Here is a 71,667-nt window from a genome sequence, read left to right as displayed (position 1 = left end):
TTTATCTGATTTTTCCTCAAATAAGTTGGTGTCAAGTGCTTTATCTTCAATCGCAGTAATTCTGACTTTTCCATTGCCTCAGTTCTGTTCCTGTGACTTTCTGTTGAGTTGTCTAATTCTGAAATTTTATTGTTAATCTTCTAGATTTGTTGTCGTCACTTTATGAATTCTTGCAGCCTGTTATATTTGTCATTGTGCTCTTTTGTAATTTTCTTAAGTTCCTCTGTTTCTTTGTCTGTGTGTTCCTTGTCTTGTTCTGCATTTTGCAAGATCTCCTTCCTGATATCTTCAAGAGTTCTATATATTAATCTTTTTTATTCTACCTCCGGTAATTCCAAGAAGTTCTCTTCTTCTGGAAAATTTCTTGTTTCTTTGTTTTGGGAGCTTGCTGAAGCCATCATGGTCTGCCTCTTTATGTGATTTGATATTGACTGTTGTCTCTGAGCCATCAATAAGTTATTATATTTGTTTATTTTATGTTTGCCTACTGTGTCCTAGCTTCTTGTTTTGTTTTGTTTTGATATGCCCAAATAGACTGCTCATGTTAGCTAGTTTGATTATGGCGCCTTTGAAGCACTAACGTCCTGTCACCATGTGGTTAGATCTGTTACTAGGTATATGAGCCCAGGAGTCTGTTTACTTTTCTTGTATGGATTCAGCTCAGGTGTCCAGGTAGTTGGTCACCAAGTGTGTAGTGCAGGCTCTCGCCTACAGTCCTAGATGGGCCCGGGTGATTGATATAGGCACAGGTATCTGGCTGCAGTAGGAAGTCACTCGCTGAGCAAGACACAGGGCAGATGGCTGCCCCTGAATGTCTGAGAGGAAAGCGTGTCCCTGTTCTCTAGAGTGCTTAGGTGGGTGAGTTTTGCAGCTGGAATATGAGCACCCAGTGCTGTTGGCTGTAAGGACTGGGGGACACCACTTATTCTTGGACCCATCACAGGTGGCTAGGTGGTGTGGATGGAGCCACCAGTCCTCAGGCCTCTTATGTGGGTAGGTGAGGACCCTGCTTAATGGGCAGGGTGGCGTCAAATGTCCTGAACCTGGCATTCCACCATATAGCTGATACAGCTGAAGTTAGGCTTCATGTATATGTCCTGTTGTACTGCGCTAATGAGGGCCTACACTGTTGAAGTGGGCCCACACAGGTCTATGGAGGGGTGAAAGGCATTCAGAGTCCATGGACCCCTTATGCCTGTGCCTAGGCAAAGGAGCTGCACCTACTCTAAGTTCCCAGCTTATGGGAGCTGGCAAATTATTTATTCCTGTTTGTTAGTTTGTTCCCTCTCCAAGGCCAGGAGAATGGCTCAGGGCGAGCAACGAGTCCTTACTTCCCGCCCAGGGATGTGGCAATGGCTGAAGTGGCCTGGGACTGGTGCAGAGTGGGGAGGGGTCAGGTAAATGGGAGAAAGGTTTTTCCCAGAGGGGGTGTTTTTTGATCCATTTGGTGGTTAGACCCATGTACTTTTGCTGATTGAGTGCTGCTTTTCACTGGTTCTGGAGTCATGAGTAGACTCTCCGCTGCTGGGGCTCTCCCGGTTTGGAAAACGTGTCCTGAGCGCCACTGCTTGCCTCACTACTAGCACCGGCTGCAGGGTGCCAGTTCCCACCAGGGCAGGTCTAACAACTCCTCGCTACTTCTGAACCGTCTCTTCCTCCCCCTCCCACTCAGTCCGATTCCTGAACTTTGCCTTTGATGTTCAGGGCTCCTAGATTGTCGTATGTGATCAATTCACTTGTTTTTTCGGGTCTTCGTTGTAAGAGGGACCACAGGAAACGTCTGACTACTCCGCCATCTTGGCCCCGCCTCGACACATGAGTTTATTAAATTGAATTCAATCCTAGACTCACATCTATACAAGTATTTCCTCTTACCCTCATTTATTTAAGTCCTGTCTTTACCCAGCTTAAGATCATTCTTTTTTTAATCCTTCAGTGACCTTTTTCATCCTGAATTTCTTTGAATTCGTCTGCATTTATTGTTTATACATTTGCACATAGTTAAATTCCTTGAGAGTTGGGGACTGCTTTAATATATAGCGACTGGTAGAGCTGGATATTCCATAAATGTACATTGTTGTTGATGCTTGTAGCATCTAATCCAACTGTTTGCATGTTGAGACAAGAAGGATCTAAAATGTAAGTTGAAGGAAGAAAGATTTAAGATAAATTTTAAGAACTCTAAAGATTTTGAGAGCTAAACCATCTTTTCAATGAAACTATCTTACCAATGAAAGTCATGCAATCCCTATTATTCCTTTTTCTGTCTATGAAAAAATAATTTTTTCTTCCCTGTTTTTCTTACAGGCACAAGATGCTGGTCTCAGGGTGTCAATTTTACTGTGTGTCAGAGCGCTTCAACTCAGATCAAGTGAGGATGAGGAAATGAAGGCATCAGTTTGTAAAACAATTGCTTGTCTTTTACCAGAAGATTTAGAAGTTAGACGAGCCTGTCAGCTTACAGAATTCTTAATTGAACCTAGTTTGGATGGATTTAATATGTTAGAAGAACTGTATGTGCAACCAGATCAAAAATTTGATGAAGAAAATGCACCAGTTCCGAATTCTCTCCGATGTGAACTCTTATTAGCTTTAAAAGCCCATTGGCCTTTTGATCCTGAATTTTGGGACTGGAAAACTTTAAAGCGACACTGCCACCAACTCCTAGGACAAGAAGCCTCAGATTCTGATGACGATCTAAGTGGCTATGAAATGTCTATTAATGACACAGATGTTTTAGAGTCATTTCTCAGTGACTATGAGGAGAATAAAGATGATAAACAATACAGAAGAAATTTGACAGATCAGCATAAGGAGAAAAGAGACAAAAAACCCATTGGTTCTTCTGAAAGATACCAGAGGTGGCTTCAGTATAAATTTTTCTGTTTGTTATGTAAGCGAGAATGTATAGAGGCCCGGATTCTTCATCATTCTAAGATGCATATGGAAGATGGGATTTACACCTGTCCAGTTTGTGTTAAGAAATTCAAGAGAAAAGAAATATTTGTTCCTCATGTGATGGAACATGTTAAAATGCCACCAAGCAGAAGGGACCGCTCTAGAAAGAAATTACTGTTGAAAGGCTCTCAAAAGGGTGTTTGTCCCAAGAGCCCCTCTGCAACCCTGGAGCAAAATCAGCTATTGAATGAACAAGCCAAAGGAGAGTCTCATGAATATGTCACATTCAGCAAATTAGAAGATTGCCACCTGCAAGACAGAGATTTGTACCCATGTCCTGGCACAGACTGTTCCCGTGTGTTTAAGCAATTTAAATACTTAAGTGTGCATCTTAAAGCTGAACACCAAAATAACGATGAAAATGCCAAGCACTACTTGGATATGAAAAATAGAAGAGAGAAGTGTACTTACTGTCGACGACATTTCATGTCTGCTTTTCACCTGCGGGAGCATGAACAAGTGCATTGTGGTCCTCAACCTTATATGTGTGTATCTATAGATTGCTATGCTAGGTTTGGATCAGTGAATGAACTACTTAACCATAAACAAAAACATGATGATCTGCGTTATAAATGTGAATTAAATGGTTGTAATATTGTTTTTAGTGATTTGGGACAGCTTTACCACCACGAAGCACAACACTTTAGGGATGCATCTTACACGTGCAACTTTCTTGGTTGTAAAAAGTTCTATTATTCCAAAATTGAGTACCAGAATCACCTCTCAATGCATAATGTTGAAAGCTCTAATGGAGACATGAAGAAATCAGTGAACCTTGAGGAACCTGCAACAGGTGAAAAGCAGGATTGTATTGATCAACCCCACCTACTTGACCAATCTGATAAATCACATTTACCTGAGGATCTTCTTTTCTGTGCAGGATCAGCTAGTTCTCAAATAGATACAGAAACTGCAGAAAATCTGAAAGAAAACAGTGACAGTAATTCTAGTGATCAATTAAGTCAGAGCTCTTCAGCTTCAATGAATGAAGAGCTAATTGACACACTGGATCATTCTGAAAGCATGCAGGATATATTATTGTCCCATGAAAAAGTCTTTGTGCCCTCTAGTTTAAAAGAAAAATGTTCCAGTGTGGCAGTTTGTTTTGATGGGAATAAGTTTACCTGTGGTTTTGATGGCTGTGGTTCCACATACAAAAACGCAAGAGGGATGCAGAAGCATCTACGAAAGGTTCACCCATACCATTTCAAACCCAAGAAGGTAAAGACAAAAGATCTCTCTCCCTGTTCGGGTAATGAACATAACCAAACAACTGAAAAGTTTGATGCAGAACATAAACCCAGTTCAGATACAAGCAGTGACTCCCCAGATGAAGGTCTCGATCACAACATCCATACTAAATGTAAAAGAGAACATCAAGGTTATTCCTCAGAAGCCTCCATTTGTGCTTCTAAAAGGCCATGTACAGAGGATACCATGTTGGAACTTCTGTTACGCTTGAAACATTTAAGCTTGAAAAACTCAATAACACATGGATCTTTCTCAGGGTCATGGCAGGGGTACCCATCCAGTGGTGCTAAGTCCCTTCAATCTGTTTCATCTATCTCAGACCTTAATTTTCAGAATCAAGATGAAAATGTGCCAAGTCAGTACCTTGCACAGTTGGCAGCTAAGCCTTTTTTCTGTGAGCTTCAAGGATGCAAATATGAATTTGTGACCAGAGAGGCTTTGTTAACGCATTATCTTAAGAAGCATAATTATTCAAAAGAAAAGGTCCTTCAATTAACCATGTTTCAACATCGATATTCCCCATTCCAATGTCATATTTGCCAAAGGTCATTTACAAGAAAAACGCACCTTAGGATTCATTATAAAAATAAACACCAAATTGGCAGTGACAGAATAACTCACAAACTCTTGGATAATGAAAAATGTGATCATGAAGGCCCATGCTCAGTAGACAGGTTAAAAGGTGATTGTTCTGTGGAACTTGGAGGTGATCCCAGCAGCAGCTCTGAGAAGCCACACTGTCATTCTAAAAAAGATGAATGCAGTTCAGAAACAGACTTAGAGTCATCCTGCGAAGAAACAGAAAGTAAAACATCTGATATTTCATCGCCAGTAGGTAGCCATAGAGAAGAACAAGAAGGAAGAGAAGGGAGAGGAAGCAGGAGAACTGTTGCTAAAGGAAATCTGTGCTATATTTTGAATAAATACCACAAACCATTCCACTGTATCCATAAAACTTGCAATTCCTCATTTACCAATCTAAAAGGCTTGATTCGCCATTATAGAACTGTACATCAGTACAACAAAGAACAATTATGTTTAGAGAAAGACAAAGCAAGAACCAAAAGGGAACTTGTGAAATGTAAAAAGATATTTGCTTGCAAATACAAAGAATGTAATAAACGCTTCCTGTGTTCCAAAGCTCTTGCTAAGCACTGTAGTGACTCTCATAACCTAGACCATGTTGACGAGCCTAAAGTGCTTTCCGAAGCTGAATCTGTGGCAAGATTTTCGTGTAACCAGCCTCAGTGTCCAGCTGTTTTTTATACATTCAGTAAGTTGAAGCACCACTTGATGGAACAACATAATATTGAAGGAGAAATACATTCAGATTATGAAATTCATTGTGATCTTAATGGCTGTGGCCAGATTTTCACTCATCGCAGTAATTACTCTCAACATGTATATTACCGACATAAGGACTATTATGATGATCTGTTTAGAAGCCAGAAAGTAGCAAATGAAAGGCTACTAAGAAGTGAAAAGGTGTGTCAAACAACTCACACTGAGGGGAATGAACATCAGAATACTAGAAGATCGTTTAGTACTAAGGCTAAAAAATGTGGCCTAATCAAAGACAAGAAAACTCCGATTAGTTTTAAAACAAGAGCTGAAGCCCTCCATATGTGCATGGAGCAGTCTGAGCACACGCAGTACCCCTGCATGGTTCAAGGATGCTTATCTGTGGTGAAATTGGAGAGCAGCATAGTGAGGCATTACAAACGTACCCATCAGATGAGTAGCGCCTATTTAGCGCAACAGATGGAAAAGCTTGTCGTTTGTGTTAAGTATGGTACCAAAATTAAAGAGGAGCCCCCTTCTGGAGTGGAGCCCTGTATAAAGCAAGAAGAAAATAGAAGCTGTGAATCAGAGCACACAAAGCACAGCCATTCCCTAGGTAACAGCAGTGCACCTGACCAGAACACTGATTCTCCTCATCCAGGTGGAAGGGATGGAGGTCAGAAAGGGTGTACAGAAAGTAACCCAGTATTTGATGCAGATACCTTGCTCTACAGAGGAACTTTGAAATGTAACCATGGTTCAGAAACCACTTCTTTGGAACAGTGTAATATAGTTCAGCCTCCTCCTTGTAAAATAGAAAATTCTATCCCTAATCCCAGTGGGACTGAAAGTGGGACTTACTTCACAAGTTTCCAGCTGCCTTTACCAAGGAGCAAAGACTCAGAAACTGGGCAGCATAGTTCAGGGCAAGAAAACACTGTAAAAAATCCAACCAATGTCCCAAAAGAGAATTTTAGGAAGCATTCACAGCCCAGGTCATTTGATTTGAAGACTTACAAACCTATGGGATTTGAATCTTCATTTCTGAAATTTATTCAGGAAAGTGAAGAGAAGGAAGATGATTTTGATGATTGGGAATCTTCAGAGCACTTAACATTAAGTAACTCTTCACAGCCCAGTAATGACTTTACAGGGAATGTTGTAGCAAATAATATGGTGAATGACAATGACCCTGAAGTTGACATACCTCATTCTTCCAGTGACTCTGCAATTCATGAGAATTTGACTGCAATCCCGCCTTTAATAGTAGCTGAGACAACAACAGTTCCTTCCTTGGAAAACCTGAGGGTCGTATTGGACAAAGCATTAACAGACTGTGGAGAACTTGCCTTAAAACAACTTCATTATCTTCGGCCAGTTGTTGTCCTTGAAAGATCTAAGTTTTCCACACCAATTTTAGATTTGTTTCCAACAAAAAAGACAGATGAACTTTGTGTAGGAAGTTCCTAAATAGCAATTTTGTTTTAGAAACAGACTGGCTCCAACACTGCAGCATTGGGACAATTGCCAACTCGAACAAAGGCTGAGAACCAGCCACACCGTTGTTTAGGGTAGAATAGGCTGTGTATTTACATGAATGTATAATATCTATGTCAGCAGTATTGGCTGAGTCCATTAGCTCTCCAGTTGGTTTATTGATTGGGTTTTTTGTTTATTAAAAAAAGAAATGGAACTGTACTATTGTTTGGTGCTAATTAATACATCAAAATATACTGGGGCTTCCTTTTTCAAATTAAGTGTGCATGATTGTATATGGAACAAATACTAAGGTCCCAGGGTGGGAGGGCTAGGGAAAGGGATATGGAGTTCTTACTTGACTTGAATGTGCACCCGAGGGTGCTTTGTGTAATATATTGTACACTACAGCATCTTATATTTTTTGAGTTGAGTTTCAATAAATTACAATTTTTCACCCATTTCTTGTTTACCCATAATGAGTTTTAATGATACACATAAGCTGGAATTGCACTTGAATTTTCTGGAGGTGCACTCATATTTTACCCCAGTAATTTCTCGTTTTTTTTTTTTTAATTAACCAAACCATTCAGATCAAGGTTCTTTTTGAATGACAATTGTCTTTAATTTTTTTTGTGAAAGAAAATTCTGAGATTGAGTAATTAACTCTGGGAAATCAAAATAGCTCCCAGAGGAGGATGCCCTGAAGTTGGCCAGGTGGAAAGAAATGGGTATGCGAAGCAAAACGTGAAGGGCTTAGCAAATCCAGAGGTATGAAGGCATGTTTCTGGGGAACTACAAATAATTTGATAAGGGGGAGCATTAGGATATAAGATTATCATAGAGATAGATAGGCAAGAACCAAACCGTGAACACTAAGGAGTTTGGACTTGAGTCTATAGGCAGCTGAGAGCCTTTGAAGGTTATTAAGCAAAATAACACGTTCAAGTTAATAATTGACAGAATACTTAATGTGTGATTAGAGGGGCTGAAAATGGAAACGGAGAGTAGATAATACGACTGTTGAAGTAACTGAAGCAAACTTCTTGAGGGTCTGCTGACAATTGCAATGGGGGAAGAGTAGATGAAATTGAGAGATTTAATGAGAGGATTGTTGAATCTTGGAGGGTGAAGAAAAGGAAAGATTTGAGGAGAACTTAAGATTTGGTGGTGATGCAACTGTTGAGGTGGGACTGCAAAAGGAGGAGCAGGTATTTGGGAGGAGGATAGAAAACCAAGATGAGTTTGGTCTTTGATGTGTTGGGTTTCAGTGGACTATGGGACATCTCTGACTAACGACAAGGATAGCAATATGATCTTACAAATACAGCAGCGTCGTCCTCAGTTCCTTGCGAAGATTTCAACCACTTTTATTCGCTAGCAATGAAATGACTCAAGCATACTCCTAACAGCCTTTTCTCATCTCTGTGGATAGGTTTTCAAGACCCTTTTCTCTGATCCTTATTAAATGATGTTTCCTTGTTTTACCTGATTTTTAGGAATTTCATTCTGCCACCTCCTCACCCTAAGAGTCTAAAACACCCCCATGCCGAAGTAGGTTATTGGTTCAGATGCCAGTAAGTAACAGAGGAGAATCCGTTGAAAGAAAAAGTGGCAGAATATCTTGGAGGCTGAGACCACTACTGACTCCTTAGGACCCTGAGCTAATTTCTTTCTGTGGGCTTCAGTTTTCTCACTTACGAAGTGAGGAGCTATGGTTAGTAATCTTGAAAGATTCCATTCTGTGATCTGAGCATGCGAACCGCCTGTTAACTTAAAATTCCTCATACCGGAGAGAGAAAAAAAAAAATTCCAATTTCATCCCAGAACGAAAGAAAACTAATTTGCTTAGGACCAAACTATATCCATTCATTGTCTCTCATTTCCTAGCCTCTGGAAGAAACCAAGCGAGTCTGTATTGCAGTGGAGTGGAACCTAGCTCTAATTTTCAGAACCCAGTTGACAGTTTGCTTCCTATAAGCCTAAGTGGTTGATCCTAAGATCATTTTCTATTTTAATTGGAGCAGCTAGATTCATTTCATCTTTATGGAAGACAATGTTTTATGTTAAAACCAACAAAGTACTATTTTTGTAGTTTTCAGTAAATATTTTTACTTGATGCTTGTTTTGTGTTTGCTCCAACCCCGGAACAGACTTGAAAGCTTTGGCTTTGTTTTCAGAGCCTTTCTCATTTCAAGAGTGCCCCCTATAATGGTGGGTAGGAATTGAGATAGTCACTTTCATTCTTGCCTTTTTTTTCCCCAGAATTCCTTTGCTTTGGTGTTTTCCCCATTTTCAAAAGCATGTGTGAAGGTGAGAGGATGGGGAATGGTGGAAAGTTTTTGATTAGCCTTCTTAGGGGCATCCCATCCCCATCTTAGCCCCACTCAGTGCCAGGTTGCCTACTTCTGACCTGCCAAGGACATGTACTATCCTAGCCTTCATACTGGAGAGCTAGTCAGTCGTTCACCAAATATTTAAATATATATTTAAAGGTAGTTTCAGATATTTTGGGAGATTCAAATTTTGTCAAGGCACCTGTCATTATGAAACGAGGTGAAAGGAGGGCTCGTGTAGCCTAGAACATGTTACTCAAAGTATGGTAGTGGACCAGCACAATGGACATAACCTAGGTGCTTGTTAGAAATGCAGAATTTTAGACCCTCACTCTAGACCTACTTGACTAAAATCTGAATATTGGTAACATCTGCAGATGATTCATAGGCATGGAGAAGTTCAAGAAGCACTGGCCTAGAATCCAGGTAGGACGTAGTTAAGTGCTGTGAGAATTCAGGGTAATTGCCAACAGTTTTGAGCACTTTACATAAAATTAACTCATTGAATTTTCATAACCCCATGAAGTAGGTACTATTATTATCCTTACTTGACAGATGAGAAACTTGAGATAGAGATGAAATGTCTTGCCAAACTAACAGCTAGAAAGATTGCACCCAGTTTCCAATCTCTTCTGCCTGGAAGAATGTCAGGAAGGGGCACTCAATATGAAAGTAACAGGTGGAAAGTTTGCAGGTGGTATTTGGAGTACCAACAACACCATAGTTCTGTAATTGAGCTGAATATGTTGTTTGTGAAAGTGAATAGTGGGAAATAGAAAGTTGGAAGTATAGGTAAGAGCCAGGTCGTGCAGGTTCAATTTCACAGTCCTATATCCAGTATTGACATTTCCTTATTTGAGGAAAGAGAAAACTGGTTGGTACATGTTTCTGTGAATAACATGTAACCTAAGAAGTCAGGTTTTCCTTTCTGAAAGAAACTTAAAACTCAGAAATGTCGCTCAATTTCTTCTCCTCCCACCTCCCCACTACCACCCAAAGGTAGACACGTGATGCCTCCTGGCTTTGTATTAGTGATTCAGAGGCAAAGTCGGAACGTGTTGAGTTGGATCTAGAAAGAGTGGCTCAATCTGCTCTGGCCTGCTTGCTCCATACCTGCATGAGTGGATTCTGATAGACACTGCATTTGGAGATCGGAACCACTTTGAGGAAGGTAACCAGGATAGGCAGATTGAAAAACCTGTCAAAGTGTTTGGCAAGTTTAGCCTGGAAAAGAGAAGATAGAAGGCACAGAAAAGCTATCTGAATAGTAAGAAGGCAAATATTACTAAGTATATACCATGTGCTCGACCCTGGGGATAACAGTGTTGAACAAGACACAACAAGGTTCCTGTGTCATGGAAATTACAGTCTAGAGGGAAAACAGACATTAAACAAATCTACAAATAAGTAAAAGTGATGCAAAAGAAGCTCTATGTGATGAGGATCAAAAAAGGAAAAGCTTTCCTTGAAGTGATATTTAAACTCAAACCTGAAGAATCAATATGAGTTAGCCAGGCAAAGAGAGTGATCAGTTATATGCAAAGGCTTTGTGGTGCAACAGTTTGGTGTATTAGAGAAATTTCCAAGTCCTGTATAACTGGAGTTAAGACAATAAACAGGAAAAGGGAAGAGAGCTGGTTGGATAGATAAGCAGGATTCAGGTCTTTTAGTGCCTGATAGCCATGTTTTAGATTTTGGGTTTTATCTGACAGGCAATGAAGAACCTACTGAAGATTTTAAAGTAGGTGTTGCATAAGTCAATCCATCCTAAACAGCATGATGTGGAAGATTAGTGAGTCACTACTGAAGGAGGGAGGGCTGGCTGGCTGGCTCTGTCTAAAGGGGTGCTGTGCTGTCTGTCATAGACAGTGATAGATTTACCATTGGAGGTGTTAAGGTGTCCAAGAGGGGGATCAAATGAGATGTTTGAACTAGATTCTCTTTGAGGCATCTTATACTCTTGATAACTACAATACTTGGCATCTGGTCATAAATGTCACTACTACTAATAATTGCCCTTGTCTGTATGTGTGGCATGATTCTAAGTCTTTTACAGAAATTATCAAATCCTCATTACAACTTTACAAGGTAGGAATTATTCTCATTTTACAAATGAAGATACAAGGCATCAAGTTAAATAACTTGCTCAAGCTAACAAAGTTAGTGAATAGTAGAGCCAAAATTTGAACCCAGATCTATCATACTCCCAAGTCCTGTCTTCAATAACTATAATACTTCTATACAGACAAGTACACAAATACATTAATAGGCACTTGGTGAATGAACAATTGAAGCTATAAAGATATTTAGAATTCTTCTAAGAGACTTTGCATTCTAAAAATATTTGCATGCCTACTATGTGCCAGGTACTCGGGATACAGTAGTTAATAAAGTGGACATGGTCCATTGTCTTCCTTGACTTTACAATATTAAACAGATATTAAGACAAAAATTGCACAAATAACCGTAACTGTGTTAAATACTTTGAAAGTAAAATAGAAGGTGCCATGTAACAAGGGGAGCTAATCTAGTATAGGAAGTATTGAGAAATGATTCCGTTTAACAACCTTAGCTTTCTCTAAAAAGTTTCTGGTTACCATTCTTTAATGGTTTCTAACTGAGTCTTAGTAACTTTTAATCCTTGCTAGAAAGGATTCTGGCTACAATCAGTCACTAGTGAACTATGGGTTCAACATCAATAGCAATTACTCCTAAATCAGTAGGTCATTTTACCCTGACATAAGTGCGGTATTTCTAAAAGCATCTAGACTCCATTTTCTGGATGCTTGACACCTCAAGCAACTTGCCATACCTCCTCTTCCAGTGAGAACAAAACAGCTTTTCTGTCTCCACTAGGCTTCCTTATTCCTGTTATTTCTCCCAATCAATTAGAATGAACAACTTGGAACCTGTAGTGTCTGACTTCTGTGTCTCCATCTTCTATAGCATCAGATAATTTTTTTAAACATTTTATTGTGTTTTTGGTGAAAGTTGACAGAGCAAATTAAGTTCCCATTTGACAATTTCTACACAAATTGTACTGCGTGGTTTCAAATAAGGAAAGGTATATGTCAGGGTTGTATCCTTTCACTATACTTACTTAATCTGTATCCTGAGCAAATAATCCAAGAAGCTGGACTATTATAAAGAAGAATGTGGCATCAGGATTGGTGGAAGACTCATTAACAACCTGCAATATGCAGATGATGCAATGTTGCTTGCTGAAAGTGAAGAGGATTTGAAGCACTTACTGATGAAGATTAAAGACTACAGCCTTCAGTATGAATTGCACCTCAACGTAAAGAAAACAAAACTCCTCACAACTGGACCAATAAGCAAAATCATGATAAATGGAGAAAAGACTGAAGTTGTCAAGGGTTTCATTTTACTTGGATCCGCAATATACACCCATGGAAGCAGCAGTCAAGAAATCAAATGACTTACTACATTGAGCAAATCTGCTGCAAAAGACCTCTTTAAGTGTTGAAAAGCAAAGATGTCACTTTGAGGACTAAGATGCGCCTGACCCAAGCCATGATATTTTCAATCGCCTCATATGCATTTAAAACCTGGACAATGAATAACGAAGACTGAAAAGAATTGATGCCTTTGAATTACGGTGTTGGCAATGAATATTTAATATACCATGGACTGCCAGAAGAATGAATAAGTCTGTCTTGGAAAAAGTACAGCCAGAGTGCTCCTTGAAAGTGAGGATGGTGAAACTTCGTCTCATGTACTTTGGACATGTTATCAGGAGGGACCAGTCTCTGGAGAAGGACATTATGCTTGGTAAGCTGGAGGGTCAGCAACGAAGAGGAAGACCCTCAACGAGATGGATTGACACAGTGGCTGCAACAGTGGGCTCAAACATAGCAATGATTGTGAGGATGGTGCTGGACCGGGCAGTGTTTCATTCTGTTGTACACAGGGTTACTATGAGTCGGAACCAACTCGATGGCACCTCACAACAACACACAAATTGTTCGGCGACATTACATTTTTCACAAAGTGTCAACACTCTACTTAATTGTGTCCTGGTTGTTCCATTTCCAGTGCTCTAGTTTCCCTTCTCATCTTTCCTTTAGAGTAATTGTTGACCTTTTGGTCTCATAGATAGCTTTTTAATGGAGCACTGTATTCATGGATAATATCCTTTATTTTGTGTGTCAATCTGTTATTTTGCTAAAAGTGACCTCGGGACATCAAACAATTTTTTAAAAAGTATTTGTCATAGCTAACCTTCTCTCCTTCTTTACTGTGACCCTCTTCCTCTTGGTGCAAACCAAATTCTTGCAGCATTTGTAATCTGATCTTACAATTTAGATTATGCACTTTGTATGTGAACTACCTTTTTTCACATAAGCTTTTTGGAAACATTTTATATCTTCATGATAGGTACTGTTGTTGTTATGTAAGGACAGAGTAGAACTGCCCCATAGGGTTTCCAGGAATGGCTGGTGCATTTGAACTGCCGACCTTTTGGTTAGCAGCCCAGCTCTCATCCGTTGTGCCACCAGGTACTAGTCAATAAATAATCAATCGATACTGGTCAGTGCCAGTCAAATATAAGTACTAGTAAGTACTAGTCAGTAAATAATTGATTTGAAAACATGTCCTATGTTACAGTGTAGCATGCTACTGTTTATAAAGTGCTTAGAAAATTATACTATTTGTTCCTAATACAAACCCTGGGAAGGAGGTGGAATCCTCATTTTACAGATGAGCAAAATGGAGCTCAGATACGTTAAAGGCCTTCTCAAAGATCAGAATTTCTAACCAATAGTGGCATATGAAAATAAGTGGGCTACAAAATGATCCAATAATAACCTCCGTCCACATTTAATCCGAGAAGCTGGACTATATGAAGAAGAAAGGGGCATCAGGATTGGAGGAAGACTCATTAACAGCCTGTGATATGCAGATGACACAACCTTACTTGCTGAAAGTGAAGAGGACTTGAAGTGAAGATCAAAGACCACAGCCTTCAGTATGGATTACACCTCAACATAAAACAAAAATCCTCACAACTGTACCAATAAGCAACATCATGATAAACGGAGAAAAGATTGAAGTTGTCAAGGATTTCATTTTACTTGGATCCACAATCCACACCCATGGAAGCAGCAGTCAGGAAATCAAAAGACACATTGCATTGGGAAAATCTGCTGCAAAAGACCTCTTTAAAGTATTGAAAAGCAAAGATGTCACCTTGAAGACTAAGGTGTGCCTGACCCAAGCCATGGTATTTTCAGTCACATCCCATGCATGCGAAAGCTGGACAATAAATAAGGAAGACCGAAGAAGAATTGACGCCTTTGAATAGTGTTGGCGAAGAATATTCAATATACCATGCACTGCCTAAAGAACGAACAAATCTGTCTTACAAGAAGTACAACCAGAATGTTCCTTAGAAGCAAGGATAGCGAGACTATGTCTCACATACTTTGGACATGTTGTCAGGAGGGATCAGCCCCTGAAGAAGAACATCATGCTCAGTAAAGTACAGGGTCAGTGAGAAAGAGGAAGACCTTCAATGAGATGGATTGACACAGTGGCCTCAACAAAGGGCTCAAGCATAACAATGATTGTGAGGATGGCGCAGGACTGGGCAGTGTTTCGTTCTGTGGTGCGTAGGGTAGCTATGAGTCGAAACTGACTTGACGGCACCTAACAACAACAACACATTTACCAAGTAAAGTATTCACTCTAAGAAAGCCCTCATTAAATTTTCTCTCCTCCCTAAATTCCCATTGAACCTCAGTGCACCTCAGTTTCCTCATCTGTCATGTAAAAATAACCTTTATCCATTTCATGGATTGCTGGAAGTGTTCTATATCTACACTGTCTAATGTGATACCCACTAGCCACATGTGACTATTTAAATTTAATATTAAATAAAATTTAAAATTCAGTTCCTCAGTAACACTATCCATATTGTAAGTGGCTAGTGGCTACCATATTGGCCGGAGAAGATATAGAACATTTCCATCATTGTAGAAAGTTCTATTGGACAGTGCTGTGGTAGAGCTAGGACTTGCCAAAGATCCAAGAAAGCAACCTGACTGAATTGAAAACCAGGCCAGTGCCTGTTCGTTTTGAGTGAGAAGGGTCACTTGGGTGAGTGGGGAACAAGCTGACCTTTGGAACAGTGACATCACAAAGCACAGCTCACAATGGCTACAGAACACGTGGGATTCCAGGCTACTCTCCCTAACTCATATCTAGGTTTCTGAAGCCTCTGCACATGTTGTTCCTGGAGCTGCTGCTGTCTTATTAAAATGTCAACATTTCTACCTGTATCTCCTTCCTGGGATGACGTTATAGATTCTCTCTCTCTGAGCACAATATGGAATTGGCTACAAGCAACTTTTCTGGGAGAGTCTAGTGAGCCCCAGCAAACAAATTTGGGGATACTACATAATATTGCTCCAGCTGTGCAAGTTATCCTGAAGATTTGCTTTTTGATTTTGTTGACAATAGGATTATATGCCTTATCGAAAAGAAGTATTCAGTCAATTCAGGTTATACTCTTTTGTTACAGAGAAATTTAAATAGTTATAAATTGAAATTTGATTAGTTCTTTCCCATATACCTGACACCTAGTTTCAAGACCATGAAGGTGAGCAAGGGTGAGCCCTTGTCTCTAAAGCTGGTTGAAACTAGGTTAGCCTTGAAATCTTCCATCAATTAGGTTTTGAGCATAAAAATGCTCTTTCTCACAATGGTCTTTGGCTTGTATGCTATAATAAAATAAAGAAGTTTATAAGCTGGGAAGGCAGCCTTAGGTCTAAATTTCTTTGATCATTTATTCATCTTTGAATGCCTACTATGTGCCAACGCTAGGTAGGTTAGCTTTTACAGAACAGGCACCGGCAAGTATAACTGGAATCTTGGGTTTGGCCTTTCTGTCCTTACTATGGTCTGAAACTGCTGTGGTGGAGGAATGTGCGATCATTGTCATTGCAGTATTTTCATTATTTCCTTGTGTTAAAGACAAAAGATAAGGCTCCATAAATATACAGGGGCTTTTTTGGGGGAAAGGCTGTAACTGGTGGGAACCGTGAGAAACATTTAGGATTTTACAAACTTCTGTTTAATCACCAATAATGATAGCGGTATAGTCAAAGTGCTTTGAGAAATCCCAACAATTCCATGAAATTGTGGTCATTTTCACATGGCAAATGAAGAAACTGAGGTTCATTGAAGTTCAATGGAAATTTAAGGAGGAGGTAGGATTTAAAGAGGGCTTGGTAAATACAGAGAGAGGTTATCATTATTTGTAAGTGAGGGAACTTGGTTATCACCTGCCCAAGTTCCCATAGTTTGTAAGAGCTAGCAAAGCTGAAATATGAACCTGATTTTTAGGATTCCAAATTCAGTGCTTCTCCAAAATCTCACTTAACTGGAATCTAACTGAACTAAAAGGAGCCCTGGTGGCACAATGGTTAAGTGCTCAGTTGCTAACTGCAAGGTGGGCAAACCTATCAGCCGCTCATGGGAGAAAGATGTGGCAGTCTGCTTCTGTAAAGATTACAGCCTTGGAAACCCTATGGGGCAGTTCTACTCTCTCCTATAGGGTTGCTATGTGTCAGCGGACTTCACAGCAATGGGTTTTGTTTGTTTGGAACTAAATCCTCGATAGGAATGGGTGTATGTGTGTTGTGCGACAAAACAAACTCTTATCTGTAATTGTGGGGTATGCTCTAGTTTACAAATCTTTAGCTCAATCAGAAAGATGAACTGGCAGCCCTCCAGAGACCTCAGCCAAGAGAAAGAGGTAGTATAAAGGAGTAGTTAATAGCATGGGCTGTAGGGTCTGACCTAAAAGTAATCACCTAAACTCTAAGCCCCAGTTTCTTCATCTGTAAGATGAGCTTGCTAACAGTGCCTCCCTCATACGGTTGTTGTGAAGATTAAAGGAGATAGTGTATGTATAGTGCTTAGGATATAATAGGCATTCTATAAATGATGCTAGAAATTATGATGATAAGGAAGAAGATGAATAGTTTTATCCTCATCCTGGCAGGAATCTGTCCTAACACATTAAAAAAAAAAAAAAATTTTTTTTCATGACCAGAAAATCCAGTTTCTCAAACCATTGTGTCCTGAGAGTGTACTTAGAAGTCAAAATTCCTGGATTCCAATTCTGGCTCTACCACTTCCAAGTATCTGACTTTGGGTAATGACAGGGTCTGAAGTGGAAGGTGTCTAAATGGTTATCCAGTTGTTTTTCTGCATAAGTAAGTCCTGCATGGGCAAGGTTAACTCCTAGCACAAAGCCCAGCACGTGGCAAACTTTCAGCAAATTGTATCTATTATTATAACCTTTATTAATTAAATGCAAATAACAATCCCTGACCTCCCTATAGCTCCAGTTTGTGGTGAAGATGAAAAGAGGAAATTGGTGTGAAGATGTTTTATTAAATGAAAGGCTTGGCACAGGAGTGAGGGATTATTGGGTGTTTTGTTTTGCATCTATGGTAAACTGGTATTTCACGTGAATAAACAAATAACCCTCAACTTCTGTTGTTTCATTTTAGAGAATATTGTTGTTTATAATCACACTCTACAAAGTTTACAAGAAGGGTTCAGATTTTTTTCAGGCTTTGATGGCCAACTCAGAAGTGAACGTTTTCCCAGCTCAAGACAATAAAAATCTCTTCCTGTCCTTGGGTCTGCAAGAGAAAATTTTGAAAAAACTCCAGATAGTGGAAAACAAAGTGAAGGACCTGGAGGGGATGATCATTTCTCAAAAACCTATTACGAAGAGAGATTGCTCCTCTGAGCCCTACTGCAGCTGCTCCGACTGCCAGAGCCCCTTGGCCACATCAGGGTTTACTTCCACATCTGAAATGTGATGGACTCCACTCTTTTCCAGAAAAGCACTACTTCCCTCATGTGTGTACTGGTGTATCAATAAAGACAGAGAACTATATTGAAATTACCCTGCAAGGACTGGCTTTCTATTCAGTGGGGGCCAGCACCTACTTGTGTGTGTGGTGGGGTAGTGTGGGCTATGCTCATTGCCGTTGAGTCTAGCAGTGGTTACGAATGTCTCTGGGATTGTGAAGCCCAGGCAGCAGGCTGGAGACCAGACACTGCCATATAGGAAAAGATAGCCAAACTGGAATTCAAGTGGGTGGGAAAGGAAGAAACAGTGGTCACAAATATGGCTTTGAGGTTCATGCTGAAGAGGCTGGACTGGATGTAATAAAAACAGCAGGAAAGTGCCTTTTGAGGGAGACGCTGTGCACTGTCTTGTGTAGGTAGGATGTTACCTGTGTTGGCCCTTGGCCTACAGGTAAAGATGTGGTTCAGGAGTCTCCTGCGTTAATTTCTCAGAGGTGGATAAAGGTGGGGATGGACATAAAGGAGGCTGTCTTCGTCATCTAGTGCTGCTCTAACAGAAACACCACAAGTGGATGGCTTTAACAAAGAGTTTATTCTCTCACAGTCCAGTAGGCTACAAGTCCAAATTCAGGGCATCAGCTCCAGGAGAAGACTTTCTCTCTACGTGCTCTGGAGGAAGGTCCTTGTGATGCATCAGTCTTCCTTTGGTCTGGGAGCATCTCAGCACCAGAACCTCAGGTCCAAAGGATGCGCTCTGCTCCTGGTGCTGTTTTCTTGGTGGTGTGAGGTTCCCATGTGTCTCTGCTCGCTTCTCTCTCTTACATCTCAAAAGAGACTGGATTAAGACGCTATCTAATCTTGTAAACTTCGTCAGTATAACCTCATCATAGTGATGGAGTTTACAACACATAAGGAAATCACATCAGGTTTACAGTCATACAATACTGGGAATCATGACCCAGCCAAGTTGACCGATATTTTTGGTGGACACAATTCAATCCATGACAGAGGCTGACATAAAGAAGGCTGTTTAATTTTATCTTTTACTGACATCTACTCTGAGGTAAGCATTGTGATAATCCCTGGGAATCTCTGTCCTTCAGGAGCACTCAGTTCAGGACTCAGTAGTTCTGAAACTTCTCAGGTAGTTTTAGAACAGAGTAGTTTCAGAACAGGGAATTACAATACAGTGGGGTTGCATCATCTCGAACATAGGAGAATTCTACTTATATGGAACGCAGCTTGGCAGGGAGGAAGAAGGCAGGGAAGGATGCCATTCTACTCAATGAGTGTGCACCCTGATGAGAAAAGGATGAGCTACTGGGACATGGCAGTAGATGGCTCCCTCAGTGGGTCTCAGTTTCTATAAGCCTTACAGTGTAAGCATTTTTGCCACAATAAGTGTGATTACAGTAGTTGAAACACTTTGTAACTATCTGGCATCTAAATGAAATGTTTTATTTGGTGTACAAATAGTGACCTGTTGCCATGCAGGCGAAGAACTGGCTATGCTGGCCTTCAAAAGACAATATAGCAGTCTCCAAAGTGGCACCTTCCTAAGGGATTTCCAATGGTGATTTTGATTATTCTTAATTTTTGCCCAGTGCACTAATGTCAAAATGTAACTCCTGTATAGACGAAACTTCACTGCACAGTGTACTATGTGCAAAAACAGGTGGGCAAATTCAGGGCAGGATCAGGAAAGACTTTGCAGAGAAAGTGACATTAAGCTGGCCCATGAAGGATTATAAACAGTGAAATGAAAGGCATTCACGCTGGTGGAATCATCATGGAGGTATATAAAAAAAAAAGGATGTCTTGCCTGGGACAGTTTCACGGTGGCTGAAGCACTAGGCATATCCAGAGCTATAATTAAGCATTTTGGCTTCAGGGCAAGACATTAACCTCATTCCCAAATCAACTTTAATTCATCATGTGATAAACAGAACAGATGGAAGTTATTAACAATGTACATTATCTGACAGTTTAGGTGAGAAGTTTGTTATTGCACTGCTAAAGGAGTGCCACGCAATCTTTTAAAATCAATGTCTCAATTTTTTGTGCCACATAATTTTGAGTGGCAGGAGCTTCTGTGAGGCTTTGGACTAACTAGAGCAGGTTGAGTGGACCCAGAAAAGTGAAGAAAAGACGAGTGCAGAGGCCATAGCATTAATGGCCCAAGGAAAAGAAAATGTTGAAAAACTATGTATCCCTTCATATTTTTAACTTAATATCTAGAAGTTTTCATCAAATTTAAATAGTTGCAAAGGATGTAAATTATGGCAAATTGTCCTGAGATTTTAAAATAAAAGGGTTGAATCAATGTATCCAACAAAATCTACATATCATAACAAGTGAATAACTACCATCATTCATTTAAAAAACACATAAATGAAAAATTGGAACCCTTATCCATTGCTGGGGGGAATGCAAAATGATACAGCTGTAGTGGAAAACAGAATGGCAGTTCCTCAAAAAATTAAAAATAGAATGCACACCTATGTTCACTGCAGCACTATGCATAATAGCAAAAAGATGGAAACAACCTAATCGCCCATCAATGGATGAATGGATAAACAAAACGTGGTACATTCATATTATGGAATACTACTCAGCCATAAGAAGTGATGGGTCCTCCAAACATAACGTGGATGTATCTGGAGGACGTTATACTGAGTAAAACAAGTCAATCACAAAAGGACAAATATTGTATCATCTCATTTTTATAAAATGACAAGAATAGGTATGAGAGACTAATGTTCATTGTAATTACCAGGAATGGGTGGGTGGGTGGGGTTGGAGAGGGGAATCACTCTCTAGATAGCAGACACTTGTTATATTTGGTGTTGAGAAATGTTAACACCGAATGTGAATGAAGTGTGCAAAGCTTTACCAAGGTAAACGATGTCACTAAGATGTACACAGGAAAAAAAGATCTTTTGGTAATTACTACGGCATATATAATTTTGCAACAACCAAAAAATATATGTGCGAATATATATGTATGTAGGCATATATGTATATAGGTATGTATATGTGAGTCTATATGTGTGTACATATAGGTGTATGCATATATATATATATATATATATGCATGTCTGTGTGTATGCACATATATAATAAAGCACATAGTGGGCACAGTTATGGATATTCCTTAGACATGACCAAACACCTCATAGGGTTGGTTTTCTGGGTTTGGAGGCTTAGGACCATAGTTTCATGGGACAACTCGGTCAACTGGCATAAGAGTTTATAAAGTTTATGTTCTACATCCTAGTTTGGTGAATAGTGGCTGGTTCTAAAAAGCTTGTGAGTGGCCCTCTAAGATACAGCTATTGGTCTCCACTTGTCCAGAGCAAAAAAGAAAGAAGGAAATGAAAGACTCAGAGAAGAAACTAGTCTACAAGACTAACAGTTTATATGAATCACAGCCTTATCTACCCTGAATCCAGAAGAACCAGATGGTGCCCAGCTACCACCACCAACTGTTCCGATTAGGGCCACAATGGATGGATCTCGATAGCATGGAAGAAAAGTACAGAACAGAAGTGTCTATTCTTAAAAAATACACACTTTTTGGACCAGTTGAGACTGGAGGACTCCCCGAGACTATTGCCCTGAGATACTTTTTAAACCTTGAACTGAAACTATCCCAAGGTCACCTTTTAGCTAAATAACAGATTGGCTCACAAAATAAAGAGTATCATCCATCAGTACTGTGCTCATTTAAAAAATCATCTATATGAGGCCAAACGGTCAGCAATTACTTTAAGAATAAAGATGAGAAGGTAAAGGGACAGGGAAACTAGATTACTGGAGACAGAACAACCAGAACAGAAATAATGAGAATGTTCACGCATTGTGAAGAATGTAACCAATGTCACTGAACAATCTGTGTAGAAATTGTTGAAAGGGAAGTTAATCTGCTGTGTAAACTTTCATCAAAAACATGATAAAACATTATTTTTAAAAAATTAAAAATAGAACTACCATATGACCCAGAAGTTCCACTCCTAGGTATATGCCCAGGGGACTTAAGAGCAGTGACACGAACAGACATATGTACACTGATGTTCACTGCAGCACTATTCACAATAGCCAAAAAGTGGACACAACCTAAGTGTCCATCAATGGATGAATGTATAAACATAATATGGTGCATACATACAATGGAATACTACTCAGCCATAAAGAGAAATGCAGTCCTGATACATGCTACAACATGGATGAACCCTGAAGACATGCGAAGTGAAATAAGTCAATCACAAAAGTACAAATATTATATGATCTCACTTATATGAAATGACAAGAAGAGGCAAATGTATAGAGACCAAAGTCTATTAGTGGTTACCAGGGGCAGAAGGGAGGGGGAGAGTGGGAGCCACTGTTTGGGAAGTAGTGAGTTTCTGTTTATGATGATGGGAAATCTGGCATCGATTAAGGGTAATGGTTGCAGAACATGATTAATGTACAGTCATCCCTCGGTATCCAGGGGGGGGATTTGTTCCAGGAACCCTGCAGATACTAAAATCCGCAGATGCTCAACTCCGTTATGTAAAATAGCATAGTATTTGCATATAACCTATGCACATCCTCCTATATACTTTAAATCATCTCTAGATTACATATAAACCCTGGTGGCATAGTGGTTAAGAGCTACGGTTGCTAACCAAAAGGTCGGCAGTTCAAATTCACCAGGCGCTCCTTGGAAACTCTATGCAGCAGTTCTACTCCGCCCTATAGGGTCACTATGAGTCAGAATCAACTTGACAGCGATGGTTTTCTTTTTTTTTTTTTGGCTTAGATTACTTATAATACCTAATACAATGGAAATGCTAAGTAAATAGTTATTATCCCATATTGTTTACGAAAAAATGACAAGAAAAAAAGTTTGTAAATGTTCGATGCTCAAACGACGAGTGCTGGAGACTGAGAATCTGTGAAACGGTGGGAGGTTACAGCAGGGTATGCCTACACATCATTTCATTCGTGTGGATTCAGCATAGTGCTCTGCATGCAGCAAATTCGAGTTGTGCTTTTGGAAACGTTCTTTTTTTGTTTTTTCCTTGAATATTCTCGATCCACAGTTGGTTGGACCCACGGATATGGAGGGCTGACTGTAATTGGTATCACTAAGCTATATACCAGAAAACGGTTGAATTGGCAAATGTTGTGTTATATATATTTCTACAAAAAAGAAAAAAGCAGCTGCTGATACTGCCTATGTACAAACACACTTCATGGGATTTGTTTTCTTGTTTTAGAGGCTTATTCACCTAGAGCAGCAGGGGAAGAAGGGGGGTCAGGATCAGAAGAGGAAATGGAATGCGTGTCTAATTGCCTCCATGAACAACTGCCTCCTTTGCCATGAGACAGAACTGGATGGTGCCTGGCTATCGTTACTGAATGTTATGATCAAAGATTCTATAGAAGAATCTTGATCAAAAGGGGGTAAAAGGTGGAACAGAATTTCAGATTCTCATGGAATCCAGATTTTCTAAAGCCACTGAGGCTGAACGACCTCCCAAAACTATTGCCCTGAGGAAATCTTTAAACCCTAAATCGAAACCATCCCCTGAAGCCATCTTAAACCAAACAGTAGTTTAGCTTCATTAGGTAAAAAAAGTCTGCCTTGAGCATTGTGCTCTTTTAAGGAATTATCTTTATGTGAGCAAATTGACAACAGCATTTCAAGAGGTTAGAGAGAAGATTAGAGGGCAGTGAGTTTGTGTTACTGATGGTGAAATAATTTAGAAAAGGATATTGAGAAAGGTGGCACATGTGAAGAATGTAACCAATGTCACTGAATTGTACATGTAAAAATTGTTGAGGGGATTTGTTGGTGTATATATATGAATGAGCTCTTTAACAATCTGAAATTCCACTTTCTTCTTTTATCATCTCTAACTTATATTTACATTTTACTCAGCTATAAAATGTTATCTAAATATAATACTTCTATGATTGAAAAAGCTTTTTTTGACCACTTCTTTCCAATAAAAATATGTCTGCATTAAAGTAGAAAATTTTTTAAATTTCCTGTAACTGTTAGGCTGTATGTGTTAGAATTCTTCTGAATGGAGTAATCATTATAATTATCTTTAATATATAGATGATCAAAATGATACAACTACAAATTTTGATAAACATAAAAAGTAAAACTTTTTATGTTTATTTTACCACAATAAAATTAAAAATTAAAACTTTATTGGAAATGCATCTGTTAGATCAATTCACGTATCTAATATTTCTCACTGCTAGGCTAACAGGGCTTAGTTTCAGTTCTGTTTTGTTTTCATAGATATAAATGCTAAGAAATATTATTCATATAAATAAATAGATCTGAATGCTAGTAGTTTTGTTATGGCAATATCAATCCTTTGATTTCCTTCTGAGTCATAGACCGATCAAATAGTGTTCATCGAAATTTATTTGTAATGATCCATCAGTTGACAATTCAATTAGATTCACCACTGATTTTGTTGAAAGTAAGCAACTGGAATCCATCTGACTTAGAAAAGAATTTGTTATCCTGTCATTAATCATTCACTTTCTCAAGAGACTTTTAATTATACTGATTACTCTCAGAGGCATTTAGGAAGAGCTGGAAAATTGGAAATATTGTTAATTTCAACACCTCTTTAGCATTACAATATCACTAAACATTTTCAGTCACAACCTTGCAGCTGCAGATTTAGCTCAATTTATTGAAAATGATAATTATATGTAAATTAGCAACACCAGTCTCTGTCAAACCAATTAACCACATCAGACTTTGGTCTGAAAAAGTCTGACTTCACTTTTCAAGTCAAATAAACGTTCATAGGCGTCCCTGTGACTAATTTCACTTGTGAATCACAAGACATGGCATTGAGCCTTGCTAGGTGTTAGTCCCCTAGATGAAGGTCCTTTCGTTTCACGTATTTCTAACCACGCTCTCCTTGCGCTACAAGAGGCAAAATGTAGCCTCCGACTACACTTCGCATGAATGAGGAGAGATCTTTAAACGAAAACTTCCATCACTACCACCCACTCTATAATATTCCTGAATTCTGAACATCCCGATAGAGGCCAAAAAACTCCGCTTACAATGCCCTTGTTTTGGTCTTAGCTATCCTTTTAGTCTTAAATTATCCCGGGAATGAACCTACGCTAGTTTGAACAGCACTGGTTTAGAGGAATCATTTTTAGTCTAGAGGAATCATTTTTAGTCTGGGGAAATCGGCTCCTCTCCCCCACCCTTCCCTGCTACCTGAGGGCCAGAGTGGAGGCGCACTCAGTGTCAGTTCCCACACAGCACCGATTAGCAGTCGGATTGTCCCTGAGGGGAAGATACCGCAGAGACTGCAGTCCACGCAAGGCAAGCCCCGAACCGCAGTAATACTCCACAGACCAGAAAGCAGAGAACTCTGCCGCGCTGCCGGGAACGTTGGTGCAGCGTGGGTCAGCACGACGAGAGACCGCGGGATTCGGGGACTGTAAAGACTACAACTCCGCATCTTGGCTCCCGCAGTCTTTGGGCCGGAAGTGAGGTGGGCGGGGCTGGTCCTTTTCCGGCAGAATCCAGGAAGCCCTGGGCGGAGCCTTATGGGGAAGAGTGTTTGTGTGGCACCACCGGTTGCGCTGAGGGTTAGGATGGGGGCAGGTGTCGGTGTAGGGGTGCTCGGAAGGGACGGATATCGCTGTGACACTGCGGAGACGCTTTGAAGGGACGTGCTGGTGTGGCACCGGTGCACGCTGAAGGAGCCGGCGGAACCGGGTGGCGATGGGGCTGTGGGAGTCGCTAGACGCGATGTGGCAGATGCCGGCCGAGGAGCGTATATTCGGAGTCGTGTTGCTCTTCTCCTGGACAGTGTATCTTTGGGAGACCTTCCTAGCACAGCGGCAGGTGAGCGTAGACAGGCCCCACCTGACCTCGATACCTGGCCATCTTCGGCCTCGACCCCAAGCATCTGTATAATTGGTCCGGCCCCAGCACTAGTCTGGGCCCCGCAGTCCCTAATAAGCATCCTACCTTGGCCCAATGGTGGGCTGTGCCATGAGGGGACGTTCTCCGCAACGATATCATGGGACTCAAGCTGGATAAGGCCTGGGGGAAAGGAAGGAAGGGCTGCCGCCTTGCCAGGCTTGAATTCTTGTCCCTGTCCCAACTCCCTTAGGATTCTCGCGCCCAGACTTAGCCTCCTTTCTCTTTGGCAGCGAGCCTTCAAAAAGAAGCCTTCAAACAGAAGATGCTAAATTTTTAGAACCAGGACTTCACTGTGATATATGTGTAATCATGCTCAACCATGGGATTAGGAAACCATTTTCTGAAAATAAGGATTTTGCAATTCTTCAAAGGACCTGAATTATTTTATCTTAAAAAAAAAAGTGTATATAGTATTTTTTCTCAAAGAACAGCATTTTCTTCTTTTTCTTAATAGTGTCTTTACTATTTTTGCTTAATTTTTTTTATAAAGTAAAAGAGAAAATTACTTGATAACAACTCTCTGGAGACAGCCACAATTAACAGTTTGATGGATTAGGGATCTGAACTTTTAAATGAAATGGATTTTAAGTTTAATTGACGTTTTTACTTGCAATCTCTCACTGCTGGTTTTACCAACACTCTTCTAGGCTGCCACTGAGTTATGTCTAACATATGATGGTTATGAAAATCTTTGTTGTTAACTACTGGAACTCTTTGTTTTTTTTTGGGGGCCATTAATGCCTTTTTCCTGTTTAAATTTCTCTCAGTTTACATTCTACATGAATCTTTTAGATGCAAGTTTTTATTTTTTATTTTTCTATATCTGTTGATGTCTAAGGAGCCCTGGTGGCACAGTGGTTAAGAGCTCTGCTGCTGACCAAAAGGTTGCCAGTTTGAATCCACCAGCTGTTCCTTGGAAATCCTATGGGGCAGTTCTGCTCTGTCCTATAGGGTCACTATGAGTTGGAACGGCCTTGACAGCAATGGATTGATGTCTAGGTTATATCTTGATTTCTTCCTTTAGCCCAGGGTTTTCAAAGCTGTGTGTGTTTCTCTCACATAGCTCTTTGGATAGGTTCATTAGAACAGAATTTTGTAAACTTAGAAAAGACCTTTTGCATAAAGTGTCTAAATTGGAGTGTGGAGTATTGAAATCTGTCTTGCTTTAATATTAAGGCTAGTTACAGTAACTACTTTTCAGCAGTGTCTCCTTTACTGAGTTATGCTTTCATGTTATGTCCTCAGCTTTTATTAAGGGTTTGGTAAGAAGCTCAATATATATAAAGAACATTTGTTGTAAAACCATTGAAGGAGATGCTGACCATTATATCATTTGATATCTGTTCCCTGCATTATGTCCCCTGGACTGAAATTACCTTTTAGAATTTGATATCATGAAAAAGTTTGTCTTTCTTGAAGATCTGTTATGTTTCTGTTACTCCTCAAATTTCCCTTAATTTGGCTTCTAGAAACCCCAGGACCAAATTTAATGACCAGCCACAATATCTGTTAATACTCATGTTTCGCGTATTTGCTTCCTTTTCCTTTTTGTGAATTTGTTTTCTATTTTATAGGATTTATATAATACCTGCAATGAGTGGTACCCTTTGTGATGTTACGATTTTGTTTTACATATGCAGAGTGGTGTGATGACAACCCTGATTTTAATTTTACCTAGTCAGCTCCCATTCTCTTGTTCAGCTTTTACTATTCTGTATCGGTTGTTTCAGTGGTCAAACTACTTGATCAAATACAATATTTGTATATGTATAAAACAGATTCAACAAGCTTAAATGACAAGTTAATGCTATAAACCATTCAGTGTTTGATCAAAAGTGATTATTGTAGTAAACAGTGAGTTCATTTGACAAAGTATTTTCTTCACAATATTTCAGAGAAGGATATATAAGACAACAACTCATGTACCACTGGAGTTAGGACAGATCATGGATTCAGAAACATTTGAGAAATCTCGACTGTATCAGCTGGATAAAAGTACTTTCAGCTTTTGGTCAGGACTCTACTCAGAGATTGAAGGCACTGTGAGTAATTTACTTCTTGGAGAGACAATCTATCAAATTTTTTAATACCTTGTAATGTTTGTTTTCCTGTTTTTGTGACACAAAGGAGGATACCAGACCTGCAGATCCCAGAATGCTTTTTAAACTTTTGTTATTGATAAGAATGGGTCTGGATTAAAAGATGTAGAAACATAACTGTTTAGTTAGTTGAAAATTCTAGAATATGGTAGCCATCACCCTGAGGCCAGGGTGGAAAAGAAACTTGCGTTGTATGTTATTCTTGTAGGCTCTAACCCGTCCTCCACGTTGCAGGCAGAGGAATCTTTCAGAAGCACAGTTTTGATCATGTTATTCTCCTATACAAAACCTTTCAATGGCTTCCTGTTTCCCTCAGGGAAAAGCCCAAGCTTTTTGGCATGGCTTATGAGGTTCTTTATGAACTGATAACTGTTTATTTGTGCCTCATCTTTTTATTCCTTTCCCCTGATTATTTCCCCTCCTCTATTGGCCGCCCTCTACCCAGCTTGGTTTCTTATGACTTTGAGTCTTTGCACATGCTGATATCTCTGCCTAGAATGCTTTTACCCTCCCTCTTCATCTCCACTCTTTCACTGGAGCCTGGTTAACCACAGTGGTTAAAGCAATCGACTGCTTAATCAAAAGGTGGACGGTTCTCAACCACTGGCAGCTCCGAGGGAGAAAGATGTGGCAGTCTGCTTCCGTAGAGATTTATAGCCTTGGAAACCCTTTGGGGTCACTCGACGGAATCGACTTGATGGCAGTGGGTTTGGTTTTTTTGTTTTCATGCATTAGGATGCAGCTAAGAGATCATCTCTTCTAGGAGACCTTTTGAAACTCCTCCTCCCCCTCAAGTTTGGGTTAGGTAGCATCCTATCATTATTCCTATCACTTATCATATTGGATTGAACTTCCCTGTTAGTTGACAGACTGGTAGTTCCTTAAGGAAAGGGTATTTTAAGGTCTTGTTTATCATTTTATACCTACTGCCTGGCCTAAAATAAGCCCATAATTCGTATTTATTGAATGAAACAACGAATGACAGGCTGTTTTTATTTAGCAAAACAGAGGGTCAGCCCTCCCTCTCTTCTAGAAGAAGAGAAGCCGTATACTGTAGAGCAGTGTTTCTCAACCTTTTTATCCTTATCTTTCTCTCCTAAGATTCTTTTTTGGACATATTTTTCCTATTCGCTCCCTCCATGAAATCTTAATCCCACATACATACTGTATATCTATGTACGGTATATCTGTGCTTTATACAGAAAAAGAGTAAGATTTTTTTCACTCTCAAGAACCAGTTTTCACCCCTTTGGGGGCGCTGTTATCCCCATTGAGAGTGAATGGCATAGAGGTTTAAGCAGACTCTGAACTCAGGCGGCGTGAGTTTGAATCTCAGCTTCACCACGCTATCTGTGTGACCTCAGGTAAGTCTCTCAACATTTCTGTGTCTCAGCTTTCTGATCCATAAAAATAGGACAGTAATAATAGTTATTCATAATGTTGAGAGGATTAAATGAGTTACTATACATAAAGTGTCTAGATGGTGCCTGACCCATTTTAAGTGTTCGAAAGTACTGAATGTTATTATATTTACCGTCATGATCATGATGATCATTATTATTCCTCCAGAACTGTTTTAGATCCCCCTGTGCTACCAAGAGAAAGATTCATAAATGGAAAATAATTGATCAGCTACCATAATTGTTTCATGAGTTAAAAAGAAGGAAACTGGCTGTATATAGCTTTGTTAAATGTGACCACATTGTCTAGCTATTTACAGAATTTTTCTTGACAAGTATGGAATAAAATTGCATCGGCTTCTGGGGTACATAGCTATTGCTAGTTATTCGTCTTTTCTGTATTAACTTTTTGATTATAGTTTTACTAACCCAAGGCTAGGTTAGCTATTGTGATGTTGAAGTTTAGTATTAAAACCTGATGCTTTCCAACCAAGGCAGGAAAGGTAGCATTATTGTGAATTATGTTCAGCTTTGGTTAATTTCTCTGAAGCATTTCTTCTGTTAGGGGCAGGACCCAGGTAGGAAGTCAGTCTTTGAGACTGATGAGAGTTGGAGAGAGGTGAGAGTAGAGGTAGTGAATTGAGACACTATTCTCTTTCCTCTTTGATGTTTGTCTCTTTGAAGTTCTTTGTCTTACCTCCAAGGGACCATGATAAAATGACTGGAAAAATATTTTCAGTCTCTTTGGTTGTCACTCATTAACAGTTCCAGGAGAGATGGGCCATAGCATGGTCGTTATGGTTGATGACTGTGGACATGATGCTGTCTGTTCTTGGAGATAATAGAGGTAGGGAGAATACATATATAAAACGAGAACTTTGTAATTTGTTGTGGCTCAAACTAAAAGCGGTGCTGATGGGCTAAAGCTAGGAACTGTTATAGTCATCATCATCATAATTGTGTGGATAGTGATTTTCACTTCATACATAGTTTTTATTTTTTTTCTTTAATGTTTGTGACAACCCTCTGAGGTAGAAAGAACAGGTATTACTACTTCCTTTTTATGGATGAGGAAGCAAAGGCTCAGAGAAATTAAATGGCTTGCACGTTTAGTGACCAAGTGACACTCTAATAAATCAGAGAGCTGGGTCTCCAACTCTAGTTTTCCAAGTCTTTAAAATTACACTGAGAAAAAAAAAATTACATTGAAGAAACCATCCCAGAAACTCTAAGGACAGCAACATTAATGTGCTAAATTTATCCTTGGGAAATTAGTAGCTAAATATACTGTTTGATAAGAACAAATTTGGTGTTACACTGAAACTCTGTTCTGTTTGAAGGCAATCTCATTAATTCCTACTTTATGTTGTATATTTTGCTCACAAAGAACAAGTGGGAAGATTAATAAAGACTTTTTTTTTTTTGCCTCTGTACTTTCTACCTGAGGGAACCTTGAGCAGAGGCCTTGTGTGACCAATGACAGGCACCACCGTTCACGCAAATATGACAGAGCACTGAGAGAGAAAATGTCCAGCCTCTAAGACAGACTTTCCCTGATATCTCACAGATGTCAATGAAGAGCCCACGCAAGAAGTGGAAGTAAAAGAGTGAACTAGATCTATTTTTATCACCATAGCTGGATCTTAAAAATGTGGGGTGTAAAAAGCAAATTGTAGAATGATGAATGTAATATGATGTCATTCGTATACATTTGTAAATAGCATACATAAATCACTATATTATTTATAGATACTGTCATGGATTGAATTGTGCCCCACAAAAATATCTGTCAACTTGGCTAGGTCATGATTCCCAGTATTGTATGATTGTCTACCATTTTATCATCTGATGTGATTTCCATATGTGTTGTAAATGCTGTCACTGTGATGTAATAAGATGGATTAGCGGCAGTTATATTGATGAGGTCTACAAGATTAGATAGTGTCTTAAGTCAGTCTCTTTCGAGATATAAAAGAGAGAAGCAAGCAGAGAGACAGGGGGACCTCATATCACCAAGAAAGCAGTGCCAGGAGCAGAGCGCGTCCTTTGGACTTGGGGTCCCTGCACGGAGAAGCTCCTGTTTTGGGGGAACATTGATGAGAAGGCCGAAAGAGAGAGAAAGGCTTCCCCTGGAGCTGATGCCCTGAATTTGGACTTTTTTGCCTACTTTACTGCGAGAAAATAAGTTTCTCTTTGTTAAAGCCATCCACTTGTGGTATTTCTGTTATAGTAGCACTAGATGACTAGGACAGATACATATGTAAAAATGGAGAGTAGATTGGAAGGATACCCATGAAATATATGATAATGTCAAAGCCCCTCACAACCGCAAGGGGCCACGTCTGTACCAGTGGAAATACTGTGCTTTTAACGAAGGAGTGTGATTGGTCATTGTGCTCCTGAGATCCCACAGAAAGACAAAATGAATTGATTCCTCTTGACAAAATGAGTTCCATAAACTTAGTATCTGTTGTGGGAAGTAGTGTTTATTAAGCATGTATATATATATGTGTATATATATATTTTTTTTATTTCCCCCAAATTTTAAGAGCTGCCCCCTTGTTCTAATGTCCTGGTACTTTGATGAATGTCTGTGTTCACTTTATCTACCAAGACAAAGAGTGGTGCTGAGAAATGGGGCCTATTCCTATAAAACCCTGACTCCTACCTAAGGAAGCACCTTTTCCTGACCCAGAGAAGGCACAGATGTCCCATTTCATCCCTCAGTTTAGTAAGTGGACATGGCTTTCTGTGTCTATACAGACACTTATACTTTGTCCTGACTGAAGAGGGCTGTTTCCTTTCAAGGAAAAGATAGTTAGGGAGCCAGATAGCCCAGTTCAATCCTATTTCTGTTACTCATTAGCTTGGATTTTGGCCAAGTTGCTTAAGCTTTCTAAGTAAGCTCAGTTTCCTGATTCAAGAAGTTTTTATTGTGATCTTTTGGCAAAAGGATTTTTTAAAACAATTTTATTGAGATATAATTCACATACCATGCAGTTCTCACATATAAAGTGCAGAGGCAAGAACTTTTTTAAAATCTAAACTTAGTATCTCAATTGGTTTGTATTCACTCATCTAAATTCATACTTTATCTAAAATGAGATAGGTCTCATTTTTCTTAAGAGTTAATTATTTTGTCCTTTTTTCTTTATAATATGCTCTTATAGTTTCCTGTACTATACAAATGTGACCAAAGTATACTTTGTTTTATAGCTTATTCTTCTCTTTGGTGGAATCCCTTATCTCTGGAGACTTTCTGGACGGTTCTGTGGATATGCTGGCTTTGGACCAGAGTATGAGGTATGTGATTCATTAGCGTACACTTGTCAGAGTCTTTCTTTTGCTTGTCAAGCTTTATGCTAAAGTCAGGCGTGCTTTCTGCACCATCCTTGTCCCCCATACGGTATTAGTTAGGATAATTCTAGTTACTGTAACAAACCCCAGAATTTCAATTGCTTATCACAACATTATTTCTCAGTTACATAATAGTCCAGTGTAAGTATGTTTGGTCAGCAGGTAGCTATCCTCATGTGGTGAGTCAGGGACACAGACACTTTTTATCTTATGATTTGGCCACCCCCTAAGCACTCCAGGGTTCTCTGTATTCAGCAAGCAGATGGAATGAAGGGGTGGAGAAATCACACCCTCTTCTTAACTTTCTTGACTCTGAAGTGATACCGGTTCTTTGCACTCACATTTTGTTGGTAAACAGTCATTTGGTCTCACCCAGATGCAAGGGAGCTGGGAGTTGTAGTCCCTGGCAGACAGCTGCTTCTCCGGGATGACTCTGTGTAACAAAAGGGGAAGCATGAATTTTGTTCGACCCACACTAAGCAGGTACTTCTGTGCTACGCAGACTTAGCACGTACTTCAGACAAAGACAGATTATGCCAGAGTGTATCTGCTAAGATCTCCATTGGGCTGCTTGAGTTGGCTATCCACTCTCCTTGGAACTCCAGTTGCTGGGCCAAGCCTTAAACCTGAGACTCCCACCTGTAATTGATGCTGGGACACTGCTTCCTGAGTTTTCCTTGGAAACAGCAAAGTCTTTTCCCTCCTTGCTGATTGTTTATTTGAAATGATGGATCTCTTCAAAGTGAGTAATTGCATGAAGTACAAACTTTGCTGCTAGCTCTTCAGTCTACAGATCACTATGTAAATAACAGGTGCACATCATCATCAGCAACCAGTCACGTCACTTCTTTCAAAGTCTGCAGGTGATTGATCACTACACTTGTTACTCAGATCATGCACAGACAATAAAGTGTTTAGTTGTGTTGCCTCCTTAACTCCTACATAACATTTTACAAAAATAGATAATCAAAAGAGGGAATTGGCCAACAAAGGTGAAAGTGCAGGAGTCCCTAGGTGGTGCAAATGGTTAATGAGCTCAGCCAACCATGAAAAGTTGGCGGTCAAGTCCACTTAGAGGTGCCTCAGAAGAAAGACCTGTGATCTACTAAAAAAAAAAATCAGCCATTGGGGTAAGGGGAGGGAGATGAGAGTAAAATAAAGAAACAAAAAAGGAAAACACTGGAAGTAAAATTCCAATCTAACATGAATGGAGTTATAGAAGAAATTGCTGACCATGGAGGTGTTGATGCTGTCATTAGAGAGACTCTACATATGCAGCCAGAGGAGCTTGGTGAAGGTGAACTTATCCACATAATGAAGGAAGTGTTTGTGAAGAAAAGGATGACGATGTCCTAGAAGAAGTGATACGGGCTAACAAACCTCACATTAAAGGATTTCTCAAAGAGGTTTCATGACACTGAAAGCTCAAAGGATAAAATGTCGGAAGCTAATCTAACTTTAGAAAGAAATATAACAATTCAACAAGGCAGAGAAAAAAATCCTTGTTCCATATGGTAAGTTATATGATGAGAAGGCAAGCATTATTCAAACTACTCTTGATGAGTTTTTTACAAAGAAATAAAACACTGATTATTAATGTTTCTAAAGTTTTAAAATAACTGTGTACTAAATAAATATTGGTTTTACTATTTTTTTTTCTTCATTTCCCTATACATTTAGAGGTGTAATTCATACTGAAGGCTATTGTCTTTGCTCTTAAACAGTAAGTGCTTCAAGTCCTTTTTGCTTTCAGCAAGCGAGATTGTGTCATCTGCATATCACAGGTTGTTAATTAATCTTCCTCCAGTCCTGATGCCGCATTCGTCATATAGTCCAACTTCTCAGATTATTTGCTCAGCATACCAATTGAGTAAGTATGGTGAAAGGATATAACCCTGACTTACACCTTTCCTGATTTTAAACCACACAGTGTCGCCTTGTTCTGTTCGAATGACTGCCTCTTGGTCTGTATACAGGTTCCGCATGAGCACAATTAAGTGTTCTGGAATTCCTCTTCTTCACAGTGTCGTCCATAATTGGTTGTTATCCACACAGTCGAATGCATTTGCATAGTCAGTAAAACACAGGTAAACATCCTTCTGGTATTCTCTAGCCAAGATCAATCTGACATCAGCAATGATATCCCTTGTTTCACATCCTCTTCTGAATCCAGCTTGAATTTCTGGTAGTTCCCTGTCAATGTATTGCTGCAACCATTTCTAAATTATCTTTGGCAAAATTTTACTTGTGTGTGATATTAATGATATTGTTTGATAATTTCCACATTCTGTTGGATCACCTTTCTTTGGAATGGGAACAAATATGGATCTCTTCCAGTTGGTTGGCATAGATGAGTGAGCACTTCCAGTGTTGCATCCATTTGTTTAAACATCTCCACTGGTATTCTGTCACTTCTAGGAGCCTTGGTTTTCACCAATGCCTTCAGTGTAGCTTGCACTTCTTCCTTCAGTACGGGTGAAGATCAAAGACTACATCCTTCAGCATGGATTACACCTGAAAGAAAACAAAAATCCTCACAACTGGACCAATAAGCAACATCATGATAAAAGGAGAAAATATTGAAAGTTGTCCAGGATTTCATTTTACTTGGATCCACAATCAACACCCATGGAAGCAGCAGTCAAGAAATCAAATGACAAATTGCATTAGGCAGATCTGCTGCGAAAGACCTCTTTCAAGTGTTAAAAAGCAAAGATGTCACTTTGAGGATTAAGATGCACCTGAACCAGGCCATGGTATTTTCAGTCATCTCATATGCATGCGAAAGCCGAACTATGAATAAGGAAGACTGAAGAAGAATTGATGCCTTTGAATTATGGTGTTGGCAGAGAATACTGAATATACTGTAGACTGCCAGAAGAACAAACAAATATGTCTTGGAAGAAGTAGTTAGAATACTTCTTGGAAATGAGGATGGCAAGACTTTGTCTCATGTACTTGGACATGTTATCAGGAGGGCCCAGTTCTTGGAGAAATAGAAGGTTAGCAAAAAAGAGGAAGACCCTCAACAAGACGGATTGACACAGTGGCTATAACAGTGGGCTCAAACATAACAGTGCTCGTGAGGATGGCACAGATCCGGCAGTGTTCGGTTCTGTTTTTCATAGGGTCACTATGAGTTGGAACCAACTCAAAGGCACCTAACATCAACAACATACATATTTAGAACTGACAGTAAGAGAGTTTTTAATATTTTGACCAACATTTTTAAAGGTCACAGAACAATCGTAGTTTTTTCCATTGATTATTAAGATTGCTCTGCATGGTTTGAGCTTACATGGTCATTTTTATGGTCCCACACTACAGTGTAAAGCAAAGACTGCCTGTATTCATTGTATGCATGTATCATTTATTTAATTACTCTTCTATTGATAGATTGGTCCCAAAATTTCCTGTTTATAAATAATGCTATAGTGCTCATCCTTTTACCTAAATTTTCATGCAGTGTATAAATATTTATGTAATTAATTGGGTCAAAGTCTATGTGCATTTAAAATTCTTGATAAATGCTGCCAGACTCCCTTCTAAAACAGTTTGTTTGGTGTTATATTCTCTCATAGTGTGTGTCGTTGCGTGTGGTGTGCCATTGAGTCTATTCCGACTTATAACGGACCTGTAGGACATAGTAGGAGTGCTCAGTTGGCTATCATTTTTATAGAAGCTGATTGCCAGATCTTTCCTCCCGTGGAGTTACTGGTGGGTTTGAACCACTGACCTTTGGGTTAGCAGCCGAGTGCTTAATCACTGTGCTGCCAGGGCTCCTCTCATAGTGTATGAAATATCAAAATACCCTTTCCATGGATCCTCACTAATACTTATTATATGTGCAATCTTTTTATTTTTGCCACTCTGACAGGGAAAAAACGTTATTGTGCTCTTATTTCATACAGCACTTTTTTTTTTTTCTAATCGTACTTTAGCTGAAGGTTTTTAGAACAAATATTTTCTCATTAAACAGTCAGTACACATATTGTTTTATGACATTGGTTAACAACCTGATGACATGTCAACATGCTCTCTTCTCGGCCTCGTAGGACCTTTTTTTTTGGTGAAAAATATACATAGCTAAAGATACACCATTTCAAAAATTTCTACATGTACAATTCAGTGACATCGATTATGTTCTTCCAGTTGTGCTGCTATTCTCACTTTAGATGAAGGTTTACAGAACAAAATAGTTTCTCATTAAAAGTTAGTACACATATTGCCCTATGACAATAGTTAAGAATCCCACTACGTGTCAACACTGTCCTTACTCAACCTTGGGTTCCCTATCACCAGCTTTCCTGTCCCCTCCTGCCTACTAGTCCTTGTCCCTGAACTACTATGCCTCATTAATCCCATTTTGTTTTATGGGGCTGTCCAGTCCCCAGCTGAATGGTGAACCTTGGGAGTGACTTCACCACTGAGCTAAAGGGGTGTCGGGGGGCCATACTTTCGGGGTTTCTCCAGTCTCTGTCAGGCCAGTAAATCTAGTCTTTTTTTTTGTGTTAGAATTTTGTTCTACATCCTTCTCCAGCTCTGTCCAGAACCCTCTGTTGTGATCCTGGTCAGAGCAGTCAGTGGTGGTAGCCGGGCACCATCTAGCTGTACTGGACTCAGTCTGGTGGAGGCCTTGGTAGCTGTGGTCCGTTAGTCCTTTGGACTAATCTTTTCCTTGTATCCTGTTCTCTTCATTCTCCCTTGCTCCAAAGGGGTGAGACCAGTGGAGTATCTTAGATGGCTGCTCACAGGCTTTTAAGACCCCAGACGCTGCTCACCAAGGTGGAATGTAGAACATTGTCTTTATAAACAGTGTTATGCCAGTTGAGCTACATGTTCTCCGAGATTATGGTCCCCACAGCCCTCTGCCCTGCAATTCAGTCCCTCAGGGAGTTTGGATGTGTCTATGGAGCTTCCATGACCTTTCCTTGTACAAGTTGCATACAGCACATTTTTTAATGAAAAAGGTTACAAAGCAACATAAGTAAATAAAAGTGTATTTGAATATCTATACAGATTTTTTATATAACTAGTCTTTTAATAATGAACCTGTTTAGGTTGACTCACTTCTTCTTTATTACATACGGCGGTGCCTATCTATGTATATATATCTTTGTGCACATATTCCATGTATATAAAAGTCTGAAATGATATATATCAAATTGCCAACAGTAGTTTTCTCTGGGGAGAGTTTTGGCAACTTTTATTTCCTTATATGTCCATATATCTTAAGAAAATTCAGCAATGAACATATGCTTCATGTATTTGCTGTATTAAAAAAAGAAGGAAAGCAGGTAGGCCTCAGCTTATTGTAAGGCATAGGCGACTTTCTGTTTTTCCATACTAGGGGTCCGGATAATCAGCGTCTGTATTTTTGAAGAATGTGGTATGGTACTGCCCTTCTCAGCAAGTAATGTACTTAATGACTCAGAACGCTTCAGAGTTCTGTTACCACATTGTGAATGTGAGATGGAATAAGTATCTCAGACAAGGGGTGATTTAAGATGTGTTGGCCTGAATCACTCTATCCTGATGTCGCAGGACTTTAAAGTGTTCTGTGTCCTGAGACTTCCTAGAGTTTCGAGGTGTTCACTGATGGGGCTAGAGCCCAGATCTTGTTTCCGTTAAAGTAATGGGTTATCAGCTCTTCCTCTCACTGCCCAGTAGTCCTCATTCCTAAGATGTTTTCTCCTCTGGAGTTGGAATTAGAGATAAAGCTCCAGGAGGTTGTATACTCTGCGTTTCCCCAGTTTGACTTTCTTGTTACACTTCGTTTTTTTCAGCAGGGATATTTTTCTTAACCTCAATCACCTTTCTAAGCTTTAGTTCACAGTTGTCTGTTAGGAGTGGAAGGGTCTTATAGAGGATTAGTGGAAAGTAGCATTTTGAGGTCAGATTATAAAAATCTTTAAAAGTGTAATGCCTTTGAAGTTTTATATTAGAGAGCCATTAAAAGTTTTTTTAAGTAGAGAAGTGGGGTTTCAGATTAATCTGGTTTGTATGTAGGATGGATTGAAATGGGAGTTATTGACAGTAGGTAGAGACAACCAACTACACACCAAGGGTGGCAGTGGGCAGGTGGTGGGTAGGGAGTTACCACATATGACTGATTAAGAATTGACATATTTCATATAGATAGAACTCTGTATATAGAAATGACTCTTTAGAAAAAACTGAGTACCTCAGTAGAAAAATGGAGCAGAAATTCAAATGGTCATTAAATACATGAAAAATATAAATTCATATTGATAATCAAAGAAATGTACCTTAAAACAGCAATGAGGTATGTTTTTGTTCCCTATCATATCAGATCGGGGGAAAAAACAAAAGAGTGATAGAACAGAATTGTTGAGGGATAGGGAGATAGTCTCATGCTGCTGGTGGATTACAAAGTTGATTCAGTTTTTCTGGATGACAACTTGGCAATATATATCAAAAACCTTTAAAAACTTTATACTCTTTGACACTAGCTACTTGTATGAATTTATAGGGAGTGAATGCAGGGGGTGTATGTATAAAGAGATTCGTTATAGCATTGTAATGAATGCTATAGTGGAAGTGCCAAGCGTCCACCTGTAAAATGCAATACTCTAGAGTCATTAAAAATGATGATGTACATCTATATTTATTGGTATGGAAACGTGTTCCGGAGAGGTTAAGTGAGAAAAGCAGATATTCACACAATCTGTATAATATGATTGCATTTTTTGAAAGATGGAATTCTGATTCATTAGTTTTGAGGAAGGGCCTGGCATCTGTTGTTAAAAGTTTTTCCCATTTCTGGTTTGCAAGCAAGTTCTGGAATGAACCATCCTGCATGTCATAGCCAGACATGTCTCCTTCCTTCGTCTTCCCATCTCTCTTCCTCTTATGTTTAGAAACTTACATTGGCCGCGTCTTTGCTACCAAATCAAATATACTTTGGTAGTGTGTGGTATACTTACATTTAACTTAAAAGAATTCAGTTATACACTGAGGGATGAGAGGCGAGCGTAGGGGAGAGAAAAGATTCTGTTCGCCTCATTGCCCTTTCTTTCTCCCCCAACTTTTTATATTAATTAGATTTTACCCTCCACTATCCCTGGAAAAAGTTTGCTAGAGAAACAAGACAGTTACTGCCTATTGATCTTCTAAGGGCCCATTTAAAAGCAATTGGTATAATTCTTGAAGGTAATTTTCTCTATTGGAGTTTGGCTTTTTGTGAATACTTTAGAATACCCCACTCCACCTGCCTTAGCCCAGCTTTTTTGAGGCTCCATTGTAAGTTTCTTCGCCTGGTCCCAACTGGGCCTGTCATCTTGTCATAGTCCTCTCATAGGGTGCACTTTCTCTCTCTCCATGCTTTCATAAACTTTGCAGAATTCCTCCTCTTTCCGCTTTAGTCTTGTGCCACCAATTTATTCTTTCTTCAGAGTAGCATCCCATGTCTCACCTGCTTTATAATATTTCCTTGAATTCACCAGCATATGTTGCTGTCTTCTCTTTTCTGAATTCCTCTAACAGTTTTTGTCTATATGCCTTAAGGTAACTTTTATATAAAGAGCCCTGGTGGCGGAGTGCTTAAGAGCTCAGCTACTAACCAAAAGGTTGGCAGTTCGAACCCACCGACTGCTCCAAGGGAAAAAGATGTGGTAGTCTGCTTCTGTAAAGATTACAGCTTTGGAAACCCTGTGCAGTTCTACCCTGTCATATAGGGTCACTGTGAGTCAGAATCAACTCCACCATGGCTACTGGGAACTCTTATACCCCTGTATAATAAAGGTAGACTTGTTTTATTGCCTCCTCTTTTCATAAGTAAACATTTTTCAAGGGCAGAGATGATGTTTCAGACCTTGTATTACCCCACAAAATTAAGCACATTGCTTTGGAGGTAGTAGGTATGCCTCAAATACACACTGAATTATCCACTCATAATTCATTTGAGGAAGTAGTTGTACCATAAAAACTGCCATTTTTTTCTTCTTGTCTTTAGATCATCCAGTCCTTGGTGTTTTTGCTGTTGGCTACACTTTTCAGTGCATTGACTGGTTTGCCATGGAGTCTTTATAATACTTTTGTGATAGAAGAAAAACATGGTTTCAATCAACAGGTAAAATAGACAATGCAAATATTCTCTTTTTATATATGAAGACCTTTTGTGTTTTTGTCTTCTGCTGGTAATAATTTACATATTACTTGCTATTTTTAGAACATGAATTAATTGAGAAAAGGAAATTGCAGATACGGTAAAGATTATGGTTTAGAGTCTTGCTGTAAAGACTCTTCTAGCATTAATGTCCCATGTTTTTCAGCTAATAACATTTAAGTGAGTTTATCTTAAACTGTAAAGTGCAAGACAATTGCTTATTGTCTTCAGCTACCTATTTTCATATAATATAGCCTCACTGCATGTTAATTTTAAAAGTTATTTTAATTATATATTCTTTGTATGCAGTTATTAGTTATTTAAAAAGCAAACCAAGTTTCTGGGTTTCTTGTGATGATGTTTTCTTTTTTTAGACCTTGGGGTTCTTCATGAAAGATGCAATCAAGAAATTTATTGTGACTCAGTGTATTTTATTGCCTGTGTCTTCGCTTTTACTTTACATTATTAAAATTGGGGGTGACTATTTTTTTATTTATGCCTGGCTGTTCACATTAGTTGTTTCTCTGGTGAGTGAAATCTTTTATCTTATTTTCTTTTACAAAAGTTCTTTGGTGAGATAACTGTGATTTAATCTTCATTAGCATGCTAACAGTTCTTAAGAAGTATAAATAGCTGCTCGTATAAATGCCTGTCTTGGTTTCTGCTTTTGGATATAGAAAGAGGAGGGTTGACTCTGATCAAAGAATTTTTTCTCTTTATGCTGATTTGAAGCTAGTTGTTAGTTACTTTTAATGATCCCGTTGTCAGGCAATTTTGTTTTATTTTTGGTCAGGCAGTTTTAAGTTGTACATTTTTGAGTTGCCACCAGAATGGATAACTAAGTTTGATAATTACTCTTGACTGACCTCAAGTGCCTAAAAATCATGAATGTTTTGAAGAGAGGATATATTTGAGGACACAAGAAAGATAGCATAAATTTATCCAGTTTTCTTCTGCCCACCCGCTTTGCATCTCCCCCTTTCTCCTTTTTCCCTTTCATTACCCCTTCTTCTGCATTCCCCACCCCTTCCTCTTCCCCCCTCCTTCCTTTACTTCTCCCTTTTCTCTTCCACTGCCACCTCTTCTGTCTCTTCCTTCTTCCTTCCCTTTCCTCTCTTTTTTCTCCATCACTTTTTTCCCTCCCTTGCATCTTCTTTTCCTTCTCTCTTTCCCATATTCTAAACTGCTTCACTACACAAACACTACTACACAATCAAATGGTCTGTTCACAACCCCCAGAAAATACCTGTCAGCTGTTGAGCTCCTTCAGTACACTGATGATGAGGTTTATTTTAATTACCGTGGTTTTCACTGCTTCACTTTCCACTGGTGGAATCAAGATCAGAAAATGGGCACTAACTGGATTTACAAGTATATGTTGTAAGGCGTATTGAAGTGAGAGGAAAGAGAGCAGGGGGAATCCTCCAAAACTACTTAAGGAAGTGCTGTTTCAACCAAAGTGTACAGTTGGGAACTACAGATAATTAATTTTAGCACACAAACCAACCAAGTACAGCCCATAGTCAAGCTCTGGGAATTCTGTTTTAGCAAAGACTTCAGGTCTATCATGATTACTCTGAAAGGCAGAATTGCAAGTTATGATGGGCTTAAGAAGTGTCAGAAATCCCCAAAATAAAAGCTGTAATTTTGTAAGGACCATTTGACTTTTCAATTATTACCACCTAGAGATCTTAAACACTAGCATTACCCCTAAAATAAAATTAAGGTTTACTGTGTTACCGGATTACTCAATTTGATTTATCAGACAGATATTGAGCACTTGTTGTTGTTAGGTGCCATTGAGTCAGTTCCGACTCATAGTGACCCTATGTACAACAGAACGAAACACTGCCTGGTCCTGCACTCTGGTACTATTTGGTAGTATTTGGGGCTGGGAATACCAGAGTAAATAAGAGAAGTTCTCTGTTCTCAAGGACGGATGGGGCAGACAGTTGTTTTAATAATAAATCTTTGTAATAGTGAGTAGTTTTTCTTTAAGAACATATTCATAGATTATTCTGACATTTACTTTTCAGGTGCTTGTCACAATCTATGCAGATTATATTGCTCCTTTATTTGACAAATTCACACCTCTGCCTGAGGGAAAGCTGAAACAAGAAATTGAAGTAATGGCAAAGAGTATTGACTTTCCTTTGACTAAGGTATATGTTGTTGAAGGTAAGCTACATCAGAGTAAGAAGGTTTTATTTGAGTAGTTTGTTTTATTTGAGTACTTTATTCTTAGAACATGTTTTAGTTATTTAGTGCCTCTATAACAGAAATACCACAAGTGGGTGGCTTTAACCAACAGAAATTTATTTTCTCACAGTTTGGGGGCTAAAAAAAAACAAAAACCAAACTCATCGCCGTTGAATCAATTCCGACTCATAGTGACCCTATACGACAGAGTAGAACTGCTCTATAGGGTTTCCAAGGAGTGCCTGGTGGATTCGAACTGCCGACCTTTTGGTTAGCAGCCAAACTCTTTAACTACTACACCATTAGGGTTTCCTAAAAAAAAAACCCGTTGCCGTAGAGTCAGTACTGGCTCACAGTGAGTGACTGTATAGGACAGAGTAGAACTGCCCCATAGAGAGTTTTGGCTCTAGGGGAAAGCTTTCTCTCTGTTGGCTCTGGAGGAAGGTCCTTGTCTCTTCTGAGCTTCTGCTCCTGGACAGTCTTAATGTGGCTTGGCATCTCTCTTCCCCCATCTCTGTTCAGCTCACTTGTTTAATCTCTTTTGTATCTCAGTTTGACTAAAGATACATCCAACACTAATCCTGCCTCATTAACGTAACAAAGACAACCCATTCCCAGATGGGATTCTAACCACAGGCGTAGAGGTTAGGATTTACAACACATATTTTGGGGGGATGTAATTCAGTCTATAACAGAACATAAATGATGAATCAGTTTTTGTATTTTTTTTTTAATTTATTATGTAAACATTAGGATTTTACATTTTGAATTTTAAAGATTTATAGGAATCGATGACATCATCCAGGGATAGAAACTGATGGTCTGATGCCAAATCCTGCTCTTGCCTGCCTGCAGCTATATTTGGTTGGCTTCACAATATTGTTTTTCATTTTTGGCCAAGGCCTTTGTCACTTCCTATTTTACTGTGTTGCACATTAGACTGATTTATTCACTTTGTTAACTGCCTGGCTGGCACCTTTAGGTAACTGAGTTGGACTCTTGAATAGTCAAGTTCCATTTAGGACTAGTTTGGCTTTGTCCCCTCCAACAAAATGTCCAGTGTTCTGGGGGACTCAGATTTCATCTTCAGAGTAGTTATACTCTGCTTTTTCGATGATTGCTTTTGAGAACTAAGCTGTCTCTTAACTTGCATAAGACTATTAAAGTTTCAAGGAAGCCTTCAATGATGTAGAAAAATTGTAGTAAGTTACCATGAATTTCTAATTGTTAAGTTAAAATTCGTATAAATGACGGTTCTGCCTTTGCCACTTACTAGCTGTGGGATCTTAAACAAATAAATCCATTCACCCCTCTGGGTTTCAGTTTTGCTTCCTCTAAATCACAGCTCGGCAGATTTTTTTTTCTTTAAAGGGCCAGATAGTAAATATTTTATGCTTTGTGAGCTATACAATGCCTGTTGCAACTGTTCGACTGTGCCATTGTAGTGCAAAAGCAGCCGTAGACAGTACATAAACAAATGAGCATGGCTGTGTTCCAGTGAAACTTTATTTGCAAAAACAAGCTATAGGCCGTATTTGGCCTGCATGTTGTAGTTTGCCAACCCCTGCTCTAAACTAAAAAATTACCAGTGTGAAGCAGCTCTACTGGATAAAGGAGTAAAATCTGAGAAGTAATTGCAGAATCAAAGGAGAACAGAGATGGTCATAAGTGGAAAGGATGAACTAACAGCATCTAGAAGAGTATAGAACTCAGACATTTAGTGTTTCTGAGGGTATAACAGCCCAACTAAAAGCACAACTGAAATAGCTCAACATTCTGTGGGGAGCTGGTAGAAGAACAAGTTAATTCATTCTTCTTCAGCCTCTGAAATCACTGCTCTGTTTTAGGGTAATTTAAGCTAATAGCACACTAATCAATGCAACGGAAGAACTCTAAGGGGCTTTTACTGAAGGGGCAACCTAAGTTGCTGATCACTTAAGTTATATTCTGATAACATGAAACAACACATAATGATATGATAGTAGAGATAATTGATAAAATGTGTGGTGTATACTATTTTGATTTTGGATGAAATAGAGAAAGCTTTATGGAGGGTTGTGAAATGAGCTTTATGGAAAATCAAGACTTGAGTAGGTGGAGGGTAGCATTTCACATATAAGGCTTTGGGGTCAGATAAACTTCGATGTGAATGCTAGCTCTGCAATGAACTATCTGTGTGACTTTGGGCGACTTACCTTTGCTAAACAGCAGTTTAGTCATCTGAAATGGATGTTTTTATTGTAGGTGATAATAGTAACTACCTTCAAAAATATTTTAAATACGTGAGTGTTGTTACTAGCGTAGCAACACAGATTACAGACTTGTCAATTGCTGGGGATATTGTGAAAGTCCAACATTTCTGCTTTAAAAAAAAATTGCGAGTGCTGTGCAGAGAATTAAACTAGTGTGATGTGATGACGAATGACTGAGTGGATACTTTAGATTGGATCATCAGGGGAGATCTCTGAGCAGGTGACATTTAAGCTGAGACCTGAATGAAAGGCAGGAGCCATCCATGCTGAGATCAATGGGAACACCTTCCAGAGCTCGGCATATTCAAGGAACAGCAAGAGAAGGGCATAAGATGAGGTCTGGGACGTAGGCAAGAGTCAGATCATGTAGGCAGGGTAAGGAGCTTGGGTTTTAAGTTTAGTGAGAAAAGCCACTGGACATTTTAAGCAGGAAAGTGATGTGGTCTGGTTTGGTTTTTAAAATATCGTGGGCTTCTATGTGGAGATTGTAGGCAGAGGCAGGAGTAGAAGCAAAGAGAGCAGTTAGGAGGCTGTTGCAGTAGTCCAGGTAAGAGATAATGGTAGCTTAGACTGGGACAATGGTACCTGGATGGAGAGAAGTGGATGCATTTGGGATATGTTTTAGAGGCAAAGTTGGTGGGGTTTGCTAGTAGATTACATCTGAGGGAATAGAAAGAAATCAAGAATAACTTCTAGATTTTTAGCCTGAGCAGATGGATAAGTGGTAGTTTACTGAGATGGAAAACTACAGGAAGAGCAGGTTTGTGGGGGAATTAAGAGTTTTCTGTTGGATGTGTTACATTTTGAGATACCCGTTAGACATTGTGCTAGTCAGGATTCTGCAAGCAATAGTTAGTTGCAAGCAATAGAAACCAACTGTGGCTGATTTAAGAAGAAAAAAACTGCTTATTGAAACAATATTTGATAGCTCACAAAATTGCCAGGAAAGTTAAGTTCACCAAGCTTAGAAAATAGGCTGTTTCAAAAGGAGACTAGGAACTCAAAATCACATTGAAGGACCAGGCTGGTGAGGACACTGTTGCTGCCACTCGGAACGCTGATTCAGCCATTTGCAGTCTTGCCATCCCTGCTGCTAACACCCCCGAATTAATTCCTCACTGCTCTGCTTCTTTGTGCAGTCGGCCAACTCTGCAGACTCCCTATGTGTGCATCTGGCTGACTAAGCCAGGGCGCATGCCTGTGTCCTAGCTGCCAGCAGTGCTGGGGAAGCAATATCTAGCTTTCTTGGCTTCTCAAATGAGAAGGGGTCTCTCACAAGACTTACATGGTATCGTATTTCCTAAACTCTGAAAGGAGATTCTGATACTGGGCAGGAAAAGAAACCACACACAAGCATGCAAACAATAAATATGCACTCTAGACACCCATGTAGAGATGTCAAATAGGCAGTTGGATATATGAGTCTGGAGTTCTAAGGAGACAAAGCTAAAGATAAAGGTTTGGAAATATTTGGCACTTAGGTGGTGTTTAATGCAATGGATGAGAACACTTAGAGCAGAGAAGGGGGCCCAGGTCAGAGTCAGCAGGGGGAGGAAAAGCCAGCTTTAGAGGCTTGAGGAGGCGGGACCATTGAGGTTGGAAGAAAACAAGGAGAGAGTGGTGTCCCAAAAGCCAGGAGAAGAGTGTGTTTGAAGGAGAGAATAGTCAACTGTGCCAAATGCTGCTGAGAGGTTAAGATGAGATATCATGAACAAAAGATGAAAACAGATGGCAATACCTTACATTCACCTAGAACACTTTGATATTTCTCAAATACATTATTTCATTCCTCAAGTGGTATCATTACCATTTAGTAAACAAGCATTATTGAATATATACTACGTGCCAGACAGGAAAGCTTATACAAAAAGCTTCCAGTCTAGTCTAGGGACTCTTAAAGTTTAGTGAGTATAAGAATCCCTGGAGAGTTTGTCAAAAGACAGCTTCCTGGGCTCCATTCCAGGTGTTTCCAGTATCAGCTTCTAACAAGCACCCTTAGTGATTTTGGTGCGGGCCTATTTAGATCACACTTTTGAGATACTCTAGACCTCAGAATGATACACAGCTTTCCAGATCCTAAGATTCTATATTACTGACAAAATTGGACTGCATGTTTGGCTCTTAACTTCCAGGCAACCAAACCAAAAAGAGATAATAACAATAAATAAATAAATAATAGCTACTATTTATCAAGGCCTTACTATATTTTGGAGCACTGGTGGCGCAGTGGTTAAGAGATCGACTGCTAACCAAAAGGTCGGCAATTCAAATCTACCAGCCACTCCTTAGAAATCCTATGGGGGCAGTTCTGCTCTCTCCTATAGGGTTGCTATCAGTTGGAATCGACTTGATGGCAGTGGGTTTGGTTTGGGTTTTACTATATTCTAGATACAATGCCAAGTACCTTAAATTAGAAATATGAATAAATACACAATTCACGTTTTCTGTGAGAAATCTCAAATTCTCAAAAGAAACGTTTTATCATTTCTTTTTTTAAAAAGTATATAATAGTAGTAGTTTACATGGACCAGGCAGTATGCTAATTGCTTTACTTAGACTATCTCGTTGTCATTAATCAGACTCAATGAGGTAGATAGCCTTGTTTCATAAAAAGGAAACTAAAGAAATTAAAGTTGCCTAGCTTTATACAACTAATGAATTATAGAGCCAGGATTTGAACCCAAAATCTCTGCTCTTGATCACTACATTCAACTCAGTGTACATTGTACAACATTTAGAAAATGAAGGAAAATATAAAGACAAAAATAAAAATCAACCATAGTTTAGCCATTGTTAACCGCTGTTAAACATTTGGGTATGCTTTCTTCCGTCTTTTTTCTTTTTTTTAAATAACTTCAGTTTGTTTCTAATTATATAAGTAAATACGCTTATTTTAACAGCCTTGGAAAAGAGAGAAAAGAATAAAGGAAACAAAATAATCTATAATTACGGAACCCAGTGATAATCACTTTAATATTTTTATGTATTAATAAGCTTGCTTTTCTGCATACATGTACATTTTTTTCTTGACAGTAATGGAATCTTATACTCACAGCTTTGTATCCTTCATAGTATGTTGGTGAGCATTTTCTTATCTTGTTAAAATTCTTCCAAAGTGTAGTTTTTTTCTGGCTGCATAAAATTCCATTTCATAGCTTTACCACAATTTAATCATTCCATTACTGTTGGATATTTAGGTCTTATTTATTTACTTATTGCTATAAGGAATACTGTGATGAGCATAAATATTTGCTGGCAAGGCTGCAAGGAAATATATGCTCTTTACTGCTGGTGGTAATTTATGTTGAAACAGGTTTTATTCAGGTATTATAAAAAACTTGAAAATGTTAATGTCCTTTCCAGTGATTTAATATCTGGGAGTCTCTCCAAAGGACCCCAAACATTTTAATTATTCTCCATGCTTTGAATTGTCGTTTCCTTAGGATCTAAACGCTCTTCTCACAGCAATGCTTATTTTTATGGCTTCTTCAAGAACAAGCGAATAGTTTTGTTTGACACTCTACTAGAAGAGTATTCTGTTCTAAACAAAGATATCCAGGAAGAATCTGGCATGGAACCCCACAGAGATGGAGAAGGAGACAGTGAAGAAATAAAAGCCAAAGTTAAAGTGAGTTCTTTTCCTAGGAGACTCTTGCTTGGTTTTTATAAACAGTTCTATGACAACTCAGAACATCAGTTTCTACATAGTGAATGTCGAATTCAGGGAGACTATCAAATAAAAACACCATGCCTGCTTTATAATTCTGGTATTTGGGTGGGATTACCACTATTATCACATGCTAACTACTTTAAGCAAGACATTTTAATTTCTCAGTTTTGTTTTTTTTTTTTCCATCTCCAAAATAAAAATGGTACTTCCCATCCTGTCCAGCTTGGTGTTGTGAGGATCAAATGAGGTGGTGTATGGATTTTATAAATGGGAAAGTGCTATAGAAAAGTAGAAAATGGGTGGTATTTATTTCTGCTCTTTTATGTGAAATTAGTATGGGAAGAAAAGAAAATCTAGGTCTATCGAAGACTCACAATTAAGCAAGTCTCCTTCCTGTGGAGGAAACCTTGGTGGCACAGTGGCTAAGAGCTACAGCAGCTAACCAGAAGGTTGGCAGTTTGAATCCACCAGGTGCTCCTTGGTCGCTGTCCTATAGGTCGCTATGAGTCGCAATCGACTCAGCAACGGATTTGGGTTTTTTTTTTTTTTTTGTATTCCTTTGGAAAATGATCCTTGTTTAAGTTCTTTTCATTCTGTATCAATGTATCTTTGACTGTGACTCCTATGTTGTTCTAAATAGCTTCCTAAACCCAGATGTCAAACCAGGAGACAAGAGTTTATGTAAGCTATCTAACGGAGAACTGGTTGTTTTAAAAAATAAAGCAACAGATTAGTACAGATTAGAAAGCAGATAACCAGCAAAAACAGAAGCCTAAGGGCCGTGTTACTTTATGTAAAATGATATGTAGTATCTGCCTTTTAGTAGTGAAGATTAATGAACTGTATGTAAAATGCTTAGTACTTATGGTGTCTAGTACATAGGACATTAGTACATTAGTACATTAGTGAGTGGGAGCTATTATTATTAAGTAAAAATATGTTATATTTTTGCTTATTACTTAAGTAATATATTCCAGAATAGAAATTTTAGAAATCATCAATAACAAAAATCATCAATGATCCAGCTGCCCATAAACGTCTTACTATATGTATTTCTAGTCTTTCTAAACTATCGTTTTTTTTTTTCATTATTCTCTTAGCGGATATGTGGAATGTTTCCAGTTTTTTGCTGCAGTGAATATCTTTGTAGGTAAACCTTCAGGTGCATCTCTTAATTTTCCTCTTAGAATAGATGTTTATTAATTGGTGCTTTAATTAATTTAAAAGAAAAAGATATATAAAAGGATATTTGTTGTAACTTATTCAGCATTTTTAAGTGTTTATAAGGAAAGGATTTTTCAAACTGTCTAGTTGGTAATAATGCCAGAAGAGATGTTGAGAAGTGTGTGCATGTGTGTGTGTTGGTGACTGAATATGTGTGTGCAGATATGAATGTGTGTATAAGAGTAACTTGTTCATTGTACCTTGACACTGTCTACATTGAATCTGGAAAGTTTATAAGCAGAAAGTATTTTATTTGGCTTTGTAAGCATTAGACTTCATCATTTATATGACCACTGACCATTTATGTTTAGTTTTTTTTTTGCAGTACAGTAGTAATATGCAAATGATCACAGATACGTAAACTAAAATTGTTTAGTTGATTTGTTTCATGATTGTTGAATAGTTTACTTTTAGCCTTCATAGTCTGTGTAAAAGTTGAAAGCACAGGTCTCTGGCAACAGGCTACTTGGCTTCATATCCCAGCTTCTCCACTTATTATCTGTATGGCAATACGCAAATTAGTTTAACTCTTTGTGCCTTGGTTTCATCTTTAAGGTCGGGGTGGCTGTGATATATAAATGAGATAATAAATATAAGATATTTAGCACACAGAACCTGTGTTTAATAATGTGTTAGCAGTTTTTGTTATTTTTTCATCATTCCTGTCCCAGTCTTCATATGTGTTGGAAAAAAAAAAAGAAATTATATGTCTGTGTGTATTTCTGTTTTTATATGATATTGGTTTGAGAGGTTACACTAAAATTAAGGAAGCAGAGCTCTAATAAATTTTAACATTAATTTTTACTTATTAAAGTAATATAGCTACATTGTTTAAGATTTCAGAGTACAAAAACAGCTTATAATAAAATATAGCAGTTTTCTGTTCTTCTCTTCCCCATGCTTCCCACCCCCTGCCAGTCTCCTCTCCTCAGATTTCAACTTTCAGCTCCTTCTTCCGACGTTTACACATGTCCACATTTCTAAATAATATATGTATACTACTCTCTATTGACATTAGCTACTGACTTTCAGTTATGGTAGATGAGAACTTAGTTCTTTTCTCCTACTCTCCTCTGCTTACCCCTCCCCCAATTCTTCTGACATAGTCATGTTACAATTTTTGGTTTAATCAGTATTCAGTGTTTACATTCTTGTACCTATGTAATTATTACTCACTGCCGAGCGTGCTTAAGCATTCTCCCTCCTATTTAATAATTATTTTGGGGTTTTTGTTTTTTATGTTCTTAGTTTTCTTCGTAACTTTTTGCCAATTTTTCCTACAACTTCCAGTAACTCTCAAAGTAATTTTCTGTAAGGTTAATTGTATCATCAACCTTATCAATTTCAGTCCCCTGCCCTATCCCTCCCACCTCTGGGAAAGATCTTTATTCTCTTTTTCTTTGGAGCAGTTACTCTGTAGTCCCATTCGACACCTCTCATGTGAGACTTCCCTTTGTGATCATCCTTGATATTCCTTTTGCTTTTCTTCTAGTTTGGAATCCGTGTTTTCCTTTTTGTTGCTTTATTCCCTTCTCTTGGTGATGTACACCTTCCAGTAGTTGCATCAGGTTAAAAAGATGGTACAGTGACAGAAGGAGCATGATGATGGCAGCCCTCAACAGACTGTCTTTTGAGTCTCACTGTTTAAATCTGGATGGGTTACTCTCTGTATCTGGTATACAGTTGTCATTCCAGGATTGCCCTTTACTATTATCCTAGAGACTCCCTTCATTTCTCTCCTGTATTGGATCTCCTGTGTTCTGTATTCCATGTCTCTCTGTTCCTTGATTTATTCCTTCATTTTGGTAGGGGATGTCTTCCAATATCTTCCTGAGAAGGGTTGCATAGTTGGTAAATTTATTTGAGTTCTTGCACATCTGAAAATATCTTCATTCTTCTGTCACACTGGCTTGCTACTTTGGCTGGAGTATAACTTTCTTCAGGATTGTGAAGAAGTTGTTCTCTTGTTTGCTCGCTTCCAACATTGCTGATGAATGTCTGAAGTCATTCATATTATTGATCCTTAGTATGTCACCTGTCTTTTGCTCTTCTAGAAGCTTGTTGAATTCTGTCTCTGGCTCAGTGTTCTGAAATTTCACACGTCTTGATGTAGGTCTGCTTTCATCCATTGTGCTAGGGATGCACTGAGTCCTTTTAATCTGGAAGCTGTGGTTCTTTGGTTCTAGGAAACTTTCTGGATTATTTTGTTAATGATTTCCTACTCTCCATTTTTTCTATTCTCTTTTCAGAAATCCTATTATTTCAATGTTGGATTTCTTATACAGGCCCTGTAACTTTCTTACCTTTTCTCTCCTGTCTTTCACTTCTTTATCTTTTTGTTCTACTTTCTAGAAGATTCCTTCCTTGTCTTCTAATCCTATTGAGTTTTAATTTCCAAGAGCTTTTTTCTTTCTCTGAGTTCTTTTTTTACAGCAACCTCTTGTTTTTCCACGGATGCAGTATCTTAACGCACTGAAGATATATTTTTTTCCTAAATTTTCTCCGTATATAATTTATGTTTCTTCCAAGTTGCTTTTTTTTCTGAGTCTGATCATCCATCTCAGTAGTTTACCTCATATAGCTGGTAATCTTTGGTTGTCTGCTCCTTAGTAAGAGAATGTTCCTTCTGCCATCTTAACTTGGAAGTCTCAATTTTTAAAATGGCACTTCATGGTGTATGTTTTTGGATCATAATTGATATGTGCTTATTTATAGATAATTTAGAAAATAGAAAAGGTATAAAATAGTTAAACATTACTATAGTTCTATCATAGAGATAACCATTATTAACATTTTGATACACTTCCAGTCTGCTTTTTATATTTTTATATATACATTTACACTTTTCTTAATTGGAATCATACATTTAATTTTGTTTCCTGCTTTCTTCAGCCCAGTATGCCATTTTCCCATGTCAGAACATAATCTTTGAAAACATTTCTAATGGATTATAACATAACTGTTATTTGACTGTATCTATGTCAGCAGTTTCTCATGTCAGAACATAATCTTTGGAAATATAATTTCTAATTGGTGTATAATATGGCCGTTATGACTTTGTCATGATTTATATAATTGTCCTATTGATAAAGATTTATATTTTTTCTAGGTTTTTTTTTTTTTTGAAACTAGATTAATCTAGACTCTAAGCTTCATGAAGTCAGGGAATGCCTTTCTTGGTCTTTATTATATTTGTAATGCTTAACACAATGTCTGGTAGGGAGTACTGATTCAGAGAATGTTTTGTTAAGTAAATGAACCGTTTTTTACTAAAATCTGATTTTTTCCTTCAGGTAGACTCTAAGAAAGGATATTACTGGGTTAAGAGATACAAACTTTTTGATGGTTTTTGATAATTTATTTTCAATTTGTTCTCTGATTCAGAATAAGAAACAAGGATGTAAAAATGAGGAGGTGCTTGCTGTACTAGGTCATGAACTGGGGCACTGGAAGTTGGGACACACAGTCAAAAATATCATTATTAGCCAGGTAAGTTTGGGGTAATAATTATTTTTTTATGGCATGGTAGTCAAATTAGAGAAGTAATATAGTAGAGAGGTAGAGATAACTCCAAGGCCAGGCTAACTGGCTTCACACCTTGGCTCCCCAATTACTACTTTTGTAACCTTGGGCAAGGTCGTTCTCTTCTCTCTGCCTGCATTCCCTCATTGAATGATCATACCTCAGAGGTCTATTGTAAGGATTAAATGAGTTAGTATATGTAAAGAGCATATAGTAACTTATTGTTGTTATCACCATCATCACTATCACCTCCAGAGTCACTCAGATATAGAAGTTTTGAAATCAAAAAGAGAGCCTAATAGCACATTAGAATGCTTTTTTAAAAACATTTTATTTATTTATTTATTTTTCATTTAAAAGTAGTTATTTGTCCATGGAGAAAAGTGTAGGAAATAACAATTCCTACATCATTCCTGCCTTGGGTGTTACTACCTCTAAGCCAATAGAGTGACTACAGTTTTCAGGCTGTGGGTGAAATAGCACTATATATTGTTGGCTGATTCTGAGCATGTGTGGCCTTAACTGAGTCTTAAGTGGGTCTTTGTACATTTCTAAAAGACTAGTTGATTCTGGATGATGGACCACATGGGAAGACTTGTGAACCCATATGGGCATTTTCCTGTTGCCTTACATCTTTAGGTGTAAAAATGAATTCCTTGGCTTGAAGCTGTGCTGTATGGATACATGGCAGTGAATAAGACATTAAATAAGTCCAAATTCTAATTCAAAGTAAGTATTCAGATTAATAAGGAAAATCACTGTCCCTTCCATGAACAGAGGGTTCCAGTGAACTCAGCCTAGCACAAGGTACCTGTAAGGTGTGGTACCTTATCAAGGCTAGGGTTGATTGCCTCTTCTGACAGATTGGGCACGTGGCAGGAGACAATGGAGAAAGGGCTATGTTGTTGACATTCACTCCATCCCTGTCACCTTGCCCACTTTGTTCATGAGTTCCTTGACCAAATCCTGGTGTGGCTCGGGAAAGAGTCTGGCTTACATCCACAGGACAGATATCTTCTCCACCTGATCATTGAGCACCTCCTCTACCATGGGGTCTTTTGGTGAACATTCAAAGTATTATCACAGTCTAAGCTAACTTTGAAAAGTCTTTTGACATACCTCCTTTTCAGATCTCCTTGTCTGCCATCCTCTGGTTTCTTCCAAAGCCCTGATCATCCAGGCAAACCATTATTTGCTGACTGCCAATGATAAGTACAGAGCCTCAGCTCAGGCCCACTCTCCTTCCAGACAGAGTTGACAGTGAGACAGACTACTTAAGGTTCACCATACTGAGAGTACTTCCCTTCTCCACTGTCTTTTAGGACCATCCCTGAGTGGTACTGTAATGCCAAAGCAGTCCACTTTCAGCTGGTACCAGCATATTGTGTAAAGTTATTTGTAAAATATGCTCAAATTTTTTCCTCCTCAGGTAAATGATTATAGAGAACTCCCCGTGAGTATAGATTGAGGTGTGGCAGAGTGGCGGGAGTTGGCATCCAACGAGTATGAGCCACCTGCTCATGTAACTTCACCCTTCATGGCCTTCTTTATTACCAGTCCTATATATACCACTTAAACTTAATGATGACAAGAGTACCCCTGAGCATCCCAGTTTCCTAACTAGGTGAATCAATATAGCATTCAATTCAGGAAAGCAGCTCAGGTCACAGGATCATGGTGTGCTGTGGTCAGGAATTCAGTCTCTCCTAGGGCTCAGTAGCCAACCAAAAGTTATTTTCCGAAAGTAGAATGGTTGCTTGATGAAAATGACATGCATAGCTTTGCTCCAAAACCCTTGGGGGCCTTCACTGTGAGTTTTCTACTGGGGCTTGCCATATTGGATCCACTGAGTTATAAGTGCTGGGTTGCAGAGCTGCTTGTACTTCATCCTGGGTCAGCTGGAGAACCTTCTTCTGCTCTGAGCCCCATATAAGCTGGTAACTCTGAGTCACCTGGTAAATGGTTTTGAGCAGCACACTTATGGCATATGTGGCCTCCAAAATCCCAATCTGCTAAGGAAAAAGGATGGTCTTTGTTGTTCAACTTTACTCCAAAGGATCATATTTTGGTATTTTAGTACAGACTTGATTTTTTTTTTTTCTCTCATGCATTGATAAAGATAGATCTACTATTTTATTGGCCTTTCCTAACTATTCAGTACAGCTTCAGTGGCCCTAAAGGGAATTCAGAGGAGCCTCCACAACAAGGTCAGGTGAGAGACCTTGTGTCAGATTATGGTCTTACGTGAACAAGGGCCATTCTAACCCTTTAACTTGTAACAGGAAAAAAATCCTATTGCTATGGACTACCTCAATCACAAGAGGCTCAACCTAAGCCTGTCCCTATAGAAAATTATACAGTTTACAGATAGAGTGGAAAGACACTGCATATGCATATAAATTTTATTTTCCTTTCTAGAATAAAAGTGAAACTATAAAGCTACCTATGTAACTTTTTCTGTGGTCACACTAAAACCACGGTTAAAATCACACCATGAGTTCTTGTTCTGCTTTTTTTGTACTGCTGATCCCACAATGAAATCAGCTTAGTAATAACTTAGAAATTTTGTACCCTTCTTTCTAGATGAATTCTTTCCTGTGTTTTTTCTTGTTTGCTGTATTAATTGGTCGAAAGGAGCTTTTTGCTGCGTTTGGTTTTTATGAGAGTCAACCCACTCTAATTGGACTATTGATCATCTTCCAGTTTGTTTTTTCACCTTACAATGAGGTAATGTATAATCTTTAAAATTATCTCACGTATGTCCTTGCTTGTTTCAAATCTAGAACCTGTAGGGTGGTGAAAAAAGAAATAAACAAAGCTGTATAGTTTCAACAAAAAGATGAAACTAAGTCTTTTAATCCCTTGATGGACTAGCCAATATAGAAGATGGCAGAAAAATCCAAACCCCAATAAACAAATATTTTACATACTGTTAAGAGAAAAGAAAGTGGACAATTAGACTTTAGTGATGAAAACCTAGATATCACATGTATCTCAAGAGACTTGGTAGATGGAGCTTAACTATTGCAGTGCTAGCCCCTCGGCCCATATTCACCAATGCTTGGGTGATGTATTAGTTTCCTAGGGCTCCTGTAACAAATTGCCACAGGCTCTGTGGCTTAAAACAACAGAAACTTACTGTCTCACAGTTCTGCAGCCTAGAAGTCGGAATTCAGGGTGTCAGCAGGGCCATGCTCCCTCCTAAGATCCTTGGTCTCTCCCAGTTTCTGTGAGCCCCAGGTGTTTCTTGGCTTGTGGCAGCAAAACTCCAATCTCTGCCTCCATCCTCACATGACTGTCTGCCCTGTCTGTCTCTGTGCCTGTTCTTATAAGGGGACCTGTCATATTGGATTAGGACCCACCCTGTTCCAGTATGACCTCATGTTAATTTAACTATTACATCTGCAAAGACTATTTTCAAATAAGATCACATTCATTCACAGATGGGGAGTTACTACTTGAATGTATCTTTTTGGGGGTACAAAACCCATAACAGATACATCTGTGTGTGTGAGATGACAAAACAAATAATAATTGTGTATATGTGTGGCTAGATAAGGGAGACTATGACAGTGTTCCTCAGATTGTGTTCTCAAAATAGCCTTAGGATCCTACCCCAGACTAAATCAGAATTGGGCATATTATATTACTGAAGTTTAAGAAGCACTGCTCTGATAGTTCATTAGGGGGATTCCGTATGTGTGATAAGGCATGGGCTAATGAAACTGTATATTAACAAATCTGACAATGGCACCATTTCATGATATTTGGTAAGCCTTCCAAATTAAGCCAAGAAATAAATTACAGGGATCTTAAGGTATCTCCATTTAGGAGAATTCTTTCTTGGGACAGTTGTGGAGTTAAGGTTTTAAGATGAGTTAAATGAATCCCATTTCTCCTTTAAAAAAAAAAAAAGGGAGTGGGGAGTGGGCACTAGGAAAGAAAAATGGAGAGATCATAGTTGTATAGCATTGTCCACATAAACTAAAATTTTCCAGAGAACTGAGAATTATCATTTTTAAACTCTGAAATTTTTCATTTTTAACTTTTATTGAAAATATTTATAAAATGCCTTACAGTTTGTTACTGCTTAAAACAGAGAATGAAGAACCCCTGTTGTCATTGTCTCCTACCACAATTTAGCAATGTCCCGAGCATACTGAGCTGTATATATTAATGACCTTAGACTTTAAAGCTGTTCTGCTTTTTTTTTTTTTTTTTTTTTTAATATTCTTGTCTCTTTCCTTACTGTCAGGCTGATAATTCTTGTTACTATCAGTGTCACTTTCTGTTATAATCATTACCCCTTTCTAATTTTCTTCTTTAATCTGCCATGGACTGGGAAATGAGAACCAACCTCACACTACGTAAGAGTTACACGGTTCTGACTGGGTAGAAGGTCTTTTTATTTGTAAAGGCATGAGCAGCATTAGTGCCAGTTCTTTGTGGCGTCTGATTTGACTGTTCAGAGGATTTTTTGTTTTGTTTGTTTCCATGTATTCAGTAGTTGAGTTCATGTCCAAAAAAATGTCTAAATAATTGAGGTATTAAAGTAATTTAAAATGTGATTAATCCACAGAGATACTAGCAACTGTTATAAAAAGCTTGGAGAGCCCAGGAGAGATGTCTCAAAAAGACTAGATATTTAAGCAGAAAATCTTTATGTTTAATGTCAGAGTCTAAAATGTCATGATGGGAAAGAGACATTTTCCTGGGGAAAATGGGAAAATTGACCTGTTAGGAAGAGTTTGGAAAACTACAGCAGAGCAAATTGGTGCAAATTAATAGATTAATATCTGTTTATATTTTTATTTATGAGTTAACAGTGAGATTCAAAGAATGGTTTGCCTGGGACACAAAATCAGGAATTAAAGATAGAAGAGAGAGAGAGAGAAACTAATTGATAGATTGGTCAGCACAGCTAAAATCCATGGAACCAGTTAATGTCTCTATCTCAAAAAGTATATTCAAGATTTGAAAAAGAAATTGCAGCCAGAATTCAGTTATTAGCTCTGAACTTATCTGAGAAGGTATCAGGGACTCCCAGACTTTATTTTGAAACTCTGTATTTGCTAACGACAATAAGAAGTGCAAATGAAAGGTTTGTTTGTTTTTTTATGCTTAAGTATTTTAAGATAAGAAACAGATGACATTTAACCTGTAGTTCGTCAGTATGCAAAGTAATGGTTTTTCCCTCAGAATTTATATTTCCAAATGAAACGTGTCCCCTTTGTCATTGGGAACTGTATGCTTATTCTAGTGATGCTGCCATAGCTTAAAATACTCTGGAAAATTCTATTTTGAAATTGTTGATAGAGGCTATGGCATATTTTTTTAATATTCTCAGTGAAGACTGACTGTCATTATCCTTTAAGGGTAGATAAGTAATCAATAGTGTTTTTTTAAAAGAAAAAATAGGGTCTAAATAAAAATTACCACAACTTACCGCTAACTCTGAGGGAAGTGGTGGGCATGGGCTTGAAGTCACAGAGACTCTCAGCTGTACCACCTGCCAGCTGTGTGACCTCAAGCAAGTTATCTAACCTCTCTGAGCTCCATTTGCCTCATCTTGTAAAATAGGAGTAAGTCCCTGGAACTTGGCAGATTCTCAAAAATTGGTATTTTTTTGTAAGGATAACATTCATTATTATTATCATTCTTTATTGTTCATATGTGTTGCTGGTGTCTTTGGGAGAAAGAAAAAGGCTCAATTTATAATAATTCCCTCATAAGCCTTGGGTTCCCTAAGTGTCAGTAGTCTTTCTTTTGGCGTGCTTTTTCTCTTATCCTAAGCTGAATTCCCTCTGTACTCTCAGCTCATGAAATCGTCAGTGACAACAAAGAGGTGTGCAGTGGTTAAAACTCTTCGTTTATTTTTCCAGGTTCTTTCTTTTTGCCTAACGGTTTTAAGCCGCAGATTTGAGTTTCAAGCTGATGCATTTGCCGAGAAACTTGGGAAGGCTAAAGACTTATATTCTGCTTTAATCAAACTAAACAAAGATAACTTGGGATTCCCTGTTTCTGACTGGTTGTTTTCCATGTGGCATTATTCTCATCCTCCTCTATTAGAGAGACTTCAAGCTTTGAAAAATTCAAAACAAGACTGACATGCCCAGGGCCTGCCACTGAAGACATTGCTGATTATTTCTGTTCTGGCAGCATGTTCTAGCTCTTGATGTTTTTAAACTTTTTTTTTTTAAGAAAAATTATTAAGTACAGAAAAGCGCAGATTTAAATGCATTCCATATTTCATTTCAAAAATGATTTTAATAATCCATTTCTTAAAACAACGGATGAAATTTTGAGGCTTAATGTTTTTAAAAGTATCGTTTCATTTTTGAAATCTAATTCACCATCAACTTATTGATTATTTGAGAAAATAGAGAACTTGTTTATTTACACACTTGTATGGAATCTGCATCTAAGGTGTTTCGGGGCATATGTTTAGAAGAGGGAACACCATGCTGAGTCCTTTCTGAGGCAGAAACGTGACCATTGTGCTCGTACCGAAGTTGAAATTTATTTTTACTTTCATACTGTTAATAATTTAACCTGGCGAATCAGTGTTTTAAATAAGGAAGACAGATAATAATTGGTAAAGTCGATGTTATTTAAATGAAAGTTGTTAGAAATATGCTTATACTGTTTTACCGAAGTTCTCTGTTCCTTCTCTTGCTGCACATCAATCAAGAGTTTCTAAGAGTGCTTTAAAATTAGAAATTATGTATAGAATGTTTTAAATCATTGTTTCTTTTTGTTGTTATTTTTTAAGAAAACCTCAGTCTTTCCACCTAATGGGTAGTCCCATTGGGTAAACAAGTATTTTTCAACATTCAGGTTTTTCTCATATTCTCTTATTTAATAAACTGTGCATCCCTTCACTTAGCAGAAATTGCCATATTGAACAGGTTTTGCTATTTTAAAAGTGGCAGAACGTGGAAGGAAGAAGAAATGCCATTTTAAGAGACATAAACATGAAATTCTGATGATTCTCTTGTGATATTACAAGAAAAATACAGCTTTCTATCTCTTTCAAGGACAGAAGAGTTTTTATTTCTGTATTTTTTATCAGAAAGTCTAAGTACTATTTAATCAAGCCTGATTCCACTTTTGATAATTATAGTCTTGATATGCAGATTATTTTTAATTTCGAAACAAATGTCACGAAAGCTGTCTGTCCCAGTTGTTTCGAAGGTGTATGTTTGACTACAAATCTCTATCCACTCTCTGAATGAGAACTTATTTTGTGCCTAGAGCTCCTACTCACTGATAATGTTTACCTTCTGGGCATTTATTCCAAAGTGGGATCAACTCTGCACCCTTGGTACCTGACCATAGAGTTTTTTGCTCAGCTGACATTTCAGTGATGTCTTTACATGGAAATATAATAAAAAATAAAAAGCTACTTTAGTACTGCATCATTTCCTTTCCTCAGGCCAAAAGGAGCAGTCCTATGGTTTCATTTATCCAGCATTCTTCATCTGTGTATTCATGCTGTGATAACTGCCTTTCCTTCCTTCTGTGCCTTTAAATACAAATTTTAGTTCTGCACAAGTGAAATATTAAAAATTGCCAATGGAGATTTGTGTACTTTGTCTTTAATTTGAGAATATGTGTGTGTCATTTGTTACCTAGACATGTATTTGTTACCCTAGAGGAACTGGGTGCTGGTGTATGAAGAAATGACCCTAATGCTGAGTGGTGCCAACACTTTCTCCCTGTGTCACTCACAGAGTCCTCCTCAGTGTGTGTCTCCTGCTCCACTCCAGAGCATCACCAGTTCTTGCTGATGTTTCCTCGAAGTCTTCATTTGGAACCATTCCTTCTCCATTGTCATAACCTCAAATTGTCGTGGGCCTGCCTGGTCTGTGCCACTGCCTCTTTTGTCTTCCTTAGACATGGCAGCAGTAATTAGCTTCTTAATATGTGACCATTTTGACCTAGTCACCTACAGTTTATGGATTACAGAGGCATAGGGATAGCCAAAAGGAGACCGGTAGGTTCCTAAGATACTGACCAATGAAGGGAAGAGTAGAGAGGCTGACCAAGGAAGGAAAGAGAGAGGTGGCACTATATACCCTAATACTTGGCAGATACTCAGGGGGTAGAGTCAGGTAGGTCAAAGCCTGAGGTAAAATGGCACTACCTCAGCAGGGTTGGTCTCTGAATCCAAGCCAGAGTCTCTGTCGTGTGTCTCTACTGCCTTTTATCTGAGGTGATCCCTTGCTGAGATCTGAGAGCTGCTAGTAAATTCTGCCTCTGTTTAGGATAGGAGTAGAGTTTCTGGGATTGATGCAATGGTTCTGGTTAACTGCTTACATTTTAGATGCTCACTGCTTCCCCTAATCATTTATGTAGTATTTCCCTCTGTGAAGTAGATTTGTGCTTGATATCTTCATCGATTTCTGGATACTTTTGTACAGACACACTTTATGTAGCTTTGACTGTTTTGGATACTTTATCAGCAGAAAGCTAATTGAAGGCCTTAAGTTCTGTCCTGGATGCTATAAAAAGAAAATTACAGAGAACTTGAAGGTGTATCCAAAAACTTTTAAGATCACACCAATGTGAGCATGTAAGTTGAAAGCACTTGTGTGTCAGGCTAAGAACAGTTTGGAGGAGAAGCAAAAATAATCCATAGTGGAATGGTTTAGCCCTCTTTAGACAATATGGATGGGGAAAACTTTGGCCCTTATTATCCAGGATGGTTCCTGGGGAGGAGGATTTCCTAAATAGTTTGGCCAGAGACAGATAGGAAATATCTTTGTTTGTTAGTGCTGCTGTAACAGAAATATCACAAGTGGGTGGCTTTAACAAACAGAAACTTATTTTCTCACAGTTTAGGAGGCTAGAAGTTCGAATTCAGGACACCGGTTCGAACTCAGGAAGGCTTTCTTTCTCTTGGTTCTAGGGGAAAGTCCTCATCTCTTTTCAGCTTCTGTTCTCGGTTCCTTGGAAGTCTTTATGTGGTGTGGCATCTGTCTTTCCCCATCTGTGCTTGCTTCTTTTTGTGCATGATCTGCTCCTTTTATATCTCAGAAGTGATTGGCTTAAGACACACCTACACTGATAGTGGCCTCATTAACATTAAAAAAACCTTATTCCCAAATGGGATTACATCCACAGGTATAAGGGTTAGGATTTACAGCACATGTCTTTAGGGGACACAATTCAATCCATAACAGGAAGATACTCGTGTTCTGTGAAGCCAGGACTCCCCACACCCAGTGAGCAGGATGAAGTCAGGCATCTCAGATAACATACCCTGCCTTTGGGTCTGAGCTCCCCCCAGGCTCCCTGGACTGTGACTGATAAACAGGTAAGATGTAATTTAAGGGCTAAGAGCTGGGGCTCTAGGACCCAGCAGGCCACTTATTAGTAAGACCTTGGGTAAGAAACTTGACTGATCCTACATTTCCCCATCTGTTATGTAGTAAATAACTGAGTTCCCACGCTGCAAAGCTCTGTTCTAGGTGCTGGAGAATACATAAGTAAACAAAAAATAGAAAAATCCTCTACCTCATGGAGTTTACATTCTGGTGTGTGGAAGACAGAAAATCAAAATTTGTAAACTAGATATTAAATGATGATACATTTTTTGGAGAAAAAGGAGGAGTTGAGGTGGGGATTTTTTGGGGGAGGGGCATGTTGCGATTTTATATAGGGTGGTCATAAAAAGTATCACAGAAAGTTAGTATTTGCAAAGACCTGAAGTAAGCGAGGGAGTGACCTAAGCAAGTATCTGGGAGAAGAGCACCCCAAGAAGAGGGAACAGCAACTATAAAGGCCTTGAAGTAGAAGTGAGCTTGATGTGTTTGAGAAAAACTAGAAGGCCAGAGTGACTGCATGTGCTAGGAGGGAGATGAAGTCACAGGGGCAGAGGTGGGAAAGATCTGTACAGGGCCTTGTAGGCTATTGTGAGAACTCAGGCTTTTACCTGAGTGCAATGGGAAGCCATTGGAAAGTTTTGGGCCAGGGGGTGACATGATCTGATTTAAATTTTAACAGGATCACTCTGGCTGCTATGTTGAGGGGCGGTTGGGAGGCTCTCACTATATTCTGGTCAAGAAATAATGGTGGTTAGATGGAAGTGGGAGTCCTGGTGGCATAGTGGTTGAAGAGCTTGGCTGCTAACCAAAAGGTCAGCAGTTCGAATCCACCAGTATGGGGCAGTTTTACTCTGTCCTATAGGGTCGTTCTCTTAGTTATCTAGTGTTGCTATAACAGAAATACCACAAGTGGATAGCTTTAACAAGAGAAATTTGTTCTCTCACAGTCTAGGAGGCTAGAAGTCCGAATTCAGAGTTTCAGCACCAGGGGAAGGCTTTCTCTGTCAGCTCTAGGGGAAGGTCCCTGTCATCAGTCTTCCCCCTGGTGGAGCTTTCTTGGTGGTATGAGGTCCTCCTGTCTCTCTGCTCACTTCTCTTTTTTGTATCTCAAAGGAGACTGACTTAAGACACAACCTAATCTTATGGACTGAGTCCTGCCTCATTAACTACTGCTAACCCCACCTCATTAACGTCACAGAGGTAGGATTTACAGCACATAGGAGAATCATTCAGATGACACAATGGTAGACAATCACACAATACTGGAAATCATAGCTTAGCCAAGTTGACACACATTTTTGGGGGACACAATTCAATCCATGACAGTCGCTATGAATCAGAATTGACTCCACAGCAATGGGTTTGTTGGCTTGGTAGACGGGAGTGGTGAGAAGTGGTTGGATTCAGCACATATTTTGAAGGTTGTGCCATCAGAATTTTCTGATGGGTAAGGTGTGGGATGTGAGAGAAAAAGTAGCATGGAGGATAACTCCAGGGTATTTGGTTTAAGTTACTGGAAGGATGGAGCTGCCAATAACAGAGAAGACTGCAAGAGGGGGATTTTTGAGGGGAAGAGCAGGAATTCAGTTTTAGACATGTTAAATCTGAGATGCCTACTAGACATCTTTGTCAAGAATTTCATTTTACTTGGATCCATAATTAACATCCATGAAAGCAGCAATCAAGAAATCAAACGATGTGTTGCACTGGGCAAATCTGCTGCAAAAGACTTCTTTAAAAGTGTTAAAAAGCGAAGATACCACCTTGAGGACTAAGGTGCACCTGACCTAAGCCATGGTATTTTCAATCACCTCATATGCATGTGAAAGCTGGACAGTGAATCAGGAAGACTGAAGAATTGATGCATTTGAGTTATGGTGTTGGCAAAGAGTATTGACTATACCATGAACTGCCAGAAGAACGAACAAATCTGTCTTGGAAGAAGTACAGCCACGATGCTCTTTAGAAGCAAGGATAGTGAGACTTTGTCTCACTTACTTTGGACATGTTATCAGGAGGAACCAATCCCTGGAGAAGGACATCATGCTTGGTACAGTAGAGGGTCATCAAAAAAGAAGACCCTCAACAAGATGGATTGACACAGTGGCTGCAACAATGGGCTCAAATACAGCAACAATTGTGAGGATGGTGCAGGACTGGGCAGTGTTTTGTTCTGTTGTAACATGGGGTCGCTATGAGTCAGAACCAACTCGACGGCACCTAACAGCAACAAGTAGACATCTAAGGGGAAATTGGATAAATGAATCAAGTTAAGAGGTCTGGGCTGGAGATGTATAGATGGGATTGAAAGCCATAAGACTGGATGAGATCATGAGAGGAGCGAGAAAAAAAGAGATGTGGTCCAAGGACAGCCCTGTGGTGCTCCAATTTTCAGATACCAGGGAGATGAGAAATCAGCAGAGGAATCTGAGAAGAACAAGGTGGTGGGCTAAAAGCCAAATTAGCCCCAAGTAGAAAGGGGAGCAGAAATATGGGATGGTAACTGGAGGCAGAAGTGAGGTCGAGAGAGGTATTTTATTTTTAACATGACAAACAGAGATAATACCTGTTGTAAGGGTGGAATGAAATGATAATAATAGCTCAATACTGGTACTTGTTAATAGTGATGATATTAATAACTGAGCATAATTGCTATGATTTAAATAAGTACAAATACAGAGAAAAGCACCTAATCCAGTTAGCAGTTGGGGTAAGGAGAGGATTGCCAGAGGAAACAATCAAGTTTTAGAATAGGAATCAGACCAAGAAGTGGATGAGGAGAACATTCCAGGGACAGCAGGTGCAAAAACATGAGGACATGGGCATTTTGGGAACTGCAAAAAAGGAGGGAGAGATGAGGCTGGAGAGGAAGACAGGCCAGATCTATGAGGTTTGTACCATAGTAAGGCATTTGGATATTAACCTGAATATAATCATTCATTCATTTAGCTAATATGTATTGAGTTCCTGCTAAATACCTGACACTGTTCTAGGCTCTGAGGATAAAACCGTGAACAGGAGAGAAAATTTCCCTACCTTCATAGGCTTAGATTCTAGTAGGGGAGACAAAGAACAATATTAGGAAATGAGTCAATATTTGTTAAACAAATAAGCGTAAAGGAGAAATCGACAGAACTGGAGATGAATTAGCTATAGGGGGTAGAGGCAGGAGTGAAGTATGATTCAGGTTTCAGATCTGGGCACTGATAGATGGTAGAAGCATTCACTGAGATAGGATACCCTCAAAAAACAGATTTTGGGGAAATGACTTCAGTTTTAGACAGGTTTGAGTTTGAGGTGCTTATCAGATAAAGGTCTGCCAAGGGGCAAGGGAGCACGTTTCTTTTCATCCACTTAGAGCTAGATCCACTTGAATTTAGTTGACCAGGACCTCATGGTCAGCACAATGGAGGCCCAATAACCAGTGCAACTGGCTATAGGTCCTGTCACTAATGGAAGCTTTACTCTGTGGATAAGAAACAAGCCCACTATTCATCCTGAGAATACTACTGCCCTACCAGGATGGTTCACAGTAGCCTCTCGACTGCTGCTCCACTGCTTTAACCCAGAGCTTAACCTGTCAGAGCCCACCCAGTGCCACTTCTGAAATTGCCAGAAACACTGGCAACCAACTAGAGATCCTGTTTTTCAGTAAGAAACCAGAGCTCTGGCTGGTAGACTCTTGCCTCTTTCACTAGTGACTTTTTAGTGGAGTGGGTTTGGTGCTAGACACTGGGGATAGAAGCACAGTGATTTGCTAAGTTACTTGAGGAGGCAGTGGTACTTCGATAGTAGAATTCTTGCCTCCCATGGAGAAGACCCAGGTTTGATTCCAGGCCAGTGCATCTTAAATGAAGCCACCACCCATCTGTCAGTGGAGGCATGTGTGTTGCTATGATGCTGAACAGGTTTCAGCAGAGCTTCCAGACTAAGGCAGACTGGTGATCTACTTCTGAAAAATCAACCAGTGAAAATCCTATGGACCACAATGATCTGACCCCATTGTGCATAGTCACCATGACTAGGGGGCTGACTTGACAGCAGCTAACAATAACAAAAGTTACTTGAAACAATCTCATCATCCAGACTCCTGAAGCTCTGCCAGGGGTAGATTTGGCACTCTGAGTCCTTGCAGGCTACCTTCTGGAGGAATGGCTGCTGAACCTCTGAAAGGGCTGGGTTGTCTTGCTGCAGTGCCCTTTCTCTTAAGCTTCCTAAATCCTCTTTTTCTGAATTGCAGGCAGGGAATTTAGGTTCCTACTTCATTTCTGTCACACTAAATTTTTGTTTTCCAAGGTCCAGTTGTCATGGGTGGGTGCCCATTCTTGGCAGAGGAAGGAATAACCAGGATCCTCCAGGCCATGTTGGGGCATGCCTCAGCTACACACAAGCTGAGACCAAATCCCTTCCTTCCTGATTTGATGATTGATGGAGCTTTCCTTTGAGCATCCTGACCACATTATTCGTTCATTTACTAAATATTGAGCACGACTATGTGCCAGGGAAGGAATTCTGGTGGTGTGGTGGTTAAGCACTCGGCTGCTAAATGAAAGGTCAGCAGTTCGAACCCACCAGCTGCTCCACTAGAGAATGATATGGCAGTCTGCTTCCGTAAAGATTTATAGCCTTGGAAGCCCTGTGGGGCAGTTCTGCTCTGTCCTACAGGGTCACTATGAGTCAGAATCAACTCCCCGGTAATGGGTTTGGTTTGGCTTGGTATGTGCCAGGCACTGTTATAAGTGCTGGAGAATAGAGCAGCTAAGCAAGAGAGACCAAATTTCTGCCCTCATGGAACATACATTCTAGTCTATGTTGAATAGTGATAAGTGCTAGAAAGAAATAATAAAGCAGGGGCAGAGGACCTGGAGTGGGTGGGAATGAGGAGGTGACTTTTGAGTAAAGACCTGAAGCCAGGTCGCTGGCCATGATGGTATTGGGGAAGAGCATTCCAAGCCCGTTGTGCGGCATGGTATGTTCAGGAACGGCAGAGGGGCTTGTATGGAGTGTACCAGGGGCCAAGCACACAGATAAGGTCAGAGAGGTGTACGGGAGCCTTGTAGATCACAGTACAAACTTGGGTTTTTCCCGAGTGAAATTCACCCACCAGGAAGTCTTAGAAGGACTGCCAGCCCAGCAGTTCCATGCCTGCAGGAGGGGCTGCGACTAGCAAAGTGCTTCGTGTGGGGCAACAAATGCATGGGTCAGAAGTTCCTGCCACACCCTTCCCTGCTGCTGCTGCCACCGCTGCCTTAACCCCCATGGAGTGGCCTCCCTGGCGGGCCGAGCTATGGGGCTGGGAGCCCCTAGAGAATATAGATCCTATCAGAGCTGGCTTTACATCTACCCTAGATGCACCCTTAGTGAAAGCAGCTGAATGAATGTCATTTCTGCTGTCATCATCCAGGTCCATACCTGGTTTTCTCACTGGCCTGGGCACCCCTGGAAGGCAAGAGCCAAGTCTTTCTTCCAATCTTTAACCACTAGCTCCTGCCCCAGGGCCAGCACACAGTGGGTGCTGAAACTCAGAGGACCAATCAGATGCCAGGCCCTGGCAAGACACTGAGCGTGCTATACCAAGATAAATAAGACATCATTGGGTCCTTGCCACAGCTGTACAAAGGCTCAGAAGGGATTTGCCCAAAGTTACCCAGGAGGTCACTGTCCTGACTCCACCCCCTGGTCCTTCCCACAGATGTTCCTCAGACATGCCAGGCCATGCCATCTGAATGCTCACAACTCAGGATGTGCCCAGAGGAAGGTGCCCCACACCCTGCCTCCCCTGCTGGAACCCCTGACCATCATACCCAGGCAATGGAGACCAGGACAAACCTCCCACCCTCATTCCACAAGAAATTAAGCCCAACAACTCACATCTTGGTTTGTACCCAAGTTGGGGGATTTTATTTACAGAAATGCCTGGGTGGGACCAGGGAAGAGGGGCCAGGAGGGCAGAGCCATAAAGAGAAGGGAGATGGGTGTTTAAATAGTCAGATGGGAGGTAGGGAGGAAGTAGTGAAGCTGGCTTAAAGATGGCCATCTCAGGGAAGACACCCATCAGCAGTCCCCCAGTAAGTCCAGGGGGTGGGGATAGGGTCAGGAACTGGCAGAGACCTCAGTCCACCTGCCCCAGGGACAAGATGGTCAGTGGGAGGATGGTACAGATTAAGGAGACATTTGGTAACATCTGAGTGGTAACATCCTGAGAAGGAAAGCCACCCATTCTCTTCAGAGCTTCAACTCTCCAGCAACACTTGCCCTGTCGGCCTCACTTTTTCACTCTGATGCCTTCCCTTCCCTTCCCCCATGTTTTAGAATGTACTTTTCCTCAGGACTCCTGGGTTTCAGACAAAAGGTCCTAGGAAAAGTAGTTTCCTGGGCTGCAGGGTGGGGTGCATGTCCACCCAGAGGGAATCTAGTCCTTTCCCCCCAGGATGCCCACCAGGCTCTATCCTGGCCTGATGCTCACGGCCCTTTGATGGATCCTGGCTCCGTAAGGCGGGCAGAGGCATAGGCTGAGGCTCCAAGGCAGGCCGCAGGCTCACAGAAGCCAGGCAGCCCCACGGGGCCTGGCAAGCCAGGGTGGCCTGCCTCTCCTGGAGCCCCTGGGGACCCTCGGTCTCCATCCTTGCCATTGATTGCCTGGCCAGGCCGGCCAGGGAGGCCTGTGTAAGGGAGAAGGTCAAGACATCAGGGCCTCCTCCGGTCTCTGCCCTAGAATTCTTAAGTCTCATATTGCAGGTGGGGAAAATGAGGCCAAGGACACCACAGGAAGAAGGGACTCTGACCCAGCCACAAGAGATTGTGAGAGAATCGTGTGATTTTCCATTACTCCCAACTCCTAATCAGTGAGCCTTGGGAGCAAATGCCCCTTCCTTCCCCACCAGGAAGCAGAACCCCAGTTGTCCAGTTCCCAGTCAGACCTCACCCCGAGGCTCATGGGTGCTCCAGAGGGATGGATGCAAAAGCTGGCTGGCTGGGACTGAGATGGCTGAGTGTGAGGCCTCCATGAAGGGACCCAGGTGACCATGGGTCATTAGATCCCAGAGGCCAGGGGCAGAACTGCAGCTGGGCAGGGCTAAGGTCTTACCTGGGATCCCTGGTGGCCCAGGCATCCCGGGGTGCCCACGTCCCACGTCTCCCCGATCACCTTTCTCTCCACGTTTTCCTGCAGAGAAAGAAAAGAGCATTAGTTTTTCAGAATTGGAAGATGATTTTTCTACTTTGTTTGCTATTTCATTTCTGTTGCACACACAGCAATTATTCCTGTGTTGTGATAGTTTGTGACAGGGGAATGTTGGAAACGACCACGTAGGACTGGTTAAATAAGTAAAGTCCCAGACGTCCCAGACATTGGATGGAAGACTCTGCAGCTGTTAACGTTTCTTACAGAAAAGTGTCTAATAATACCAGTCTAAACCAGTTCCGTTGAGTTGATTCCGACTCATGGTGACCCCACATTTGTCAGAGTAGAATTGTGAACCATAGGGTTTTCAATGGCTGATTTTTTGGAAGTAGATTGCCAGGTCTTTCTTCTGAGTTGCCTCTGGGTGGGCTTGAACCTCCAGCCTTGCAGTTAGTAGCCAGACGCATTAACTGCACCACCTAGGGACTCCAAATAATAATAGCTAGCATTTATTAGGAGCCCTGGTGGCGCAGTGGTTAAGAGCTCACCTGCAGTTCGAATCCACCAGCTGCTCCTTGGAAACCCTATCGGGCAGTTCTACTCCGTCCTATAGGGTCACTATGAGTCGGAATCCACTACGTGCCAAGCAATGATCTAAGAACTTCATGGAATCACCTCTAAATAGAATCCCCAATATGGTGCTGTGAGGTTGGTACTGTTAATATCCTCATTTTACAGATGATAAATCTAAGGCCCAGGGAGATCAATAGGTAACTTGTCCAATGTCCATAAGCAGACAGTGGCAGGTCTGTGACTCCAGAACCTGCCCTCTTCGCTACTTTGCTAACTTGCCTCCCCGCCTCTAGAGCATGGAAAGACATTTACGAGGTACCACTAAGTTAGAAAGACAAAACAACCCATGTAAGAAAACAGTATGTTCATTTCCAGCAATTTGCCACTGGGCAAGAAAGCTCAGAGTATTTCTTGAAAAACCTGACTGAGGGAAAATGGGGGGAAAAGTGCTTGTATCTCGTCCTGGGAGGGGGAATGGTAAAGGGCAGAGGGAAGCAGGAGGCGGAGCAGTCAGCCAGCCTGAAGCCCCTGGCTGGCCTTGGCCAAATCCCCCCTGCCCAGCCCCCACTCCACCCCCAACGCACAGCAGCACACTCACCCTTGGGCCCCGTGTTGCCGATCTGACCCACGGCCCCCACGATGCCAGGAATTCCCCGAGGGCCAGGGT

General features: G+C 39.7%; 4 protein-coding genes across 6 annotated transcripts in view; 3 read left to right on the top strand and 1 right to left on the bottom strand.

Moving 5' to 3' along the window:
- Positions 1 to 7,427, top strand: part of RLF (RLF zinc finger) — a 97,003-nt gene extending 89,576 nt beyond the window's left edge. Inside the window, exon 8 of the mRNA XM_004371896.2 lies at positions 2,308 to 7,427. Coding sequence (XP_004371953.1) covers positions 2,308 to 6,960 — 4,653 coding nt within the window. The 3' untranslated portion in view covers positions 6,961 to 7,427. The remainder of the gene's footprint in view (positions 1 to 2,307) is intronic.
- Positions 7,428 to 15,251: 7,824 nt separating this feature from the next.
- TMCO2 (transmembrane and coiled-coil domains 2) lies at positions 15,252 to 18,225 on the top strand. The gene is made up of 2 exons (XM_004371895.3): positions 15,252 to 15,826; positions 17,846 to 18,225. The coding sequence occupies exons 1-2, from the start codon at positions 15,584 to 15,586 to the stop codon at positions 18,161 to 18,163; spliced, it is 561 nt and encodes a 186-aa protein (XP_004371952.1). The 5' UTR covers positions 15,252 to 15,583; the 3' UTR covers positions 18,164 to 18,225.
- A 7,483-nt stretch (positions 18,226 to 25,708) lies between these two features.
- ZMPSTE24 (zinc metallopeptidase STE24) lies at positions 25,709 to 61,385 on the top strand. Of its 3 annotated transcripts, XM_004371894.3 has the most exons (10): positions 25,709 to 26,043; positions 28,020 to 28,166; positions 32,840 to 32,926; positions 40,956 to 41,072; positions 41,483 to 41,635; positions 43,145 to 43,286; positions 49,003 to 49,187; positions 53,838 to 53,942; positions 56,559 to 56,702; positions 59,858 to 61,385. In XM_004371894.3, exons 1-10 carry the CDS (start codon positions 25,921 to 25,923, stop codon positions 60,080 to 60,082), a joined length of 1,428 nt encoding a protein of 475 aa, XP_004371951.1. In that variant the 5' UTR covers positions 25,709 to 25,920; the 3' UTR covers positions 60,083 to 61,385. The 3 variants fall into 3 exon arrangements, with proteins under 3 accessions (XP_004371951.1, XP_023582950.1, XP_023582949.1); XM_023727181.1 differs by lacking the exon at positions 28,020 to 28,166 and having other exon boundaries at positions 25,751 to 26,043; XM_023727182.1 differs by lacking the exons at positions 40,956 to 41,072; positions 41,483 to 41,635 and having other exon boundaries at positions 25,744 to 26,043.
- Positions 61,386 to 69,766: 8,381 nt separating this feature from the next.
- Positions 69,767 to 71,667, bottom strand: part of COL9A2 (collagen type IX alpha 2 chain) — a 15,297-nt gene continuing 13,396 nt past the window's right edge. The window contains exons 30-32 of the mRNA XM_004371893.1: positions 71,599 to 71,667; positions 70,392 to 70,469; positions 69,767 to 69,966 (exon numbers count right to left, since the gene is read on the bottom strand). The exon at positions 71,599 to 71,667 is cut by the window's right edge and continues 120 nt beyond it. Of these exons, the coding sequence (XP_004371950.1) occupies positions 69,767 to 69,966; positions 70,392 to 70,469; positions 71,599 to 71,667 (347 nt within the window). The remainder of the gene's footprint in view (positions 69,967 to 70,391; positions 70,470 to 71,598) is intronic.

The sequence above is a fragment of the Trichechus manatus genome, unplaced genomic scaffold, assembly GCF_000243295.1.
Source record: "Trichechus manatus latirostris isolate Lorelei unplaced genomic scaffold, TriManLat1.0 scaffold00015, whole genome shotgun sequence".
Taxonomy (NCBI): Eukaryota; Metazoa; Chordata; class Mammalia; order Sirenia; family Trichechidae; genus Trichechus; species Trichechus manatus.
This window is presented reverse-complemented; position numbering and strand designations above follow the sequence as displayed.

Coding starts and splice junctions, on each gene's coding strand:
- ZMPSTE24 (XM_004371894.3), top strand. CDS start 25,921: ATGGGGCTGTGGGAGTCGCTAGACGCGATGTGGCAGATGCCGGCCGAG. Junction 41,073..41,482: donor AACATGGTTTCAATCAACAG/GTAAAATAGACA, acceptor TTCTTTTTTTAG/ACCTTGGGGTTCTTCATGAA. Junction 41,636..43,144: donor TCACATTAGTTGTTTCTCTG/GTGAGTGAAATC, acceptor TTTACTTTTCAG/GTGCTTGTCACAATCTATGC.
- TMCO2 (XM_004371895.3), top strand. CDS start 15,584: ATGTCAACATTTCTACCTGTATCTCCTTCCTGGGATGACGTTATAGAT. Junction 15,827..17,845: donor GAAGTATTCAGTCAATTCAG/GTTATACTCTTT, acceptor GTTTCATTTTAG/AGAATATTGTTGTTTATAAT.